Below are 52,986 nucleotides of genomic sequence, written 5' to 3'. Positions count from 1 at the left end.
ATGATAGTCAACAATAATATATGAATAGAGCGAAAACATTGATTTAAACAAAAACATTCCCTTGTTTATGCTTTCTGTTCCTTTATTTACAATATAAAATGCCATTACATTGTCATTATTGCATTGATAATTAAAACTCAATCATATTATAAATGCTTACGACACGCTATTCTCTAAAGAACAATCATGGCATGATTTCTTAATTATTACACTACCTAACATCCACTCATATGATCATTATATACCACTCCTTTACATCCTTCCAACAAGTTAATAATTAAACCACATTTAGTTTATTTCCGCATTGAGCCACAATCAAGCCATGTATAGCTCACAGGCAAAGGCAAACCATACGCTCGGTGTCTATCTAGGTCAGTGTGAGCTCTAGCTAGGGATTATATAATATAATATTATAATAGTTTTTTTAATATATATTTGCATTATTATACAACAACTTAACATGTTGCACTTTATTCATATATTCAATATAATATAATTTATGCTTATATGGTTAACTAACTAAATTATATGAGTAACTAATACACACATATATCTCACAATAGTAGCATTTATTTAATAATAATAATAACAATATATACAATGATATTGTTGCATATATATGGGGAGAAAAATACAAAAGCACACTCTTATATTACATATTTATTTAGTAGAATTACTATTGCATTGGGATATTAAAACACACCACACCATTTTAATAAAAGCAAGCTGTTCCCTTTTTCACACATCTAAAAACAATCATGACTCTGAAGCAAGTCTTCTTTTTCCATCAAAGTCATAACTACATCCGGGGTTGCTTCGATTGGCATGCCTCATTCATCACTGATGCTGCACTCTTCTACCTCATTAGAAAGTAGTGCAATACTTTCTAATAAAATCTCATTAGCATATTTTAATTCTTGTAGTTCATCTTTAACCTCAAACAGCTCTCTCTCATTCACATCTTTAATAATAATATTATAAATATTTTTTAGATGATTTATAGCACGTAAAACAGCATTATTTTCAGCTATCTTTTTGGTAGGTCCTTTCGATCCAAGTTGTTCATGAACTCCACATGTATCTTCAAACATGATTTTGCATACAAAACATGGTTTATGATCTGGTCCATGTTTTCCGCACTCATAAATTGCAGGTGGTAATACTAATTTCTCTAAAAGTTCTTTAAATATTACCTTAAATTGTACATCAACAACAATAGGGCCGCTATGTTCCATTTTTTCCACCTGGTGTGATTTATCAAAAACAAATAAAATCCTTAGTTATTAAATTGATCTTAATAATACATAACGCATACATATGTATTAAGAAAATTTGTAGTAGTTCTCCTAACAAATATATATTTTTTGAAATCAATAAAATAATATCTCTGGTTAACTTTTATTAAAAAATATATATAAATATGCAAGAATTTTAAATAGTTATTTTTAATGAACTTGGATTGTGTAACAAATAACATTATCATTTGTAAAAAAAGGGTTTATTTTTCCCAAACTGGTTTTCTTTAAAAATATATATCTTCTTCTGGGTTTTTATCCACCAAAACTCTCTAAGAAATCATATCTCTACTTTTTTTTCAAAATATATCTCAACCCGTTTTTCCCAATCATATCTCTTTTCTTTTCCCCAATCATATTCTACTTTTTTTTCAAAATATATCTTAACCGGGGGGTTTTTTTTTGTTTTATATTCATCAAACCTCTCTAACCAATCATATCTCTATTTTTTGTCCAATCGTAAGAGTTCATTACAATAATGCCTTAAAAAAATCTTTTAAAAACTGGCTTTAAAATTTTAAAAATTTTCACTCCCACACATTTTACAGATTATTAAATAAAACCCTAAACTTTTGGTTAATTACAATCCTACCAATTTTCCTTTAAAAAAAACAATTTAAGTTTTCAAATTTTTCAAATTTTCACATTCAAACTTTTTAGATATTTTTGTATTATAAAAGGATCCTCATTTTTTAAAAATTTCATAATACCATTATCATCTGATATTTGCAAGAAGTTTCTCTTAATTTAATTACAATAGAAATTAAATTCAATAATTTCCAAGTATATGAACATTAAATACATATGTTAATGTGACCCATTAAGAGGTTGTCATCAAATTTTAGTAGAGAACATATTTTTGGAAACATATAATATTAACAATAATAATAATGATGATGAGATAATAATAATAATAATAATAATAATAATAATAATAATAATAATAATAATAATAATAATATAGCCCCCTTTTTTTTGTAACCATCACCACGTTGTATTAAACAAACCTTAAATCAATGAGAAAAATCAAATGGGTTTTAAAATTATTATAAGATAAAAAAAGTATAACAAAATAAACATAAAGGATGTTAGTTATTAAAATTAACAAATAAAAAAAAATCATAACTAAAAGATTTACTTAATCTTTAATAGCCTCAGCCAACCTTCAAACAATGTCTAAGATGTGTGGGCCAAACAATATTTAAGATGTGTGGGACAAAAGTGGAAGTTAACTTTGTTACAATGCATTGAGATGGTTTTATAAGCAATGGATGGCAGTTGAGATTTATTTGATCTAATATAATTAATGTACATGTACTTGCGAAATCAAAGTAATTTTAATGCAATGTCAGGATAAGATCACACTTGCAACTAAATATACACATGTCAAGAAATTGTGTTGATTCCATCCAATGGTGGGCCCATGTAAGATTAATTAACATTAGGATTGCATTTACTAACAATTGAATGCTATAGATAAAAAATTATTGAGCTTGCAAAGATAAATGACCATTCCTATCTAAAATGCACTGAGCTACCAACGTGTCAATTCTATTCAATTCCTGCCATTAAACTTATATATGTACTCAGAATCCAATCCAAATCTAAACAAAAATTTGGATTTCAAATATATGATTTCATATGAGAAAAGTACAATTTCTATCAATTCATATCAGTTTCATACTTATCAGACAAAGATTTGAGAAAAGTACAAATTCTATCAATTCATATCAATTTCATACTTATCAGACAAAGATTTGACAAAAGTACAAATTCTATCAATTCATATCAATTTCATACTTATCAGACAAAGATTTGAATTCTCAAAATGCTAACGTGTATATCCTATTTAATTCATATATCAACTTGATACTTATATCAGAGGAAATCATAAGCTAAAACATATGGGAAGCAAACAAAGCATGTAAACAAATTTAAAACCTCCCAATTATATGATATATATATATATATATGCATGCAATTCTGCATTTTCCTAGACACACAACAACCCTATTTCGATCAGCTTCAATGCTTCATTCATTGTATATGGACCTCCAAGCAAAGGATACATCAACTCCAGTGCCTTTCCTTCAACCCACAAATACCACATCTATTATATTTCAATATAATTTATAGTTATGATCTCATCCATTACTGGTTTTAATTGTTGTGAATTAACATATTAACTTACATTTCTGATAAGAGTCAGGCCATGTTCTTCAAGATGAGTTTTTTTGTAGAAAAGCCTCAAGTTCCTCTCCTGATGAACATAATAATAACCATAATAACAACGAAATCAGCTTGACAAACATCACATCAACATGAAGAAGAAGCAGTGAAACACCTGCAGATCCATCATTGCCATGTATCGCTGGAGTGGCACTTTATAGTGGCGAAGACTGTGCATGATCTTCCTGTCCTGAAGAAAACAACGCAAAAAATGATGTCATAAGAAGTGCATCTCATACATTTGGTGGTGCAATAAACAGAGAGAAAAACAAACCTGAAGGTCTTGGTTAACCACAGCAGGAGAGAGGAGGCCACGTAAGTAGTGTGCATCTCTCTCTTTCTCATTGAAAGCAAGCCCTTTGTTGTGGTGTGGATCTCTCAACAGTGAGTAGCCACTATGGAACAAAATTTCATTCAATAAAGATTGGATTTTTCCAGACTTTGATCCAGAATTATATCGAAACTCGGAATTTTCTAGAATAAAATTGGAAATTGCATGAAAAACAAACGGAGCAACAATTCAACACATCAATCCGCAATTCAAAATTCATAGAAGATAAAAATGAAAGAATTGATTCAACCATCCCAGTACAATTTAAAATTCCCCGCAAATCTAAAATAAAAAAGATACAGAATCGAGAATCATTATATATATATATAAGATACATAAAAGAACAACATATCTAAAATAAGGAAAAAAAATTAAAGGAAAAAAACAAACGGGGATAAAATTATTGAGCAATTACCCAGATCTAATATTAAAAGGTAAAATAGAAAAACTCAAGAACCACGATTAAACAAATGGAAGCTTGGAAAGCGACCACAAAAGAAAGAGGGAAACAACAAAAAAAAAAGTGTCAAAAAAATAAAGAATAAAAAGTGATGAAAAAAACAAAGAACGGACAGAACCAAAGAGAAGCATCTCGGTCCAGATCCAGACCTAGGAACATAGACGGCCCAGGGGGTGACATGCTGCTCCTCCGTGGCATGATCCTCGCCATAAACATCCTGCACGCCACCACCAACGACAGATTTCACGTCCACCACTGAGGCAGCAGCCGACCCGTTGCTCTCACTCGCATTCTCCATTGCCAAACTCCCGTTCTTCGCTCTTTCGGAGCTGGAAAAAGTCTTCTGGGATGGTGAGGAGAAGCTTGACAACGGGGAGCGTGGCACGATCATCGCCATAAACATCCTGTACGCCACCACCAACGACGGATTTCACGTCCACTACCGAGGCAGCAGCCGACCTATTGCTCCCACTCACATTCTCCATCGCCAAACTCCCTCTCTTCGCTCTTTCAGAGCTGGAAAAAGTATTCTGGGATGGTGAGGAGAAGCTTGAGAATGGGGAGATGTGGAGCTTTTTAGGGTTAGGGTTTCGGGTCGGGGTTGTTGGGAAGCTAGAGAGGTGGTGGTATACTGAGCTGCAGGAACTCATTGGGAAGCTAGCGAGGTGCATGGTATATTGAACCGCATGAACTCATTAACAACAAACCAAACACCCAACCAATACCAGGCCAAATGTCATTTAGTAATCAATTGAAAGTTAAGATATTTTGAAGAGTGGTATGCTGAGCCGCAGGAACTCATTAAGAAAACAAACACCCAACCAATACTATATGCCCAAATGTCCTCACAGAAATCAATTTGGTAAAGAAGATATATAGGGGATAAGTTTAAGAGTAAGTATATATATATATATATGTCTGAATATTTTCCCCCCAAGTTAATTAGATAATTAATCAATTAATTAAGGGAAAATTACTGTTCACCCATCGTAATTATCAAAACTTCCCAAAAACCCCCTCCAACTTTTATACACCCTGGACAACCCTCCGTTATATTTTACATTCCCTTTAACCCCCCGCCGGTAAGTTAAAGTAGGTTTATGATATGAAATTCTATTTTTGCCCTTGCAAAAGGAGGGAAAAATGGCGCCCAATCATATCATGTCCAAAATTTATTCAGGTTTTGCAATTTTTTTTGCCTCCTGCTTGCTTTTTCTCAAACAAAGTTTAGAAGGCTCATATCTTATTGTTCTTGTTCTTATTCTTGTTCTTCTTTTTCTTCTTCTCATTTGGTGTTTAAGTGTGCATTCTTTTCTTTTAGTGCGTGTATTATGCGGTTCAAAAGGGCTTGCAATGCCGCTGTTGTTTGCGACCGCCTGTGACGACGGATAAAAATCACAGATGAGAAGGCAACCTGGGCGTCCTAGACAAAAGAGGATCGAGTCGTAAGCATCCGAGGTCCGTGAGGTGCCTTGTAGCCATTGCCACTCTTCTGGTCACAATCGAAGATCGTGCAATGAATCTGTTGCCGAGTAGGCATTGTGTATTGTGTATATACTTCTTATTATTGTTTAAATATTGAACTTTATATTTAAATATATCTATTACAGTTTAAATATTTGCTTCTCTGTTTAACTTTTTAATTTATCGTTTAAAATACATTTGAATCCGCTTAAAATATACAACGCGATTGTGTTTTTGGTCCCCCCAAGCATAATTAATACACGCTCGGTTCCCCAAGCGTTTCCACTCCCGGCCTTCATTAAAATCGAAAGCCGAAGCGGCAGCAGGCTGTTGGATTTCGCAGTGTAAATGGGAAGGAAGAACCATTTCGTTGAACATACAACCACTCTCCTTCCTCTTCTTCTTGTGTGATGGTCATCCTGTCGAGTCGAAGACTTAGTGTTCACAACATCCGCTCCATTCAAACCACATTTTTTTAGATCATAGACTTTTTACAGGATGTGTCATGATTGTTTTCCTCTGGTACGTCATCCATAAACAACCTGTAGGTGAAAACTTGCTTTTTCTTAGCCAAGTCGAAATGCTCGCCTTCTTGCTCTACGTGTAAGCAATAACGGAAGTGTGTTTCGACTTTGTCAAGAAAAGAAGGTTTCACTTACAAGTTGGTTGTGGATGATTACCAGAAGAAGGCTCATCACATATCCTTTAAAAAGGATTTGATTTAGAAGAAAATGTGGTCTGACTGGAGCGAGTGTTCTGGACACCCTATTCGAAGGTGTACTTGGACGATTCCGAAGTCCGTGATGGTTACGTCATGCGTTAAATGGAGAGTTTGAAGCTTAAACAGAGAATTTTTGTATTGCCTAACGTGAACATTCTATTTTTTTTTTTAGAGATTTGTATATGCCATTGTAATTACGTTGATATTTAATAAGAAAATGAATGTTGTATTGTATTGTCTTACGTGAACATTCTATTTCTATCAGAGATTTGTATTTTAAGTACATTTCATTGTAAAACAGCTGATTTTTTATAAAGATACAAAGTTACTTGTGTGCCAACTTTTCATTTTTAAACAGAGAAAACATTATTCTTACAGTTGATAGTTATTTTCGCAAGTGACTAGCTCGTCTTAAATTGTAACATGGATATTTAAACAATGACATTGATAATTAAACAATGAAACTTATAATTAAACAATGAAAGTACAAGTTAAACAATGAAACTGGATTGTTAAAGAAAGAGTCAAGTATATAAATATAGATACATGTAAATTTACATTGACAAAATTTGTCATGTTCTTCGGAAAAAATGAATTGAATTTAAACTGGTTTATATTCAAAACTAAAGAATGTATACAATGACTATGAACCCGCTTGCGAACACTCCCCTTTGGCAGTGATGCCGGCTACCCTCCCCTCCTTAAGTATGCGGGAAACATACTTTAATCGCAGATAAGGGACGTCCGTCTGCGGTAGCTGTAACTTTTCATCGGTGAGTAACTGCTCGATAAACCGCATGACATAGACGCTGCAGTCGACACTTCCTTTTTTTTTTGTCATGGGGTTTCAGTGTCGTGAACAAGCGGGAACTTTGCGGTCGCCGACTCGCCCAACTCCATGTCGATACAAAGGTCGAATAGGTTCCGCTGTCGAGGTATACAAGTTGATATTAGAATGCCGATTATTTACTGAACACTATTACTCAAACACAAATTATTAAAGCACTTACCATTTCTAGCACGTTTTTATCGTATTCCTCGCTTTGACATGAAGAATAATGCCTGTATTCTTGTTTGTCATTGTCAAGGACGGCGACATGGAAGTGGCCACTCATAATTATCGGGAGGATGACAATGTCAACTTCATGCAAGTTGCGCGCGGCATCTCTGATCATAGCCATAGTGGATTCATGTGCATCGTCGCCCTGCTTTGACATGAACAACGCTAGTGGTCGTGTGATGGAGGCACGCTTCTTATAACGATATGGCACTACGCTCATCGACTTTTGCAATATACATACGAAAGCGTCCATCACATCGTCTGCAACCATCTCTTTCCCCTCAAGCAGGTCGAATAGATTGGACCGTGTGGTGCTGACAGAGTCATTCTTCCACACGACAGTGCTATGGTTGAACGGAACATAGATACGTAAACAATATTGTAAATATTTAACTGATACAAAAAGATTTAAAATTCTATGTAAAATATTTAAATGTTAACGATATAAATTAAATGGTAACGTATAATAGTTAAAGGTTAACATCTATATATTTAAATACTATATTGAATGTTTGAATGTTAACTGTAATACTTAAATGGTTGTTGTTCTTTATGGATTGTGTCCATCTTTGATGACGCACTATCAGACGCCGGTTCCACCGGGTTCATGCTGTCGTTAACAACAGAGTCAACGATCTTATCCACCGCGATAATCTCAGCGTTATCTACGATCTCCTCCACCGTGACGGGCATGTTATCAATGGTAACACCATTAGCCGCTGATGGTGTTGTAATTGTTTCATCATCAGTCAGCGGTGGAGATGGAGGCATTATTGTTTTCCTCTTTTTTGCAAGCCTCTTCGAATAAGGCCGCCTTCGAATGGTCACCCTGATGATGTCCTCATCGTCGAATTTCGACGGCGCGTCCGTCCCGGGTGCTTCATTTGTTTGGAGGGAAGGTGCAGTCGATTGTGAGTGTGACCGGCCTTCTAATGCCTCAACCCAAGTGACAAGCCGAGGGAACTTGATCATCAAAATCTGCCATGCCTGAAGAAGAGTTACAGTGACATCCTCGCCTAGTGCCGGCGGGGGCGCTGCCACGGTCGGGGGGCTGCCACGGTCTAGCGGGGTAGGCGAGGGCTTCTCCGCCCTCGAGGAATGTGTGCACGTTTTGGGCTGAAAGTAGGAGAACGACGTCGAGCGCGCACGGAAGAGGTTGCCCTCTCATCTTGTCTTCGAGCAAATGGTTCCGGAGCAATAGCATCCAACCGACGGTTGGCCCAAACAAATATTTCTTCATTAGCATTCGCCGGAACCAGCTCAGGAAACTAACATGTGTAAACCAAACAATCTTAGCGAAATCATTCAGTTTAAACAATAAAAACTATATTTAAACATGTAACTTATATATTTAAACGTTATAGCGTATTATGTTAAACAGAGAACAAAATATTTAAATATTAAAGAAACGGTTTAAACGGTAGATGAACAAAGTTAAACGGTAAATAATATTTTTAAACATTAACGTCTACGGCTAAACACATTGTTTTTGAATTATTACCTCTTTTCCTTAGAGAGATGACAAACTCGTTTCTATCGTCGCTTGCTTCCGGTAAGTATTTTCACCGTAGCGTAGCATCCTTGGGATCTTGCAGAAATGGACTTTCTTTCCGCTTCCGGTCAGCTCGTAAAACAAGATGTTAAGCGCGACTGTGCAACCCTTAACATACCCGGTGTTGGTCTTCTTCCACGCGCATCTAGATAGCACTCGAGCGGCGCCTTGTGGAATGTTCTCCATAAGCCACTTGTGTGTCGCCTGCGCCCATGCATATCGCCCCATGGCAGGTAGATCATTGACATAATCAATGATCCAGTTAGGAATCGAGCAGGACGTATTTGGGAAGAGGATTGTACCCAGGAGGTACACCATCAGTAGTTTGGCAAAAAAATTTTCTTCTCCCCTCTGACGAACGAGTTACTGAAGAGTGCTCCTGATGGAGTCTCTGTGTCTCTCGTACGTTTTCGATAAATACCTCTCTTCGAAAGCTGAGCGTGTTTTCTTCTTCTGAAACACGACTGCGTCTCTATCGCAACGCAGACCAAGAACGAGGGCCACATCTTCAGGCCTGAAAGTTAGCATGTTTTCCCCGATCCTGAATTTATTGGTGCGGCTATCGTACCTTTGCAACAGAGAATCAAGAAGAACCCGCTCTTGGAATACAGCTTCCAACTCAGTAAATGCTGCGAACGGTGTCCTTCGGATGATCTCCCAGTATCGAGGGATCATGTGAACTTTCAATTCAGCCACGGTCTCCACTACCGGTGTCATGTAGCATCGCCCATTAACTAGATTGACCGCCATAATCACAAGCCTGCGACAATAACAACACATTTAGACATCAGTATTCACAAATTGATAAGCGGAAATATAAGTTGTTAAACGGTAAACTCTCAATTCTTAAACATTGATATCATTTGTTAAACAGAGACCTATACTATTAAACAAAGATACAAATAGTTAAATGGAGACGACAAAACTTAAACGGTAAAAGCTCATTATTTAAAGCGTGAGACCTCATTTTTTTACAATCGCAACCATATCAATCGAAAGGGTAAACGTAGATTATAAACATTACACAAATCACAACAATCGAAAAAAACCATTTCCATCGTAGTACTGCAGACGAAAATGTAAAAACAAAACAAAAAAACCCTAGCGAGAGATCTCCCTGCAGACTAACAAAAACCCCAGTTGATAAATCCCCATACGCAGCTTGATGTCTTCCAAGAAAAACAAAATCACAAAACAAAATCGAAAAATGTCTTTTCGTAACAGAATAGTTAACAAAAAATCATAATAAATACCTTAGACTGTAAAGTGATGAAATGCCGAATACTTGCGCGGGACTTCTCCTTCGAGACGCCGGTGGAAAGGGAAGAGCTGGAGACGCAAGTTGAGAGAAGACAAATGGCTGGAGACGCGAGTTGGAGAAGACAAGCAGCTGTAGTCCTAAGAAAAACCCACCCACATCCTCTCACACCGCCAAAATGGGTGCAGCCACGACTTCCCGTGCAAGGGCATTTTCATCCATAAAATTTAAAAAACACTCCGTTTAATGCCGTTACATACTTTGGGGGTTTGAAAATCATGGAGTGTAAAAGGGAGGGGTATTTGGGGATTGCAAAACTATGTGATTTTTTTGGCAATATGGCAAAGTTGGGTTTTTTTTTTTGGCAATTCAGCGATTAATTAATTAGATTGAGAAAATATCCAATAGACCCAAGTGAAGCGAATCACAAGGAAAACAAACGGCTAGGATGCGTTTATGAGAGACACGTGCCAATTCGACGACTCCGTTTTCAAGTGTTCGTCTTCCTCGATATCAAAACCCTGTGGATTTACGAGAACTCCGACGGCTCTTCTTCTCACCTTGCGAGCGCATCCGAGCATTCTTCTCCTCTTCGCCATGGAGGAGGAGCCGATGATCAGGAGAGTTCGCGTGGTCTTCGATGACCATCGCCACCTCCTCACCAAGCCCCAGCGCTTGGACGGCCTAAAAAAATGCTGGCTTCTCCTCCGCCCTAAGCTCGCTACCATCTCCGATCTCTCCTCTCATCTCTCCCGACGTTTTCATCTCCGCCGATCCTGCCCCCTTGGGCTTGTTCTCTCGGTAAGCCATACCTCTCTTCATTGTCGAAATGCTGGTGTTATTGGGTTTTTATTTGTGGCAGGATCGCTGATTAGTGGTCTTTAAGGAGAAAAAAAGCACTGAAAAGATAGGGTTGGTCGTAACTTTTCTAGTTCTTGGGTATTTGTGAAAGAAATTTGTGGTTTTGATGATGGATTTGCATGTTGATTCTTATTCAGCTAAACTTGGGCATCGTATCTGATGATTTTTTATTTTTAAGTAGAAGCCTCGAAGTATATATATATATTTTTAATTTCTTTTCCCTTTATTTCATTTAGTATGCACAGAATGATTCTGGCTTAATTTTTGAAAATGTCCTTGGCAGACAGATAATCTAATATCAAAGTATCTCATGATACTTGCTGTTTTTCCTGCTAAGAAAATGGGTTTAAAAACTTAGTTTTACTTTGGGTGTTATTCTTTTACTATATAAGAAGGAATTGGATAACTTTTGGGTTGTGAGAATAAGAGCCACATATTTTGGTATTCACAAGAAATTTTTGTAACTTGCAAATTACTGTTTAGAGCTGGCTCATTAATATTGTGCATATTTTTGGCAGAATACACGAAAGCACAGTTTAATGATGTGTATAGGCATTAGTTCTACTCTTTTCATTGTCCACATCAAGAACATAATCCGTTTGTTGAATTGATTTTCTTTTGTAATTCATTGCTTCACATGGAATCTAGCCTTTATAATTCTCAGTCAGAAAGTGAGTATAACAAAAGATTTGATTAATAGGCTATGAAGTATAAAAACTGACTTTTGTGGATCCTGGGTTGTTGCATGGTGGTTGAATAATCTCTAGATGAAACATTTAACAAGATTTTTAATTCTTGATTTCTGCTGCCTCAAAAAAGAAGCATTAAAATGCTAATTATGGTTTGTTCAATAATATTGGATAAGTGAATTGGAAAATACAATGGCCATTAACTTTGTTACCTTTCCATTTGGTTTAGAGAATTCATACTGAATGCACAATGGAAAAAGGGCTACTTTATTGGCTTTCTATGAACACTGAGATGATGGTACAATTTTGGGAATTTAATTTGAGTTGATCATAATATAATAATATAGTGTTCTAGTTGTTGATATTTCAGTTTTTAAAATGCATAAATTAGGTTGTAAACAGTGATTTTACCCTTGGGCTTAGTTGAAGATTTTCCTTCACTAAAATTCTTGCAATGCTGTGACAGACTTGAAGAAATGCTATGGCATTTCTTTTTCATTATTGTTCCAAGAACCTCAGATTCTCTATTGATGCAACTTGGAAGACATGTGATCTCTATAAATTATGGCTGTTTGGGTTCAATGTTGTTGTTAATGTAGCTGGTATTATGAGGTTTACTCTTCATTTTGTTGCGAGGTATTTATAGGCCTGTATATAGAGTACCTTTTACATCACTTCCGATGAGCACTGAAGCTATCTGTGGTTCTATCTTTTAATTTAGAAACAAGGTGTGAACATGGATTTGAATTCACAGTATAGAAGTTGAAACCGTATTTGGGTTCATATTTTGATATTTATAAGGTACATACTTGTAAACAGTTTCATATTTGTGATCTTGTTGCAAATTGACAGATCAATAGTCAAACTAGTGTGCATGCAGAAAAAAAAAGTAACCGATGAATTGGAGAGTTAGTTAGCAAGAAGAAACATTGTTTTTTGGGTTTTGGAAATTCTGAAATTTACTTATGTTTTTCTTCACTTGTGATCAACTCTAAATCCATCATGAAGATCTTTCATATGTTACCTGTAGATGATGACTTCCACTATGGCTAGCTTATATGTGATAAAGAGAAATAATACTGCCTAACTGCTATATTTTTTGTGAGAAATTACTTGGATGAATTTTAGCATAGGTTATCATCTAAAGTTACTCATTACTTAAAAGTTTTGAATTGTAAGAATATCACAGCATAAATATCTTCATCCTACCATTCATAAATGTACAAATGACCCTCTTTTATCTGAACTTAAGTTCTTTATTTTGTTTTGGTGGAAGTTTTTTAGTGTCTTGTATCCCCAACTTGAATTATATATTAGTGCCCATACCTAAGCTTGCCAAACATATTTTGTGTTGATGATGATGGTTCTTGTAAAGATGTTTCTATCATTTATTGGTTGTTGATTCGCGAGTGATGTTTTATATTTGCACTTCTACCATTTGATAATTTTACACGTATTGATTTATTTTGACTTCAAGTTGTTTTTCAACTTATGGATCATCAGTTCACAATTGTACAGAAATAAATTGTTGTTAGAAAAGATGTTGTTAAGAGGCAGGGCTATCAATCAACTGTTAAGATTTGGAAAGTTTTAAAGCACTTAATTATGTATCAAATATTTGCTAGTAGGAAAAGTGATTTGACAGTTATCAATTACTGCCAGACCATTCCTACTTTCATAAATCTTGCAATGCTGTGAATGGCGGGAAGATGAATGTTTCTGAAAGATACAGCATCAAATGTGAACTTTATACTTTGTAATTAGTTTCACATATTGATTATGTCTCAGGTTTGTAAACTATTATTAATTGCCTTTGAATGTTTTTATTTTTGCAGATGGATGGCTTTGTTCTGCCATCATTTGAATCAACTTACATCCTTAATGATGGAGATATCATCAGGTTACCCTCGTATAACCCTTCTCTTGCAGGTGTTGTTTATTTATGAGCTCTTCGTTTTATTATCATTTATGCCCATGCAATGATATATTATAAATTTTTTAGGACAGTACTATGATAGTTGGTAATGTTTTCCAAGTTGGATGAAAACAAGGGTTTAAGCACACTAAATCAATGTGTTACCATTTATCATTTTAAATTTAGTTGAAATCATAGAGTTGTTGGTGCTGCTATAAGATATATGGTTTTAAACACTGTTTTAAATGCCCCATGAAAGTTTCACCATTTTCAAAGTACCCTTAAGTTCCCATGGGGATAGATTTTCCTTCTGTGTAGAAAAATAGAGTGTTGCTGAAGTCCCTCCCAACTTTAATTTGCTACTTTTTGGCGTGTGTGAACTCTGATGTGCATGGTTCTTTTTCTCAGCTATATATGTAGTATTGCTTCACGTGTACCTAGGATGCTAATATGTTCAGGAACCAATGAAGAGGCTAGGGATCACACATTGTGAGATTACTTACGTTCTGCATACAATGGTTCCTTGATCAATTGGCAAGCAAGAATTCACATGAGCCACTTCCCTATAAAAATTGATATATATGGGCTTAGTGGTGATTAGTGTGAGTATGCTATTTAAGAATAGTACTGGGTGTATAGGTAGTGAATTTTAGATAGATACCTCTATTTCAATTTTTCAAATAGTCTCTCTTAAAAACAATAAAAAAGGAAAAACAATTCTCATTTTTAACTCTTGAATGTATATATTTATATATATTTTTGGTGAATGAACAAGTGGGTTAAGGGATTAGATTTGCTTGTGCTTGATGAGAAAAAAGAACTCCACGGTCTAATTGGTTGATGTATGCCACAAGCACACGGTTTGTCAAATAGTAATAAAGATATCATTCTTACAAGGACTATGTTGTTGATTACTCCCTCCGTTCCTTTTTATCTGTCACAAATCTATGTTCTTTTTTATCTGTCATTTTCTAGCATCAAGAAACATTTGTTATTTTTTTTCCAAAAATACCCTTAATATTAATATTCAACTCACTTGTTAGAATTAAATAAGAGAGAGAAATGTGAAGATATAAATTAGGGGTAAGTTTGGAAAGATAACTAATTTTTTTATAAAATTTTGTGAAATAACTAAGTTCCTTGGTATGTGAAATTCGGTTAACCACGACAGATAAAAAGGAATGGAGGGAGTATCGATCAATTGCAATAAAGAAACAAGCCAATGTTGAGTAAAGAAATTAAACAATTGAATTAAAGAAACAACAATTAACAAGAGCTAAGAGTAATTGAAGATGATGGCTGGAGGCACGGATTCAAATTTAAGTTGTCATGGGATTAGGGTTCACCACAAGGAAGAATAGAAGATTCTATTCCGAGCTCTTCTTGGTTTGGTTTAATCAATTTTGGAGGTGAATTGTCCCAAAGTACTTGTTATTCCCTTTCAAGATATAGCAAGGTATCTAATTAGGCCAACTTCTATTTTCGTAGTAATTAACCTAACCAGACACTTTTGAGTTTTATTACAATTCAATGGACCTTTAAGAAATCCTAATCTAGGATCTTAGGTTTAGTTTTAGGATTTCCAACATCAAGGCTCACATTTCGGTCCTTCCCTTAATCTCTATGATCATGCAAATGAGAGGCCTACACATTCACAAGCATTAAGGGTCTGTTTGATTCACATATGGGTACAACATAAAGAAAACACAAGTGGCTGTGGTATAGCACAAGTGCTTATATTGTTCTCTAATTGATATTCATTGGACAACACAAAATTTTGTGTTCTCCATTTGATTCGCGAACGTAGTGGACAAAAAACTATAAAATTACTACAACACCCTTTGTATATTTCTATGTTGTTTTGGAATATGAAAATTTCACAAGAAAAAAAATTCAAGTTTTTCTCTCATTTTTAATACTTGTCAGTATTAATTCTTTTATAATTAGTAAAACTATCAGTATGTAATTATATTTTTTTGAATTTCCAAAATATATTGATTAAAAATTACTTACCAAAATTATATCATAAATTCTGTTAACATGTCAATTTCTTAGCGCCATTTAAAACATTTTCATTTTGTTAGCACTGTGAAATCAAAATGGTTGTGGTCACTAGTTAAGTGTTATAATTTTTTTATTTTAACTGGGCCAAAATTGTCTTTTGGTTGTGCTATCCCGTAGTTAAAAAGTTGTACCAAAGTTTTGGTGGGACAAGACTTTTAGCAACTTGTGTTATACTCAAACAACTCCTTGTGCTGTACTCTAAGCCCATTTGCAAATCAAACAAGGGACGAGAGTTTGTGCTGTGTTATCCCTCATTTTTTTCTCGCATCAAACAAATCCTAAGTACCTTAAAACCAAATCAAAAGTAATTAACCATTAATAAAGAGAAATAATTTAGAGCATGAGCATCTATTACAACCTTGGGCTAATCCCAATCCTAGAATAAGAGTTTTATACTCCCATATCTAATATATAAGCCGTAGACGCTAATTTAAACATTGAACAAGCAAATACAAAATCAAAAGAAAAGAAAACCCCTTATCCTCCATGCTACGTAGGTAGATGCTCACCAATCAATGAATCCAAACTCCATCTTTGATCTTCGATCTTATCCACTCTCGAATCTCTTCTTGCTCTTGGAGATGGTTTTTTTTCTAGCCACAAACCTCGGCTCCTCTCAGAAATCCCTTTCAGCTGCCTTATATAGGGAGTAAGTTAGGGTTTCTTGAGTCTATCTCGGTCCACAGGTGTGTCTCATAACACTGGCGGGCTATGTCCCTTTCCGACTGGGGGATTCTGATACTTCTGCTGCAATTTTGAAAGGGGCACTGGTCATGTTTCATGGCACAAGTTGGTCGTGTTTCTTATTAAATTGCATTTTGCACTCCATTCTCGCTCCAAAGCTGGTATATTGATTCTCATCTCTGAAATGCTTTGAATTATCATGGAATTGAGGCCCAACTCCGACTGCCTACATGAAAAACACATCAAAAGCAGTGTTCTGAACTATAAAGGGCAAAATAAATACAAAATCCAAGAGATGTGCATGATCAAACAACAATTTAGGACCAAATTCATATAAAAATTTTTATACAATTTTCAACCACACATTGGTCTTGATAAAAGAGATGCAAATGCTTTTGTATGGTCAGTTCAGATGTCTTTCAGAGTGTTTATGAGGTCAAGGTCTTGTCTATAAGAGACTTTAGATGACCATTGATGCACAAAATAGGAAGGATTATTTCTTTTGAAATGAGTCCATTGGGGTTGTGTCTTCAATTCCTCAAGTAACCTCTATTCTTTTTCTAATGTCCATTTATGCTCTATGGACTCTATTAGAAGAGAGGAATCTAAATACAAAAGGGTCAATGGAATATGAGGAGTTATTAATGTGAATTGACAAGATGAGTTGTTTGGCAACGAAAAATGTGAATCATGGGTTTTCAGATAAGCAATATGGGCAAAAAAACAGCTGAGTCTGGGGAGTTTTGCATGTCTTGGAGTACCACCATGGGCTTAAGTAAAAAATTTAAGTTGTGGACCAACGTGATGCTTGGTTTTGACAAAGACTCTTGGCTTGTTCCATGTTGAAACTTGTTGTGAAATGCTAGCTTCTGTCAATTTATTAGGAAATCACATATATGGAGTATCTTTTAGGAGGTCAATGGCTCTATAAGAATTTGCTTTCCTCCCATCATCTTTTCTTTTGCATTGGATTGCATGAAGGCAGAATTTCGCTGTATGACAGTGAGGGGCTGGTAGGTGAGCCATTTCTCAAGCAAGCACAAGCTTGTGTAAAAGGGCACATGGGACCATGGGAGTTTATTTGCAGATGGTGTTTGAATATGTAGACAGTGTTCAAAGCTAAAACATTATTTTCTGGGGTGCCCCTAGGAGTTAGATGCTATACACTCGGAAAAATATGTAGGCACTGGTGTTTTGCAGGATGATGTGGAAAATGTAATGCAATGGTTCTATTGACTTGCAAGCATAAGGTGGGAGCAACTATTTTTGGATGGCATGGCCGCATAGGAGATATTAGTCGTTGTATATCTGAGTCATTATGGCCTGTATGAGGCAGATATGTGCATTGGTGAGACTAAAGGCACTGAGGTGTGTGTTGCTGTCTTCTTGGGGAGTAGGCACAAGACACTAATTACGTATTACTTACAATTACAATATTTTGAGATAAATTGATGGCAGAGGTGAGGTATGGCAGTTAAATGATAGACAAAGGCATCTAAAAACATGATAACTCATCTCAAGATCTAGTTAGACATTGGTGGCAATTTGCAATTGAGAATTCATATGACATGTTTATGTCTAAAATATGTTTTTAAATTATATTTCACTGAAATTGTATCAGATTTTTCTCAATTCTTAATAATAAATGCCTTGATGCTCATAATACTAGAAAGCAATCAGAGGTATCATCTTGGTAAAAAACTAGGTTTTTGATCCCTTGTGGTAGCATGCCAATTATATGCCCTTGGTGTTGCTATAAGAATTTATAAGGAATTGGTTCAGGGTGATGCTCTGAATGTATATAATAGTCAAGAATGATAGCAGAAAAGAGAAAAAAATAATGAGAAAATTTTAGTATGATCATCAATTGATATTTCTTGGTCTAGACTCTAGACCATCAATATACAGATTAAAAATCTTCATTGAGCAGCCAACAATCTTTATTAATGATCTTATCCCTTTGTGTTTACTACTTGTTCACATAAATTTAACATTATTGTCGTTTTGTATCAGGGTAAGAAAGAAAGATAGTAAATTGAAGGCTTTAGAGAAGGCTAATGGTGACTACCACATTCAGAAGAATTTGGATATAGTGGAGAGGCTGCCCATAAGATCAAGTGGTGAAGTTATGGTAAATAAGGATACCCACGAAGAGCTGGAGGAATATAAAGCTAACAAGTCGTGCGATCTTCAGATTGGCACTTCGACGGGTTCTCCCTTAGTTCTTGACTTAAATTCAAAGAGAAAAAGAGCAGATCCAGATGTGCTTCAAAAGTCAGAGTATGTTTCTATATCCCTCTTTCCCTCTTCTGCATCCTGATTACTTGTTAGATTATAGGGGTATCTTGTTGAGGCTTCCCCACCAAACAGTGCACGAAATTATCCCACCAACTCTTTTCACAAGATTTAATTATTCAAATAAACATATTTAATAATTACATAAAAAATACTAATATTAAAGGACACATAATTAATTAGAAAAGTAAATCTTATAATATTAAATATTTAATTTTGGTTTTATTGAGTCAAAGTTTGGCAAACTCCAATTATGTCCTAGAGTTCTCCTTCCCTTTGTTGTCTGTTGAGCTCATGATTTATTATCTGCCTATTTCACATCGAGTTTTTCTTATCCGTAATACTGCCCTGGAATGAGAGCATATTTGTGTTGGTTGAATTGCACTTATAAACTGGATACAATCATCACTAGTTTGAGCATTTCAACTGCAATTTTTTGATTCACAAGCAATCTTGATGTGGTTTTATACTTTTAAGCTCTAAAATAGATGGTAAAAGTGAATCTAACCCAGGATAAGAGTGCCAGCAAGAGTAGAATGTACAATAGGATGAAACTTCTCTTTATTTCATGTGCAAGTAAGCTTGGTGTAATTTTGCTTCGTGTATGACATCTACTTAGTAAATTTGGAAAATATCCGCCTAAAGGATTTTTTTTTTTGTTTTTTTTAAAGATCTGTAATGTATTAAATTTGAATTGTTGTGGATTGGTTTCTTGATGGCATGCTAAAAGCATCTAACTAGGCTCAGAATTTGCCAAATTGAAATGCCATGACTGTTAAAACTGCATCAACACTGATTAATAATAGAATCCCATGTCAGAAAATTTATCCAGAGAAAAGGAAACCTAAAATTCCACACCAGTAAACTTAGAGTCATGCAAGAAATATATTCAATTACCACTTATTTTGGTACTGAACTCAGAATTCATGTATGAACTTTAGAACGGGACCTTTATTAATATTTAGCCACACATCTGATGCTAGAGAATATGATGAAATTTAATTCAACATAAGTAATATGCTCTTCATGTACCACTTGTATCACAAGAATTATTTAGGTTTACTTATGATTGCAGAAAAGGTTACTTTCTACAGTTTGCATCAAGGACTTGAATGGTCCTGACCTAATTGTGCACATGGCAAAATTTGGGCGTAGCACAAATCTGGGCATATAGATGCTTCTGTATGGCCAGTACTGCTGTACACTGGCGTTGTTGGGGATTGAAAATTGTTTCTTGTGAGATATGGTCAACAACATGAAAATGATTAGTTTGACCAACTAAGAGAAAGAATGAGGTTGGATTGAATCTTAAAATATATTATAATATTATATGACGCGACCTAGGTAACCATTTTATGTCTACAAATAGATACCACCCGATTATCATCTATACTTGGCAATGACTGAGATAGATATGCATAATATCATCCTTTTATTTTCTGTCTTGTGGCTTTGCGCTGGAAATCCTAGATAACTTCTTATCTAGGTTTATCTTTTTATCAAACACCATCATGTGGTCCAAATCCTTCTATATAGTCTCTTTTTAAACATTTCTTGTTGTTGCAGTTTTAATGGCTTGGCAGGATTTATAATCAAATCTTGTCCTTAGAACTTCATTTCATTTCTTTTGGTGTAGAAGCCTACTATTTATCTAACTGTTAAGTACACATTTTATAATAAATTGGAAGTCACTAAACCATCATCTAGATTCTAGATTTCCAAAATTGTTTCGCTCTTTGTGCTAAGAGATCCACACCCAGGGTGTCTGGTCTTTGACAATGAAATACTTGATAGCCTTTGTACGAGCAAAAGGGAACTAAAATCAGGTCCATATATGGGGATCCTATCAATGCCTGATTGAAGATGTCAATCATTTGGTACATGTGATGCAGTGCAAGAGAAGGAAGTTTTGATAATGAAGATATAGGTAAATTATATCTGAAACAATATGATTATGTTAAATATGGAAAGACTTCCTCAAGGATGTTTCTCACCAAATAAGGGGATTATTATCTTAAGAAGTTAAATTAATGTTAAGATTTTAGCAAGGAGTTTTTTTATATTAGGAAGTTATGTTTAGGAATTTTCTTAGGTCTATGGACAAAACCCAAGTACTATTTATTCTATGAAGAAAGGATTTGATGATTGATGAATGATCTGTGATTTTGGCACTATTGTCCATACTATTTTCTTTTGACTTTCCAACATTATTCTTCTAACACTTTAGAGGCATCTTTGTGAGAGAGTTGTAAGAAATTGGTTAGAGAGTGAGTATCATGCCTATGCATTTGTTTTCAGTCTTGATCACGGGTTTTATTTATAGTCCTTTGTCAAGTTACGAGCTTTTTAGTATTTGAAATCCTACCACAATTGTTTCATGGATTAAAGCTTCTGTTTATCCACCCCACATAACGCCAATATGATTGTGCTTTGAGATTTTTCTTGCACGGCGCTTTCTACCACTTTCATGTGACTACTTGTTACCCTTGAATCATCTATGATCTTCATCTGAAATCTCAATCATGCATGCCTTGCTTAAACAACTGCATCAGTTTCCATTTTTGCAACACACTGTCACCCATTCCATATCTCCTAGCTGCCTTCTTTGGCACAATCATCCATGATGACAATCATCTATCTTTTCATTTATTCCACCAATACATTCCACTGCTTCACTGACCAATTGCTTCTGTTAAATGTCGTCTTGTATGAATTTTAGAATTGCAACCTTTGCCTTTTTGTCATGCTAAGCTTCTAATCTGTTGTTTTTTGACGCTTTGGTTTCGCTGCAGACATTTTTAGTGCCACCATAGCAGGCTTTGATTGACTTGCTTCCATCTGCCAAGTATCTCAATACTTGATTTGGAGTTGTGACCTTTTTGTCCTGTTGTGAGCCTCTGTTCTCATTCTTGTATATTTGATTATCTAGTTTTGTTGGGTACTTTGGAGCTCTACTATAGCTGTTTTCAGTTGCTTTGGGGTTGGTTGTCCAATTGTTACGTATGAGGTAAGGATTTCAGTTCCAAATCTTGAAATACGAGGGTTGGTATGATAACTTAGCATGTTAGTATCCCTTAGTTTGAATCTTTGGACTAATTTTATTGTATTTTTTGCAATCTAGTGAAGGTATGTTATATTTGGTTTGTACTTCTCTAAAAGTTTGAACTTCATTTGCATTTTTTTTATTGATTATAGTTAAATTATTTCCTTGCCTTTCTAAGATTTCTCTTGAGAAGAAAGATTATCCACTTCTTAACTCATTTTTCTTCTGTTTTTGGTTGTATTAAGATGAATATTAATTCTTTAGGCAAATCTTGCTATGTGTTGACTGGTATCCTTCAATTGAGCTTTTCTCCTCTGTATGTTCAATTTAGAGGAATGAGATGAAAAGTTGAAAGGCCCTTGAAATATGGAAAAATACTTGATCCAAAATAAGGGACATGATTGAAATCTTCTCTCCGATTTTGAGGCGTCTTTTTATTCCATAATTTTATAACTTCTTCGCTTATTTATTTTGGAGTTCTTATTATGATGTTGCTAGTAAAATGCAATGCTTTCTCTGCAGGAGGAGGAAGAAATCAAAACTGATGATTTCTGATAAGCCTGTGGTTTCTGATGAAGATACTGAATTTGTTCCCTTGCTGCAGAGACATCTATGTTCAACGATAGCTGACAATTCATGTGATAGGTCACATGTAAAAGAAGAGCTACTTAGAGAAAAGGGTAAATCAAATGCAGTTACCTTCTATCCAGTGGGTTGTAGTGCTATGAAGACAACTGATTGTGTACTTAATGGACGGAGGTATGGTTGACATTTTATTGTTGCTTTTTAAATGTTTAATATTTATCTGACTGTGTATTATAGGTTTATAATATGGTTTCTCGATTTACATGAGTAGCATACATCGTCATTTTTTATTGGCTTGGACATGTTTGTTTATGGCATTAAAATTTGATTGATTAGCTTTGATAATATCATAAATGCTAGGTTTAACTGTTAGTACTTGAGTCGTATCAACTGCAAATCCCTTGATAGTGCATTGCTTCTTCTAGTATAAATGGATGAATTTATTGAGAAACTTCTGTTTTGTATCTTACGTTGTATGGTTGAAAATTTATGTGCTTGCCATCATATCTTTGTTGTATCCATTTATGCATTTTTTGAGAAACTTGTAAACAATTCTTTTGATCTAATTATTTGTTGGACGATGCATTTCCGTGAAGGATTTTTTGGATCATCTCTGCACTGTTTTTTTTTTTAATTTATATTTTCTCTATCCTATCTTGAATCACTGTAATTATGATTGTCAACTTCAAGTTTTAATCCATAGTACGGAACTCTGAACTGTTAGATGCAAATTAAAAGCATGTTGTCTGGTTTTCGTTTCAGTGAAGAGCTTAAATTGATAGGATGAGAGACATAGACTTGTATATTTATTTGCATATCATACGAACTTAACCAATGTTGGACTATTAATTACTACAATATCAGCTAGTGTGTATGCAATATTTTTGAGTGATGGAAAATAATAATAAAGTAATAATATATGTTCAAAGTACAAGGGTGTTAATGCCTTTTGGTTTAAGTTACAAAACCCTATGACTCTTATTTAAAGAGAGTTCTGGTTCAATTATATTTTAGCGAGGAGGATTTTTTTTTCTTTAGTTCAAATAATACATTTTTTTGGTGGTTTATTTGCATGTTTGGATTGCAATAACAGAAGTTTGTTTCGATTGACTTCTGATGTTTATTCTTTTTTTAATTTGCACATACTGTTCATATTGCTGTTCTTTTTGCTCATAGTTTCAAGGGCGATTGTATCTAATCAATAATGCTAATCAGGACTGATATGTGCAAATGCAAGCCATAATGATTTAACTGACATACTCTGATGTGCCCAATGATGTAGGTGACCTCAATTATAATGAAGACAGAATTCAGGTGCAAGGGTAACTTTGTAGCTATCAAATTGAGTGAAAAAGTCGTTTGAGGTGTACGATTAGGTGTCATTGTGTTTATCTAGCTTAAGTTTGAAGAAGATTTGGTAATTCTGAATCTTGGTATTGTTTATATTATCTATGTCACTATTCTATATGTAAACGATTAGGTTGAGAGAGTAAGAAACCACCCGTTAGCACTTAGAACACTTGCTACAATTGACTGTCCTTTAGTTTGTTCTCTTTACCAGTAAATTATAGCTTTGATATTTACTCTCTCCCTCTTCTTTCACTAAGAAAAGATTTTGCAGCTGCTAAAAACATCCTAATAGCTGTCAAATTCAAGTGACTTAAACAGCTAAAAAAAAAAAAGCCACCTGCACTACCTAATCAGATCATAAAGAAGACTAGACATCTCTTGTCAGTCACCTACAGGATCAGGAGATGACACCAATAATAGATGCCTCTCCTCTGATAGACAGTCGTAAACTTTGGCCTGGTTCTTAGTTTGGCATCTGTGTCAGGCTCCTCAGAGTTTTATGTTTTTTAGTTAAATAGGAATTAAATTCTATGAAGGATGCTTAGAAAACCAAAAAATCATTAACAGAATTGGATGAAGGTTTAAGAGGGTTGGCCACATGGTGCAAAATATAATTAGAATCCACAGAATCTGGCAAAGCATGCATAGGTTCACAATGTTATTTTTGTTACTAATGTAATTAGTCCATATTACAAGTGGCACTTGGTGACATGGAGTGAGGCTAAGGTGGAACGAAGTAGTAAGAAGCAGAGTTAAAAGCTATGCTGTGGAAGTAGAAGGGTGATTCCCATTTCTTTTATTGTCTATAGAAAGATGTCCTTATTTTTATGTACATGTTTAGTTTCTGAGACTAAGATGCTATAGTTAGTGATGCTTTATTTTTTTTTATTCATTGAACATATGTATAACATATAAATATATTTATAAATAAGTATAAATCATACATACATGCATATATATATACACATATTGTGTATATGCCAGTAAAATGACTCCATACATATATAACCTCATTAAATTTATATTTTCCTTTATGTAATTTATAAATTTCTAATAGTTGCATCAGATTCTTCCCATAATTTTCACCAATGTGTCCCTAATTTGAGTGGTGTATAGTTCAGATATACATTTACTGAAGTATAATTGTGGCATTTACATATTTACAATTGTGATTGAGTTTCTTATAGCCCGCAGATGCGCACACACAGTTGCCTGTATGAGAAAAACGCATCTGTTTAGATTGGCATACTGCAGATAGTAGGTTTCATGGAGTTGCATGTAATTGTACTGCAGATAGTAGGTTCATTGAGTTGTATGTAATTGTACTGCAGATAGTAGGTTCCATAGAGTTGCATGTAATTGCAAATTTGCAATGGTATTTACATTTAATTTAGCTATTTAAAATTTGTTATATAGGCGACCCATTTTGTAGAGGAGTATATATACAAATGATGGGCTTGTTGTGATATATAATTATAAATGTTTGAGGGGGATGAGTGCTGATGTATGGCCTTTTTATTTTCTATATGCCCAATTACTGAATTTAAGTGTATGCAATTGAACTATCTTGAAGGGTTTTGACTTTTGAGTCCAAGGCATTACGAGCTGCTTCTTGATTCAAATCTGACTGGGCATTCTGTGCATGGTAGAATGCTGTTCTTACGTTTAAAAAATAACCAAGCATGGCAACAGGAAGCAAAAGGTGGAATTAGAATACAGCTGCTACCTAAAAATGCCATATTTGGGTTTTACTCAAAATTGGCTTTAAGGTTATTTGATGACTATAGGATTAGTGATTTAGCTGATTAGGGTTGTCACTGAGCCTGACCCCGAAGGGGAACCTGATTCCCCACCCTAATGGGGCCGGGGTGGGGAAAATTTTCAGAGGCCAGGGCCCGGCCCGGCCCGGCCTCGAAATATTAAATGTTTAATTTAAATATTATATATATATATATATATATATATGGGTGTGTTATATTTTTTATATTATCAATATCTATATAAAAATTGAACAAAAACCCATATGTTTATTTAATTAGCAAATTACTAATAATTAAATGAGCATTAGTGTTTGTCCAATCGGCCTACAACATATATATCATATGATGATTGTATATATTGGTATTTGGTGTTCGGTCTTTAACATGTCAACTACTTATATTTGTAAATGTGTTTTTCAATTATCAAGTATTTTTATTAGTTTTTTAGCAAATATTTTATAAATTTCATTTTAGATAATAATAATATTTTTCCGGGCCTAGGGAATCTCCAAACCCGAATATTCCCCGCGGGAAAGGGGATGGGGATAAGAAAATCCCCGGACTCAGGTTTGGGGCCGGGGTCGGGGATGGACTTATAAATTCAGGGCCGTGGTCGGGGCCGGGGCTGGGGAATGTATCCCTTGGTGAATCCCCACCCCGTTGACATCTCTATTTGATAGCTAGTGAAAATTCTTAATTTGTTAATTACTTTATGCTCTTTTGAAGAAAATGCCAAGAAAATGAAAGAATTTGTATCTATAATAAATATAGATTTATGTTCTATTAGTATTTTTTTTTTAATACACAGTGATTTTCAAAAGAAATGTTTCTTGAGGAAAAGTGGCCTGGTTACCTTTTTTTTTTAAATATATTTTCCCCTTTTTTCATAACTAAACAAAGATGTAAAGATGTTTAGAAAATTTCATCTCTTGCTTTTTCAGTAATTGAAGAAAAGAAGAATGGATGATTCAATGGCCTTTTATTAATGAATTGCTTGGAGTTTCTGTCCTACATAATGAAATAAGTGGCATGCGATTGTTTTTACTGTTCTTAAGCCTTAAAGAATAGCTGCCGTTGATCTTGAAATAATTTACATTGTTAATTTAAAATATAACATTTCTTTCCTTTCAGAAAATTTCCCGTACACATTATAGTGTTTAATTTATTTTGTAGGACTGACCAAGTTGGGGAGAGTAGCAAAGTTAAACAATCTGATCCTTGTATTGATGGCTCAAAGAAGGTTTATTTTCTTGCTGGCATTTTAGTTGAGTACTTGTAATTCTAGTTGAATGGTGGGCTGGAGTTGATCCTATTTTGTTATATTGATTGCAAGTTTTAAAGTTTTGTTATAGCCAATTATCAGCCTATGTGGCCTACTTTTTGTAAATGGTTTGTGTAAATTCATGCAAGAATCACCTAAAATCCAAGTTACTACTTACTAGAATTCAAAACATTAAAACAACTCAGGAAGAGAAAAATGACATTTGGGATGATAATTTTCATATTGGGAAATCTTGCAGCAATTATAGATTTTGTGTTGGCCAATGTTCAAAATTGGACAAAGGAAGAAGCCATGGTGATTTCCTGCTTTTAAATTTTAACAATTATTTATATAGCTTCATGCTCTATATATGTATGAAAGTGGGTTTTCATCATGAACATATAATTGTTGAAGTTTTTGATGGTTTCTAGAGTAAAAATACTTAGAGAAATGGATGATTCCTTGCTCAAATCATGTCTGCATATTAAATGAAGTAGCACGCAAAAAAAGAATTATTCTGATGTTTTCCTTGTTTTTGTTCCACTTTTCTCCTCATTTATTTACACTTGTCTTAATCTTCAATGTTAAGTTCGATTAAATAATCATGCTTGTTTCATTCTGTACCTCGCCTTAATTGCTTAACCTTCATAATTAAAATTCATATCTTCCTTAACAATCTCTTCTTACACCCTCTTCAAGATAGACTCTTATGGAGCTAACGGGTATCTAAAAGGATGGGATAGGGAGTAAAATGTTCAAGAATTGTTGTAAAATAATCTCAAAACCAACTTAATTTTGAATCCTTAAAGTTATACATTTTCTTTAGCCAGTGTCTGCTAGGTCTTATCCACCTTAGAACCTGATATTTCAATTTTAGATTCTATTCATCAATTTGGAGTCAATTTTGATAATTTTCTCTCAATTCTTTATTTCCATCTTTTTATTTTATTTTATTGGTTTCTGTTACACGTCTATTATTGATTCTTGTTGAAGGCCATATATTTGATCATTACTTCTGGATCTAGACAAGATTGCAACAGAAATTCAGTTTGGTCTCTCATAATCTTCTGTCAGAGCTAATTTCTAGGATGAGATATGATGGTTTTATACATTTTCTGGTAGAATAATCTTTGGAATAATTTCAAATGGAAAATCATGTAATAACTGTCAAACCTGATCAATATTTTACCTACAGTATAAGTTTTCTAAGCTTGAGATTAGTCTCATTTGCAGAACATTGCTTCATGCTTTCTGCATTCTACCAAAATCTTGTTATGTTTTAAATTCCTCTGGTTAATTGAGTTTTCTTGGTTATGTGCATTGCAGTGTGGTGATAAGCTAACATTTGTTCCTTATTGTCATCTTGATTGAATTTTATTCCTTTGTCTTATTTGGATTTTTTATTTACATTTCCTTTCCTTTATCAGTTGCCTAGTAGGAATGCTCGTCGGAAGAAGGCCAGCAGAGAATGGTTGAAGGAACTGAATTTACAGAATAAGGTATTTGGTTCACTTGAAAGAACTTTCATTGTTTTGTAGCCTTTCTGAGATAATTTTCTTGCACCTATTATATTTAATTTGGCTTCAAGTTTTTGTTCTGACTTCTATGCTATCTGATCATTAACCTTTGGGTATTTCTAATTGGCTTAACTTGCAATTCGTTTATGGCTTTCAGAACCATACCTTAAGCTGTGTACCCGCAAAAGCCATTCAGATGACATCATCAGACCATTCAACAGTGGACTTGGATGCAGTCATGGAAAATGAGATTACTCCTATTGTAGTTCGTCCTGGTCACATTCGTTTTGAGACTGCAGGTATACACTCTAGTTTTCAGAAAATTACATGATATCAGTGCTAAATAATGGCTTGCTATATTATAATACAATGCAAGTGCTGTTGTGAGTACAATTTGTATTTGCAGGTACTCATTCTTTTCTGTTTTGTTGTTTTCTATGTATGTAAATGCAGCCCAATGCACAAGGTTGGGTTCCCTTCTTGTGGGTTGTGGGAAGGGTTAATTTTACAGATTTGGCCTCATTCAAGGGGTTACAGATTTGGCCTCATTCAAGGGGACCGTTTTCTTGGTTTCTTGCCTTAAAACATTGATGGCCAGGCTAATGCTAAATATACTTTTAGCTGGAGAATGTGTCTGAAGAATATCATGGCTCATGGACAAACAATTTAATCTGAACTCTGAAGTACTTGTGTCCATCTTTACCTGTCCAATGGCCTGTTGATAATTCTTCCAACCGTTTTGATTGTATGATATCTGTAGGTGTTTAGCAATTTTCTTTTATATGTAATTCTTTGATGATATGATCTTTATTTGTGTACATCTCGATTATTACAAACTCCCAAGGCCAGCCATGAGAGTTGAATGTGATCTTATAAAGCAAGTGATGTTTGGATGTTCAATTGAAGCCTTTTTATTTATAGATGAAAATCATCTTTATTTTAGCTAGATCATAACCTTTTAATTTGACCTGCACACATATTTTACCCAATGTTTTGGCTTCCATTTAGGCTACTCTCTCAGAAGAAGATTATGTGAGTTACCTGATTTATTTGCTTTTGTGTTGGCCCTGGGTAGCTCCAAAGGACACCAATTCTTGTGTCCATCTTTCATGTGTATGTATAATTCATGGGGCTTTGTAATGTAGAACTCATGATCCACTCACTGGCTCAGTCTTCAGTACTGGAGTTATGATTGTGTATAGCAATGTTAAACCAAGCCTTGTGTTCTTTGTTATACTTCAATTTCTTGGTGTTTAATGTAAATTCTCCTGAAACTTCTCTAACATCTATTTTCAATTCCATCCTCATATCAGAAGGTTATATAAATATTGTTTTCTCCTATGGTATTTGGATATTGTCTACATTTGGCATGGATCTAATTTGTAAATTATGCTTCTATTGATGCTTTTTTTCCTCTAAGAATCATCTCTTGCTGCTTTTTTCAGCTATAGCAGGTATTTTGGCCATAGTTGTTTCTTCATGGAGCAGCTTCTGGTTATGAGCTGTGCTATATTTAATCTTTTTCTTTTATATTGATGAACATTTTTCTCAATGATAGTTGACTTATTGTTACTTTACTGTATGACCTGAGAGTTGTTTAGTTAAGGTGTTAATTTTATCCACTTTTATTAAAGCAGGTGTTATATTTTTTGTAAAATTCTTCTAAGAGAAACCATTTTCCATCGCATGTCTGAAGAATGTGTAATGTTTAATTGATAATAATTTTGAAATAACTGAATTATTATACTTTTGATGAATGCAGATCGAAGCAAAGAGCTGCAACATGCGCCGGTATGTCTACATCTTGATATTAATTGGTGTAGTCACTTGGTTGCTCTTTGATATGCTGCTATCATGCTTGTAGTCACTTGGTTGCTTATTTTAGTTTTTCGACTAATGTAGTTACTTTACTTGCCTGCTGTTATAGATGCTCATTTAAGGATCTGTTCTACCTAGTTTAATGTGATTGAAGCCCACTGTTTATCTCTTGAATACAAGGCCTTGTCATATATTTCTCTTAAAAATTTCAGCCTTTAAATTTGCATATAGATCATTAATAAGTTAATCAACTATGTGTATATATTTATATAGCTATAGTACTAACTATGCTAAGTACTATTACCTTTTTCTAAAAATAAAAAATATAAAACAAGAAAGTGGTAAATGTCAATCTGGTGTATTATGAACTTTGTAAAGGTGACAAATTGGTGTCTGGGTAATGGAAGCTTAACTGCTCAGGCATTATCCAAGATGCCTGGGCGGACTTAGTTAACTACATCTACAAAAAATATTAATTATTATTTTTTGATATTATTTCTGAGTTCATAACTAATGTTGAACAAAATTATCAATTGAGTAAACTAAATGTAATACACTTTGAAACTAAAATACTGAATCTAGAGATCAAAATCGTGCATGATTAAGAGATTAATTTATAGGTTAAAATATGTTCATTAAAAAATTAAACCCCTAAATATTGATTACTTTTTGGATTATATAATGGATTGTAAGTTTATTGAGATGAGTTGGATGCCACTAGGCTTTGTTGGACCAAATTAAATTAATTAAAACTAATTGGTCATCTTGTGTAGCATGCGACCATTAATCAGCTAGGGCATCCAGTGGCAACTACTGAATGACTAGATGTTTAGTGACTAATTGCTGTTGATTAATTGATCCCATTCATGGAACTGCTCTGTGGAACCACCTAGGTGTCTAGGTGGGTCCATTTAATGGTGTTGGAAGTGATTAACATAATTCTCAAGGATCTCTATGCCTTGTCAAGGAAAATCTTGTTACTATTTTTCCATTTTATCCCAGTTGATTTGATTTGTTCTTCCCCCATTCATTTTATATTCTTCTTCTTTTTTTTCTTCCCTTTTTTTTTTTGTTTTGTGTGGAAAATCTCCAATTGTTTATGTGCATGTCTAAGGCAAATGGTTGCCTCTTAGCTTGTCAATGAATTATTCTTGTACTCCTCTGTGCTTTTCTTCAGTTCCATTTATCTTTGTTTGGATGGTTGTGCTTCAAATAGAAGTTTTATATTTAAGGACAAGCATTTTCTAATCAAAATGATATTCTCTAGACAGTTAAATATTCTCTGCTGCATGTGGGGTGACTTCCGAATAGTTGGAGAGATGAGTTCTTATATTAATAGGATTTACTGGTCCCTGGTTTCTCTGGTTGTATCATGAAAGATGTATGAAACCTGGTTATCTTGATACTCATGCGTTGCCGCACTTGTCTCTTCTAGAAGGATTGTTTACTGGAAAATTAGCCTCATTTCAGATAGATGCAATTTTAAAGTTGTACTAGTGGAGCAATTAGAGAAACTCCTTTAGATTGAATTTGAATCAGAGAGTAGTTAGCATTTGCATTAGTGAAACTCCTTAAGATTGAATTTGAATTAGAGAGTAGTTATTTCCTGTGGACTGTGCTGTACCAAATTGAAAGCATGTAAAATGTTTTTGAATGTGGACACTCCAAAGTCCAAATTGACACCGAAAGGTGTGCATGTTTAATGTTTCACCAGCAAAACTCCATTGGTTGCTTTATTCTGCAGCATTGATGCTTTCCTTTATCTGTTACTTTGTTGATATTTTGCTGAGAGGCCTTCAGATTTCGAGGCTTGTTTCATGCCTTTGTCTATGTATGAATGAGAGAGAGATTGTAGTTTTTGAAAAAAAGGAGAAGTGCACTTTTGATCCTGAACTAAGGATCTCTGAATCTAAAAACATGCTTGTTTCATGCCTTTGTCTATGTATGAATGAGAGAGAGATTGTAGTTTTTGAAAAAAGGAGAAAGTGCACTTTTGATCCTGAACTAAGGATCTCTGAATCTAAAAACATGCCATTTAGGTCCCTGAATTACCAGTGTACTAGTTTAGTCTTCGTGTTATGCAGTCAATTTGTATCTGCTAATGTTGATCATTGGGCTAAGGTAATATATAATGTGTCATATACATGTCGACACTTATGCCGGGTCATGTGATTTAAATTTTTTTTTTTAATCGTTGATGTGACAAAAAAAGTTAGAAATAAAAGACTTTAAAAACATTAAAAAAGTGAAATAAAATCACATCATAGGCTTTTCCTAAGTTGCTGATATGGCAACTTATGTAATGCCAGCAATTTAAAAAGTTAAAAAAAAAGAAATTAGAACAACACTACACATGGAAGCTGATGTGGTGTATGGACTGGCGTGTATATGACACGTCATGTGTCATGTAGGTCTAATGATCCACATCAGTGGTGAAAATTGCTGATGTAATGACAAGGGTCTATAAGTGCACCTTTCTCCTAGTTCAAGGATCTAATGACACATTTGATTTCGTGGGACCAAAATGATGAAAGGTTCTGGATGAAAAGTGAACTTTACCAAGTCAACTGAAAAATAAAGGCGAGTCCATGTCATCATCTGGACTTGGAAGAAGGTAGAGATTTGTCGTCAACTTCTTGAATTTGGTGGTTCTTTATAACCTGGGCCAAGTCAAGATATGCCCTATGAACTATAAATGATCAGAAAAAATTAACTGTGGGGACGTTATAAGGGTAGTGTTATTTCAGTTGAAGGTTTTTTTACTGATTATAGAAGGTAAACTCGGGAGAGAAGGATAATCAGCCTATTATTCTATGAAATGCATATTGGCAGGAGTATAGCCGCAGCCAATGACCCATCTTTTATCTGTGGATTGTAAGGTGTTGGGTAATGTTGTCTGTTAAACTGCTTTTTAATCATCAGGTGTTAGCCAATAGCTCTTTCAAAATGAAATGATTGTCCCCTAGATGATCGGCCTTACTTCTTATGTAAAGGCTATAACTTTTCATTCTAAATTATATATATATATATATATTTTTGTGAGCTGGGCACTAAGTATTGTGTTTCTTGTCATATTCTTCTAGCTCTATATTGTCAGTTCCTCAATTTGCATGTTTTTTCCTTTCAGAAGACCCAGAATCAATAGTTCTGATATTATATCTGTACCATTAAGTCATGTTAGGATGAAATTTAATAGCATTTATAATCGAAGCCCATGGTAAGATGAATTTTGTATTATGTGAAATTAAAATCATGTTGACATAAATTAATAAGCTTATCATTCTTCATGTCTGTGTGCATTTACCCCTGTCTTTCCAGGATGATCTGCAATGGCATGGAACAAGTAACAAGAAAAGAGAGGGGTGGCTTAAGGGCATAAATGCGAAAAAGGTTTTTGTTTCTGAAGTGGAGCAACTTAGAAAATATAATGTTGATGAGGGCAAGTCACCCATTGTTCATATTGACTTTGAGAGACTATTTCCTTTAACTCGTCCTCCGAAGGTTAGCTGCCCTCGCTGGAATTGTTTGAGTGAACCTTCAACTCTATTGTTGTCATTTTTCCCTCTTAACTCATATGTAATGTAAAGATATCTTGATATAAATTACTGATAACATCCAGTTTCCACAGGAAGGGGACGTGGTTGCATATCGTATGATTGAGTTATCATCAGCCTGGAGTGCAGAGCTTTCTTCATTTCGAGTATTTCTCTTTTCTTTCATGTGAATCAAGTATTTTCATATGCCACTTTGGTTTAAATAATATTTAAAAGAGATTGATGCTGCTGCTTTTCTTTTTATCTTAAAACTAGTATAATTTTTTTATGTTGCATCTGTAGATGCCCTTCATAATGGAAGAAATTAAATTTCATGCTTTAATGCAAGTAAAAAGTTTCAACTACGGATCCTCTGCATTATTATTGCAATACATGATTAATAATCAAAGAGTGCGTTATAGTTTGAGTGCTTTGTTTGGTTGTAGGTTGGAAAAGTTTCATTGTATGATCCTGTGTCCATGAAAATCTGCCTAGTGCCTATTCCTGATTACCCATTTAACTTGCCTGATAAAAAAGATGCTGAATCCTCTGAGAAGCCAAATGTTTCACCTTACAACGAAGATGGATCTTTAGAGGTATGGACATACCTATGCCCCCATGATTTACTCTTGAGCTTTTTGCATCTTCAGTTTCTTAGTTTGGCTAAAAATTAATAACGATGACTCTAATTGTAGATTGAGTATCGGTCACTTGTGGATGTCCGGCTATTCAAAACCAGTAACAAGGGAGCATCAAATGCGCATTCTTTTGGGAGACAAGCTTTTTCAGCGGACAATTGGGAACTGGCTATTAAAAGCACAAAGGAGACTTATACCACTCACATGGGTATTTATTAAAAGCACATACCTTTGATGTTATAAAATGTTCTGTGGTTTATTTGTAAGTGATAAATTCATAGAAGTTAAATTTTGTGCCTTACCAGGAAGCTGGGATCAATTTGTGCAATCTTCAAATGAGGCACCAAAGCTTGTAGAAAATGATGGTTGGCGTGAATGGCCAAAAGAGAATCCGGGCATTGCCTTATGGTTTGATTATTGTAGATCCCTTAGAGAAAGCAAATCATTCTTTCCAAAGAGGGATAATTGGAAAAGCAAGTCAGGAAAGCCCAATGGCGTGCGTGTCAGATATTTCCATCACCCACTAAAGTTTGGCAAGTAAACTAGCTACTGCTTCCCTATGACCATCTCTAGTCTGAGATCCTTGTGTAAAATATGACCAGAAGCATACTTTTAAACTGAAACTATTGTAAACTGGTGAGGACTTGTAGTAGTCTCCTGCTAAATGTGTTCTCTGGCTTGCAAACTTTTTATTTAGTTAATCGATGTGCAAGTGCTGGTTATCTCTTGGCATTCTTCATTCTTTGCCTGATTGGCTTTTCTTTTCTTGGTCATTATAATTGATTTATAACAGAGGGCTTTTGGTGTTGGCGCAGCCATGGCACAAGCTTGTTTATCTAGTTTGAAGTGCTACTGGTTCAGGTTTTTTTGTGCTCTACTTAAATTGGATGGAATTGTGAGAACTTGTACTGTTGCAATCATTCTTCGCTGATGGGATTTGTGAGCATAGTGAAAAAAGGGGCCTACTAAATTGGTCTTTACATTATTGAGGCTTTGTGCATTATTATTAATTGCATGTTTATGTATGCTGGTTTTAAAAATCTTTTGGGGGTTGTGTGAGTCGCATTTCATTTCTACTAATGTGGTATACCAGTGTTGAAACGGAAGTGAACCACGTGGATGTGAAAGATAGATGGAGTAGTTGTTTCTCATGGCGTAGGCTCTTGTTTGGTAGTAACAGGTGATGGTGCATCTCATGTTTGGTATGAAACAGTTTGATGATTAAATTGATGGTTTTGATATCTATTGGGTGTGATTCATAGACCTGTTCATGGGTTGGCCGGGTTTGAATTGGACCGAGTCTATAATTAATAAAATTTAATTTTATCCCAGCCAGGCCCGGTTTGATAATATGGGCTTTAAGTGTGTGTTTGGATCACCGTAATGAAATGAAGGGGAATGGTGTAATGAAGGAGGGGAAAAAGAATGAGTAGGAGATGATAATGAAAAAGGTGTTTGGTTAGAGAAATAATTCAATGAGAATGGGAAAGTCGAAGAGTAATTTATTAGAAATTGAAAAAGTAATAAAAAGATATGATGTAAAATTACTCTTATGCCTTTAACGCAAAAAAATAAATTTTATTTATAAAATATTTTAAATAAATTTTAATTATTATAATTAATTATTTAAATTACTTATTAATTATTAATTAATTAATTTACGACTTATATTTAAAATAATATTTATTTAATATAATTATTATATGGCTATCATTTTAATATTAATATATTTATATTAAATATAAATATTTATTTAATATAATTATTATAAGATTGTTATAATTAAATATAAACTATTTTAACATTAGTACATTTATATTAAATATAAATATTTATTTAACATAATTAATATATGATTAAATTAATAAATATTAATTATTTTAATATTAATACATTTATATTAAATATAAATATTTATTTAATATAATTATTATATGATTGTTATAATTAAATATTAATTATTTTAATATCAATATATTTATATTTATTTAATATATTAATATATTGTGAGGGGTAAAATAAATAATTTGTACCGATTCCCCATCCATCCTTCTTCATTCCCCCCCAATATGGAGGGAATGCTTCATTACCCTCTAAGGGTTAATGGTGATCCCTACAGGGATAATGATAACCTCCACAAAAGTATTCCCAAACAAGAGTATGGGAATGTATAAGTAATGGTTCTCCCCCAATCATTCAAACATGCACTAACTTCTATCAAAACCGGCTAAAATTTTATGACCTTTAACCAAAAACCATCTAAATAAATTTTTTCATCAAATAATAATTAAGTTATAAAAAAAAGTTAACAATATTATTAATCTTACAAAAATATTATTCTAAAAAAAAAATTAAAATTATAATATGAAATGTGCATTTTTAATCAATCACAACATCTAAAATTCAAACCAATATGACCAATGGCAATCAACAATAATCAATAATGAGGCCAAGTAGACCATCTATTCATAGTTAATCAATCTAAAATAGTAGTGCATGCTTTAAATATACACACATACAATATATAAATATTTGATTTTATTAGTATCTGAATTATATATATATATATATATATATCTAAGTATATACAAAACTAATTAATAAATGGCTTTAACAATAAAAACCAAACCCTGCTTGTTTTAAAAACAGACTCTATATTTTATCTAAGATCTGGTCAATTATGGCAATTTATTGCATGCATTTGAAAAAAAATTATTGTAATCTTTAAGCACTAGTTTATACAAGTGGGAAGGAACTCACAATTATTTAAAAAGTTGTTAGTTTTTGAAAAATTTTAATAATATATTTTTTTATAATTATTCTTTCCCGTTGTTTTTACGCGTCCATTTAGAAAATTTATTAAGTTATATATATTATTTTTTTAAAAATTTACTATTCATATCTAATACATTTTTGCAAGTTATAATAAATTATAGTCCCTCCGGTCCTTATCCATTTTAACTAAATTACACTAATTAAGAAAGTTAAAATTAGTTAGTAATCTAAAATTTATTAAAATTACGTTAATATTCCAAAATTATCTTATTTAAAATATGCTTGAAAAAATGTGTAGTTGAATACTCCTTCAAGTCATTTTTACTCTAATTTTTATAGAATATAATTATGATTTTTTTTTAAATTCAAAATCAAATGCCAAAAAAAAATCAAATGAAATATCCCATATGAATTAATCTTAATAAAGCTCAGATTTTCATTTATATTTTAAATTTTATGAAGAATAGAAGTGCAATTTTAATGAAATTCTAAATCAAATGAAATTGTTAATAATTGTTTAATTTGAATTTTAATGCTATCAAAGTTTGGATTTAATTCAGATTTTTTTTTATTAAAATTTAAATTAAGAATTTTGAATTTCAAATAATAATTTAAAAACTTTGCCATTCAAAGCCCAAATATTTTAAAAAATCAATACAAACATAAGGAAAAAAATATATATTATAGAGTCAACATAAAGCAAGATGGGATGGATGATATCAATAGAAAATAAATATATTATGATACCCGACATGATGAAGATTTTATAAATGTTGGGGACTTGGGAGGTTTTGCTAGGAAGATGGTTGAGATAGGTAAACATATTTTCCCACTCATTTATAACTTTGTTGAGTTGGCATTAGTTTAACCAGTAGTGACAGCTAGTGTTGAGAGTGTTTTGGCAATGAATGTTGTAAAAATTAACTTGCCAAACAAAATGGTAGATGAGTGAATGAATCATAGCTTGATTGTATAGATTCATAGCTTGATTGTCTAGATTGAGCGAAAGATTTTTGCAACTATTGACAATGAAGAGATTCTACAATGTTTTCAAGGGAACTCGGCACATCAAGGCTTTGATCGCTTGAATCTATGAAGTAAGGACACAGACATAATGGCACGACACAATACGAACACGGTGGCACAGTAATTTATGAAAATTGAGGACATGGGTACAGGGGGGACATCAATATATATATATATATATATAGTAAAAACATTTATTGTTAATGTCCTCTGGGCCAAAACTGCTAAACAAATTCTTAATAAATATATATATGAGCCTATTTTCTATATCCACTTTCCCACTAAATATATATATCTGAGCCCATTTTCTACATGGACCCCATTTTCCCATGTGCAGACTCTCATCCCTTTTTTCTCCATTATTACTCCCTACCTACTCTTTTTTTCATTTTCTTCTTTTTTCTTCTCTTGTCATTCTTCTCTCTCTGCCCCCATCTCCTTCTTCTTCTCCCCGTTAACCCCAACTCCGCCCAAGAAAGCTTAGAAGAACTTCCACAGCAAGGTCGACAGCCGAAGGTGATACATCTTCTGCTCATCACCTACACTGCCCATGTCTTCCACCTTACATGCTTACTTGGCCACAAATCCGACAGCCAAAATGATCTACCGACCCAACACTTACATTATTGTCGCTATTGGCTCCAACATCACCCTTCATCTTTTTCTACCTCCTCTTTCTTCCTCCCTTTGCTCCTCTTTCCACTGCCAAGCCCTCCTTCTCCTGGTTAGTTGGTTAGACACAATGTCCAACCATGTCTATAGCATGTCCGTGTTGGACACTGGTGTGACACAGGGATGTCAAGCTCAAGGGCTTGTCTGTGCTTCATAGGCTTAAGTGGTTTCTAAAACATGCCAAGTGACTCGAGCATATTCCTTTCTAAGAACCTCCACCACATTGATGCAGCGAGTAAATATTGAGCCTGGTTATAAATTCTTGCAATAGCATTATTCCAATTCTATCTTAAATAGTGAGCAACTTTGTACAAAACTAGAATCAGCAAACTCTGCTACTGTTGTTGCAATAACAAATTGATTGGAGTTAGTACTGATAATAAACTTAAGACCAAGCAGGGTATCTATGTCAAGACACATCTGAAAAGGATTGAACACCATGTGACAAGGAAAGGTACTCCTTTCTTACCATGAGTACTGTCAATGGGATATGAAAGAACATAGATAACGATACAAGAATATTGTAGCAAAAAAGAAAATTGGGAATGATAGAGGAAGAAGGATAAAAAAGGAAGCAACCTTGTTTAGAATCTCAGGAATCAAGACTTGAGGCATCTTCCAAAGGTACATAAAGCATGCAGTGTCTATGATTAAGCATGAGAATAACTTCCTCAATATATAAAAACAGTGAGGAAATAACAACAAATTAAATATAAGAGCCTATGATATGTTGAAGTAATCTATTCAAGATGAAGAAATAGAAAGGCTTTTAAGGATAGCTATTTAGAAAAAAGCACCAAAGTTGGAGTGGCATTGTAAATGAACTTGAAGGGAAATGAATAATATATCATATACATCACTAAATCATCATCCCTTTTTCTAAAAAAACCATCAATCTAATTCCATTAAAAAAACAAAGATCCAAAAAAATAGAAAAGACCGCCCATTGTTCGGGTAAATCTACATGTAACTAAAGCAATATAAACTCAATAACTTCTGAAAACATGTATTAACTGAGCAAACAAATAAATAATTTAAGATCAAAATCACACAAAGGGTTTTAAAGGCCATGAAAATTACAAGGCCAACCAAGAAAAAAAAAATTAGCCAATGATTCACAAATACTGCAAATATGGTCCTAAATGCACTCATGAAAAATATTTCTCCTAATTTAATTGCAGCATTTTGGAAAAATTAGGTAATAAAAAACAGTGAATAGAATCTAATAGAACCATAGAACTGGTGTACACTATGGATTCTTGTTATAAAGTTTACCTGCAGAATTTCTTCGAGGGAGAATAGATCTTAGACAATCAGCCGGTGAGAGGGTCAGGGCTTTGATCTTCGACAGTCAGCCTTTGAAACGGAGGTGAAGGAAAGAGGATGATTGTGTTGATTTGGTTTTCCTTGTGAGCTCTTTCAGGATCCCGTGTGAGGTTTCTCAAAATCCCAAGATTTGGTTTTATGGCCAAATCAGCCATAAAATCAAATTCGGGATTTTGGGCCGATCAAAGGTATTTGGCTGGTCAAAGAAAAAAATAAATCCCTCAAAACAAACAACTGAACATAAAAAAGTGGTGCATTTGGAGTTACATATAACTCCAAATGCATCAAAATAAACACCACCTAATAGAAAATTCTTCCTCTAGAATATTTATAAGCTTAAAGTTGGACAAATGATATTTAGCTTCAGATGCAAAACTATTGAAAATTTTATTGTTAAAATTAAAATATTAAGTTTTCTATTATCGTGGAGATATTATTATTATTATTATTATTATTATTATTATTATTATTATTATTATTATTATTATTATTATTATTATACCAATGTTTCTCAAGATATTCTCATAAAATTGATGCTAGAATTTATATGTTTGCACTTGCCAAAATAATATATTAGTATGCTATAAATATTCTTATTGTTATAAATTTTTTTGTTCTCATTATCTTTGTTTAACTTTAAATCACCAATTTAATAAATTTTTATATTGTGAAATAACTTTGATATATATTTCTTTTAAATAATGTTTTTAAATTTTATACTACTATAAAGTTTGACCTTGCAAATATTGAGCTTGAGCTTAAGCTTAGTTCACATGTTTGAGATCGGGTGGATATTTCAATAAAACTACACTATAGTAGGTGTCACGGATCCACTCATTTTCCGTCAAGCATGTAAATCGTGTACCTTACATTAGACTTATTTTTATTCAAGTTATATGACATATGAAAAAAATCATGTTACTATCAATCAACAATTCAGCATGGATTCAAGTCTTATATTTGAAAACTATAGTGCTTGAAAAATAAATACAATATTTTGTTTATCAAATAAATATATGCAAATTTTTGAGTCTTTGTAAAAGGAAAAAGAAAATTTTAAAGTGGTTAAGTTGACGAGATAAAAATCATAAAATCATACAAAGTCCTTTTAAGAACACAATTTAATTATTTGGTTTAATAAGAACCCTTGTCTCAAATTTTCCTTTTAGTATTCTCAGGGGTATTTATGTAAAAATGATTTAGAGGGTTTGATTGTGAATGTGAACCATCCCTTCTAATGGGCCAAAAAATCTACGGCCCAAAAGCTGATACTACCCAAAACCATAGAACTCGTCGAGGGCTCAATAGTATAAGGCCCTGACTCCCACCGTTTGATGTATGTTCTCATGTCAACGATGCCGATCTCGAGGACGAACCCAACTTGAGTCAAGATTTAACCCGAGTTAAACTCGGAGTCAAGACTTTTTTGTGGCTACAAATAGGGCATATTCGCCGCTTCTCGGATGCCGCTCCTCGTCCTTTTAGGGTTAGGGTTTCGTCCTCAATTTCTCGTTCATTTCTTTCTTTTTGGATCATGGAGATGGAGCTTTTAGCTGAGTATCCTCACGCTCACATGGATCGGCGCCCCCGAAAGAGGGCCAGGTTAGGCTGGGACGTTCCTGAGGCTCCTAAGGTAATTGTTTTTCTCGATCCTTTTTTATTTTTTTTATTTTCATCAAGTTTTGTTTTTTTCTCTGTCCGATCTACTAAATCTGGTGGATTTTTATGTAGATCTATTATTTTCAATCAGGTATGGGTTGTTTATGTATGTTAATTCGGATATGGATTAAATTTTTTCTTTTATGTTTTGGATCTTGTGCGTATGATAGGAAAGGTTGCGTAGATTCATCTATTTTTGACAATTTTTAATTCAATTTTTTAATTAGCAAAGAAAAAGGAGACAAATCTTTGTGGTCGATAAATTTGGTTTTTTAAATCTCTATATATGCGCTTTTTAGAGATTTTTTTGAAGCAATCCTGTTTTGATTTAGTTAGTTTTTCGTGTTTTCAACCCTTCTGAACTGTCATCAGTGGTTACTTCTGATGTGTTTTCTTTGGTTAGAAAATTTAATTCCTTCTTGTTCTTTTACCTTTTCGGATCTATTAAGCTTGAGGAACAAAAGCTATGTATATATATATATACATATATATATTTGTTTTCCTGCTATGGTGAATGTATTTGAACTTGTTAGGGGGATTTTTGTTTATTAAACCTATTCATTTTAAGGGAAAACTGAATGACTGTTTTCAGAAATAGAACCTCAATATATTTTTTAAATTTTAGTGTTTGGTGGAGTTGATCGATTAAAGATCTGCATTCTTTCATTCATGTGTGGACCAGTTTTGGTGCAGAGCCTCAATATATGAGGAAGTTTTGTAGATTATTGACAGATAAGTCAATCCTAGAGATACCAGTTTCACTTCAAATATGAAACTATGTGTATGCTTGTTTGCTTTGTCCACTTTTATGAATCATATTTCTTTTAGCAAGGTCATGGATTCAATTTCTAGTTGTTTTTTTAGTTGTGGTTGGAAAGGTTTAAAACTAACGAGGGGTTAAAGATCATGCTTATATTTCTTTAGCATCAAAAAAATAAATGGATGGCTATGTGTAGGCTCAAGTAGGAATGTTTTGTGGGCAAGAAGTTGGAGATGTGACAAGCTTTGTATCATCGGGGGCACCTTCGGACCTTACTTGTTCTCCTTTATATGCTAAGGAAGTGGCTCGAAATGCTTCCCCTCCTTGGAGAGAAGATGATAAAGATGGCCATTACATGTTTGCGCTTGGAGAAAATTTAACTTCACGCTGTAATTACACTTGATCACAATTGTTAAAAGTTTTATTCATCTTGTGTTTGGTTTTGTCGGCTTTATTATTTTTTGCTCACTTTAAAATCTTCATGAAAAGAGGATTATGAACTCAGTTTATTTAATTGTTTAATTTGAATTGGTTTTACTTGTGTTTTTTGTGCTTTCTGGGGTCTACTAAGTAGCTGTTCTATTCTCTATGGATGCTAAGTAATTGATAGTTAATGAAGTGCCAATGTCATCTTAATTTCTTCATTCTTATTTTGTTGCTGTTGATGCTTGCTTTCTCCCACATGAGTTTCTTTTTACTTTTTACTTTTTTCCTTCAGATATTCCATATACATTGCCGCTCTTTTTCCTGTTTAATGTATTCTCTTTTCTCATCTATGCTGTAGTTTGAAGTCCTATATTTTCCATAGGAGTAAAATCCTGTATTCATTTGAAAACTCGCCCTATTAGTAGTTCTTTTTTTTTTTGTAACTGTTAATTTCATGTAAAGTTGCTATTTGGTTTCTCAAGTGTTCTTTTCTTTGTGGTTTGGAGTTTAGTCTTGTGCAGTCTTCTCACAATTTTCTTTTTCTTATCAATTGCAGACAAGATTCACAGCAAGATGGGTGAAGGTTAGTATTATCTCTCTTGAAGGTTTCTATATTAATGGTATAATTGCTCCTTGAGAAATTTTGTTTTACTGTTGTAACACATCTCTGTATTTTCCTCTGGTACTTTTTGTTTGATCAGGATGCACCTACATCTTGTCTGAGTTTGGGTCATTTCTTGTCTTTCTGCTGCTTTTTATTTGGGCTTTGCTTATTATTATTTACTTTTTTTTATCAATTTGGTTAGGTACTTTTGGCCAAGTTTTGGAATGCTGGGACAGGGAACGAAGAGAGATGGTGGCGATTAAAATTGTCCGTGGCATTAAGAAGTATCGTGAAGCTGCTATGATAGAGATTGATATGCTTCAACAGCTTGGGAAGCACGATAAAAATGGCGCTCGGTAAGTCTCCCCGAAGTTATTTTTTCTAATTTTAGATAGGATTCTAGTAGCTTTCAGGGTTCTATATGTGAGCCGGTGTGTTTTGCAGTTGTGTGCAAATACGGAACTGGTTTGACTATCGTAACCATATCTGTATTGTAAGTATGCAAATATGCAGTTGATTTGTATGAATTTCCCAATTACCCAAATGCCTTTTGGGTTCAACAATGAATTTAAATGATCTCAACAGGTCTTTGAGAAGCTTGGACCAAGTTTATACGATTTTCTACGCAAAAACAATTATCGACCATTTCCCATTGATCTAGTTCGCGAGCTTGGAAGACAACTGTTGGAATGTGTTGCATGTGTGTAGACAGTACTTTACAAGTTTATTCATTAAGCATTATTTTTGTTTGTTTATTCTGAGATTTTCTCCAGCGGATTGCTGTAGTAGTTTAAAACTCATCTGCTACTCTGTAAGGTTTATGTTCTAATTTTGTTACATGATTATGATGGCTGTTAAGAGTATTATATATATATATATATAGATTTTATCTCACCTCTTGGTTTGCTTATTTATTTATATCTTCAGTTGAATATGTTGTGTTGTTTTGGTGTGGTTATAACACTGCTAATTTATACTGTGCAGTTATGCATGATTTGCGACTTATTCATACTGATTTGAAGCCTGAGAACATACTTCTGGTTTCTTCAGAGTACATAAAAGTACCTGATTACAAGGTATTAACTACTCTTTTCCACTTCTGATTATCTGCCCAATCTTGTGCACTATTGAGAATTTGTCAAAACCTTAGTTTATGAAACCATCAACTCGTTGGTTAGATTTTCTCAGAGTTTTCCCTCCTTGATAGACTTCATTTCTTGCTGGTAATGATGTTGCCCAGGTTTCTTCTCGATCACCAAAGGATGGTTCCTATAGTAAAAGATTACCAAAATCGAGTGCAATCAAAGTAATTGATTTTGGTAGCACAACTTACGATCATCAAGATCATACATATATTGTCTCTACTAGACATTATCGGGCCCCTGAGGTTATCTTGGGTATGTTGCTCTTTTGATATATAATTAAATTTTTATCTTTCAAGGTTCTTCTCAGGAAACTTCTTGCAATTTTCATTAGGGCTTGGATGGAGCTACCCATGTGATATTTGGAGTGTTGGTTGTATCTTGGTGGAACTTTGTTCGGTTTGTAATCACCATCTGCATTTGTTTTGGGTTGCTTTAGGTTAAATAACTAATCCCAAATGTCAATCATATAAACCTCCACCAGGGTGAAGCATTGTTTCAGACGCATGAGAACTTGGAGCACCTGGGTATGATGGAGAGGGTGTTGGGTCCCCTCCCTCAACATATTCTAAAGAGAGCAGAGTAAGTGCAATTGAATAAGTGAACAAGTTCTGGTATCCATTTATAGGTCTCTCTTCTAAACTTACCCATTAATATTTGTGGTACATTTTCCAGTCGACATGCGGAGAAATACATAAGAAGAGGTCGGCTCAATTGGCCACAAGGTGCTACATCCAGGGAAAGCATTAAAGCTGTTCTAAAACTGCCCCGCCTACAGGTATTTTAATCAGGAAGATAATATGTATGTTTTTTCTACCCATTTGAGCTGGTATATGGGTACAACCCTTAAGTGCATTTTGTGTTTCCTGAGCGTTTTCATGAAATTCCATCTTGCAGAACCTGGTGATGCAGCATGTGGATCATTCAGCAGGGGAACTTATTCATCTGTTGCAAGGACTTCTTAAGTATGATCCTTCTGATAGATTGACAGCTCATGAAGCACTTGGGCATCCATTTTTTTCAAGATACCATGGGAGGTCATAGAATCAAAAGTATCATTCACTGTGACAAGCGCCATCAATTACATGTTCACCAACTGTATTAAATCATGTATCGGCCCCTGCAGGTGTTCCAATTATATCCTAACCCAATGTGTTAGAAGTATAAAAATTTACCTCTTCGCCGCACACTTACCTGCAATCTCTGTTCATTTGCAGAGTGGTTACAATACGTGTACAGTGTAAATTGGAGAATTTTATTCAAGTATTTAAACCTGTCTACAAAATAGATAAGCAATTTTCTGCTTTTGTAATGGTCTGCTGTCTCTCTGAATTGTTTTTCTTTGTTGATACATCTAATAGAAGTGTTCGAAATTGTGATTTAACCGTCATAGCTAAGTTATCTGTGATTGGGTGTGGGCAGCAAAAAATGTTTACATAATTTTTTTATATTGCAGTGAATTTTTTGCAAATTAAATGCATGTTATAGAAATGCAAAAGACCTTATGTCATCAACTATTTTTAAGTATTATATGTTTTTAATTAAAGCATTAAAATCGGTTTCATGAGACAAAATTGCCTACGGAAGTGAGAAATGGGTCAAAAATGGGATTATTGAAAATAGTTATTAGCATGCTGCTAGAAGCCTAGAGCCGACTCAATTTTTTGTACAAAAACCACAACCGCCTGAGTTAAAAAGAACAAGTCAAGGATAGGTATCTTGCGTGAACGTTTTAAAAAAAGGACAGGTATCTTGCAATAGGCCAAGGGCCTATTTATGTTCAAGCATAATTTATAATTGTTGTTTAAAAAAATTATTCGTATATATATATATATATATATTTTTTTTTTTAAAAAAGGGAATTGTATGCAGATACTTACGGATTATGTACTTGTTACATGTTCTTTACAAATGTCATAGTGATGATTCTTAGATGTAATGGTATTATTAACAAGGCTATACATGCTAATGCAGGTATACATCCTCAGAGAAAAAAATACGATTCTCAAATCCACTAATTTAAAATTTTCACCCACATATCTATAAAAAATTTATGGTAAATTCCATATAAAGTCCCAAGCCGTCCCAAACCAATTAAACGTGTACCATTTAAGATTTAAATTAGAATAAATTAATCTATATTTTTACCAAATTAATACTGATTTGTTTCAAATAATTGTAAAAATAATCTTAGACAATTTTAATAAATAGATCTTCATAATTTTTTTTTAAAATAACTGTACAAAATTTTTATATAAATAAAAAATAATAAATTACTGAATATTTATTAATATAAGAAATATATAAATGATCCAAATAAATCAACATGAACTTGTCATAAATTTATAAAAATCAATAACTCATAAAGTGCTAATTACTCCACATGTCATCCAAATAAAAGCATTAACACATCATGGTGTTTAGAAACTAGTAAATATTATAAACTAATTAGTTAAATAAAAGTCAGATTTCAAAATAAATATTGAAAAAAGAATTGCAATAAATTTGTAAAAATGAAGAAAATAAAAATATCTACAATATTCAATATTTCAATTCCCTTATAATGAAGAGAAGATAATTTTTTTTGTCAAAATATCAAAATAGTTTATCTATTATGTAAATTCAACCCCTTCAATCTCTTTAATATAAAGTATACTTTTTAAGTCCATTTATTTCCACATTTAGAAAACTTTAAACTAATTGACAGCTGGTACTCCACCATTTGGTGTTCAAGTACTTTTGTTTATTATTAAAAATTTCCTGACAAACTAGAAAAAGTGAATAATACTACTAAAATAAGTAAAAAGGATTTGGATCCCTTTTTTTTGGATCCGAATCCAATCCAATCCATCTAAAATCCCTAATAGTAAGCAACTGCTGCCTAATTGTGAAAAACTCCGGCCAACCTCTACCATCTCAACTCCGGCAACCCTTAACTATCTTGGGTGAAGGTCCCATCTACGAAGCTAGAGTTCCTCCACACTCTTATGCCGCCTTCTCTAGTGCTTCTCTGGTCAGGTATGCCTATCTCTTCCACCATTCCCTTTCTATGGATGAACTAACCCTCCGTTTGGTTCACGGAATAGGCATGGGAATGAGAATGAGAGTGGTGGATGGGGATTGGGGATGAGAATAAAAGTATAAGGATAGGAATAAAGATAATGTTTGGTTGGAAGGAATAAAAAGTGGGAATAAAAAAAAAAAGTAAGAAAGAGAAATCATGTAAAATTACTTTTATATCCTTTAATGTAAATGAATAATATTACATAGTATAGTACCAAAGTTAATTATATTTAAGAATAATTAATTTTTTAATTTATAAAATAATTTAAACAAAATTATTCATTTTTATTATTATAATTAAATATTTTAAATAAAGTCTAATTTAATTATTATATGTTTTATTATAATTATTAACATAATTAATCCATTTAACTATTATCCAATTTAATTTTTATGATTAAATATTTAATTAAATATATATTTTAACTACGGTTTCATGATAATTAAAATGGACAAAATTTCTACTTTCCTAAAAAAAATTTTGAAGTCTATTTTAATTATGATTTAATTATGATTAATAAATGTTTAAAATTATTTTTATTTAATTATACTAATTAAATATTTTAATGATATAAATTAATTTAATTATAGGATGTATTTAATTAAAAAATGATTTAATTATAACATGTATGGGGTGTATTATAGAAATAATTTTTTTATTTATTAAGGGTATATTGGTAATTAAAAAGGCAAAAAATGGAAGAAATGCTCATGCCCCCCAAACATGAGCAATATGGGTTTTGAGGGGATGAAGCTCCCCCTCATTCCCATCCCCCAATCCTATTGGTGCATACCCAAACATGGGTATGCACCAAAAGTGGGAGTAATCCCCATGCCTTGGGGATCACTCCCTCAATCCAAACACTACCTAAGATCTAGAATCTCTAATTTGGCCTGTTTGTCTTGTTGTATATGTTACATCTGTTTTAATTTTGGTTCATTGAAGTTTTGTTACTGTGGTTGGTGATGTGATGGATAGAGTGAAAGGGTTTGGTTTATTTCTAGCCTACATTCAAATCAGCTACAATGAAGATGCCTTTCTTTGTCATGCTAAAAAAAGCACCTGATACACTCATTTTTCCCTTTGCAATCATTTTGATTGATGTGCTTTGGTAGGACTCTCATCCCTTTTTACAATAGTTTATCAATTCCTTCAATAAAGCTCATTGGGTTTTTGTTATATTGCCATGCTTATTCATACCTTATGTAGTGCTTTCTATATATGGACAAGTGTGTGGAGGCCTAGGTAGTCAGAATCGGATCTGACCTTTGAGCCGGAGAAGGCCAAGGTTCAAGGGTCAAGAGGTCTGTCCGTGGTTGAACCGGATCGAACTGAATTTAATAAATAAATAATTAAAAAATATAATATAAAATACGTTAAATATTGAATTAATTTTTAAAATCAAATACATAATATATCAACCAAAACAATTCTTGATTCCATATTTAAAACACAACATTTAACAACATTTAAACCAAATTTTTATGAAAGACTAAATAAAATATCAACCAAAACAATTTTTTTTTTTCATTTGTTTTTATTTTTTAATTGATAGTTAAAAACTTAAAATTTAAAATTTAAAAATAAATTAAGAACAACTTAATTCATACACGTTTAATTTAATATTTTAGGTACAAAGCTCTTTTCATTAATGTGTATTATCCCTATAACTATTTACAATGTCATTGTCAACATAATCAATGACTTCATAGTGTAAGAAATCGGTACAAAACCCAATGTTAGTCAATGTACTTATTTCAATTTTCCCTTTTATTCCTCCTACTTCAATTTAGTTCTCTCAATCCCTCTACTCTTTGAATGAGTGCAATCAAGTCCCCTATGTGGAGTAACGTCAGGTAATGGAGTAGACCTTGTAGAATCAACATTAACTGATGGAATCGAGCTATGTGGAGTAATGCCAGGTGATGAAGCAGATTTTGTAGCACCAGCAGCACATCCACTTGCATTTTTTGCAGCATGGTCAGATTGGACCATCTAGATATCCTTCAACTTTAATCTCCGCATGTTTTTCTTTGTCTACAATAAAATGGAAAAAATGATACAGTTAAACACTATAAAACTAAAAACACACTCTTGCTGGTGCTTAACAGATAACACGAAATAATGCTCACAAGCTATCAAAAGGGGAAAGATGAAAGTAGAAATGAGTTTCTGGCATGCATAGGGGCCTGAACAAAATTCTGTTCAGCAAAAAGATTTATCCAAAATATAAACTATCAAATAAGACCCAAACTTACTCCAGGTCCATCAATACAATTTGATAGAAGTGCAGGTAAGGGTGCATTCCTCAATTCTCACCAACCATATCATGCATCAATGATGAAAGGAAAACATTCAGTCACATGCAAACATGCATTGTCACTCTCCTACTTGATAAACATCCAATATGATTGAAGTGAGCAATCAAGGTTGTACACTGTGTGTTTAGAATAGGATCTACATCTATAAGAACCTGTCTAATCTCTTCTCTAATCACTTTTTTTATTGTAATTTAGCTGACGGTGTACCATCTTGTCCTAATGTGACAATCTGCTGAACAACCTTGTTTAGTTCCATTCTACTATTTGGAGTTTGACAACTGATTTCTCTAGCCACCCATAAACTCTAGACAAACTAGGTTTGTTTTTAAATTTTTTTAAGCATAGGATTCTTACTTAAATCCTAGAATTTATATGGAAATCAAGACAATGAAATGATACTGTAGTTGCGTCACAAGCTTTAAATTTAATAAAGAAAATAAGCTTCCTTTTGCAGGTCATAAAACCATTACAAATTAGATAGATTCATAAAACCATTACAGTGATTACCATGAGGATCTTTTGTGACAAATTGAAAGAAGATTCAATGGATGCTAGAAGATTTTGTCATGTCAAATTTCAATTTATCATTAAGCTCTTACTTTTAGCTATGAGATTAAATTATACACAAAAGGCCGGCTCAATTTTTCTTAAGTATTTAACAGAAATCACAAATATTGTGAACACTTAGAACACCACAGTCCCATTGAGAAAAATAACCATTCCAACGAACATATTTCCTTCTCTTTTCCCTCGCTTCTAGTCTAATTATCACATTGATAGACATAATTTGGTAGCCCTAAAGTTTCCCCAAAAACAAGGGATTGTATCACCAAAAAGAGTTTGCAGATACTGTGACCATCATAATGATGCTTGTTAAGATAAAATGTTAGTGCATCTTGCAACTTGCCACATGGTCCTAATTGTTGAGAATATGTTTTAGTACATACTTCATTTTTTTCACACATGACTTGTATATTATACAAATCATTTCTTTCAGTTGTTTTCATTGAGAAGCGACGCATGCAAGCATGCATCTCTGGTATAACAAGAATGAATGATCAACCACTTGAAAGGATTAATAGGATTGATCTGGTGATGATCCTGCTACAGCTAAGCAGTTTGGCACAAATCAAGGGCCAGAAACTTAGAAAAGAGCCCAAAAATAGAACCAGGCCAAGGTTCATCTAGAAATGAACAAATTAAGCTTTTTATATGTAATGAGTCATGCCTACTTATCCCAATCAAAGTATGTAAGTGGCAAATCAATAATTTAAAATAAAATAAAATAAAAAAGAAAGAAATGAAGCAGAAAATTTCATGCTTGCTAAAAGTGGCTACTGTTTCACTTGAATGACAACCTTGTATTTTTAATGTGTAGGTAGGTCTTAAGTCTTTTTGATAAGCATCACTCAAGCTTAACTTAACCTAACCCTAACCATTTAAGTTGTACACATAGAGGGTTTGCTCTTAGCCTATTGACTTTGATTATAATATTTGATGTTAGCTAATTCATCATTAGCTTACATAACCAGAATCTTAATTCCTGCTGACAGGAATAGTCTTCTTTTTTTTTTTCTTCTTCTTCTTCTTCTTCTTTTGTAGTCCTTGTTTTTCAGCTTGTAGATAAGAATTGGGAAGAAAAGAATGAGATGTGGATTTGCTCTATTTTGTGTGTGTGTGTGTGTGTGGGGGAAATTCGAGTAGAAACAATAAAGAAGAAAGGACAAGCAAGCGGTATGCCTTTTTTATTTTTTATTTTAAATTTGTAGAGATTCTACTCAATACTTGAGTTATGTACAAAATCTATAATTTGAATTCTAATGAGATAACCATTCATTCATTGTTGGAGTTGTTTATATATACTGCTAAACACTACACATATAATAATTATTATTATTATAATACACAGAATTTCTATTAGATGAGTGACAAACAAATATAATTAGAATAAGATTATTTAGATGAACAATGATTTTAATTTTGATAGTTTATATCAACGAGGTTCTGTTACTCATTCATATTTCTTAGGTGTGACTCTTTTCAATAGGACTAATTTCAACAATTACCTGATGATGTTTGAAATCTTTCAGCTACTCTCCTACTTTAGCCCAAAATGTCTTCACCAAATTACTCTGTTCCAGTTGCCAAGACCACCTATGTATAATAGTAAAACTCAGCAATCATATGATAAAGCATATGTCACTAAATTGAAAGAAGTAATAACAAAATCAGGTTGTCAACGGCAGCATCTTGGGTCCACAAAAAGGAAAACCTACTTGATGAAAAGAATATCACCTTGACAGTGTGATATCTCAGCTCCATTTGACATCCACCCTCAATTCCTAAGATTGAACCCCTTCAATTGGAAATGTCTCGCTTGCCAATTTAGACACAAGCTTCCATTTAATGACAGAAACTTCAATGGCTAAATAATATCAGAGTGAAATTCAAAACAATGGAAGAGGTGCTTCCAAGATATATCAGAGTGAAATTCAAAACAAAATGGCTAAATTGAGTTCAACGAGCCACAAATTAGTGTCATTTACCAATCAATAAGATAAATTGAGTTTAATTGGTATCAATTGGTATTCAATTTCTTTTTGCAAATTTTAATTTGATTGAAAGTTTGGTATCTTTTTTACAAACAATGTGCTGGAGTTCATGGATTTGGATGATGAATGATTGATTGCAGCAAAAAAAAAAAACTACATTAACTCATTAAAACATATTATAATGGATTGTGTCTCCTAAAGTCTAGTTTAAAAATAATGATTAGAATTTTTACATAATGGAAAATGTTTTCAATTAATTGTTTGGAACTCAACTCA

The 52,986-nt window shown here is 33.4% G+C and overlaps 2 protein-coding genes across 4 annotated transcripts; both read left to right on the top strand.

Annotated features, from left to right (window-relative positions):
* Positions 1–10,884: 10,884 nt before the first annotated feature.
* Positions 10,885–35,122, top strand: LOC120261027 (coilin-like). The gene is made up of 13 exons (XM_039268685.1): positions 10,885–11,171; positions 13,756–13,820; positions 18,597–18,863; positions 22,444–22,680; positions 26,790–26,856; positions 28,305–28,376; positions 28,552–28,693; positions 30,157–30,185; positions 33,531–33,713; positions 33,841–33,912; positions 34,192–34,341; positions 34,441–34,591; positions 34,689–35,122. The coding sequence occupies exons 1-13, from the start codon at positions 10,968–10,970 to the stop codon at positions 34,922–34,924; spliced, it is 1,875 nt and encodes a 624-aa protein (XP_039124619.1). The 5' UTR covers positions 10,885–10,967; the 3' UTR covers positions 34,925–35,122.
* A 6,517-nt stretch (positions 35,123–41,639) lies between these two features.
* LOC120261167 (serine/threonine-protein kinase AFC2) lies at positions 41,640–46,090 on the top strand. Of its 3 annotated transcripts, XM_039268924.1 has the most exons (12): positions 41,640–41,815; positions 42,798–42,990; positions 43,584–43,610; positions 43,834–43,987; positions 44,076–44,124; positions 44,217–44,331; positions 44,616–44,707; positions 44,872–45,028; positions 45,108–45,172; positions 45,258–45,355; positions 45,449–45,551; positions 45,671–46,090. In XM_039268924.1, the coding sequence occupies exons 1-12, from the start codon at positions 41,717–41,719 to the stop codon at positions 45,815–45,817; spliced, it is 1,299 nt and encodes a 432-aa protein (XP_039124858.1). In that variant the 5' UTR covers positions 41,640–41,716; the 3' UTR covers positions 45,818–46,090. The 3 variants fall into 3 exon arrangements, with proteins under 3 accessions (XP_039124858.1, XP_039124859.1, XP_039124860.1); XM_039268925.1 differs by lacking the exon at positions 42,798–42,990 and having other exon boundaries at positions 41,677–41,815; XM_039268926.1 differs by lacking the exons at positions 41,640–41,815; positions 42,798–42,990; positions 43,584–43,610; positions 44,076–44,124; positions 44,217–44,331 and having other exon boundaries at positions 43,845–43,987.
* Positions 46,091–52,986: the final 6,896 nt, after the last annotated feature.

The sequence above is a fragment of the Dioscorea cayenensis genome, chromosome 5, assembly GCF_009730915.1.
Source record: "Dioscorea cayenensis subsp. rotundata cultivar TDr96_F1 chromosome 5, TDr96_F1_v2_PseudoChromosome.rev07_lg8_w22 25.fasta, whole genome shotgun sequence".
Classification (NCBI taxonomy): Eukaryota; Viridiplantae; Streptophyta; class Magnoliopsida; order Dioscoreales; family Dioscoreaceae; genus Dioscorea; species Dioscorea cayenensis.
Note: the sequence above shows the minus strand (reverse complement) of the source record. Positions and strands in the feature narration are given on the sequence as shown.

Bases quoted from the DNA above. Each gene is read 5' to 3' on its own strand.
- LOC120261027 (XM_039268685.1), top strand. From the start codon at position 10,968: ATGGAGGAGGAGCCGATGATCAGGAGAGTTCGCGTGGTCTTCGATGAC. The intron at 28,694-30,156 runs GTATACACTCTA...TGATGAATGCAG, and splicing joins CATTCGTTTTGAGACTGCAG to ATCGAAGCAAAGAGCTGCAA. The intron at 30,186-33,530 runs GTATGTCTACAT...CTGTCTTTCCAG, and splicing joins AAGAGCTGCAACATGCGCCG to GATGATCTGCAATGGCATGG.
- LOC120261167 (XM_039268924.1), top strand. From the start codon at position 41,717: ATGGAGATGGAGCTTTTAGCTGAGTATCCTCACGCTCACATGGATCGG. The intron at 45,029-45,107 runs GTATGTTGCTCT...AATTTTCATTAG, and splicing joins GGCCCCTGAGGTTATCTTGG to GGCTTGGATGGAGCTACCCA. The intron at 45,552-45,670 runs GTATTTTAATCA...TCCATCTTGCAG, and splicing joins TAAAACTGCCCCGCCTACAG to AACCTGGTGATGCAGCATGT.